Genomic DNA, 72,089 nt, shown 5'->3' on the forward strand with positions numbered 1-72,089 from the left:
CCATTGGTCCACCTGCCTGTTTTGGTACCAGTACCATGCTGTTTTTGTTACTATTGCTCTGTAGTACAGTTTGAAATCTGGTATCGCTATACCTCCTGATTCACACTTCCTGCTTAGCATTGTTTTTGCTATTCTGGGTCTTTTGTTTTTCCATATGAATTTCATGATAGCTTTATCTATGAGGGGAAAGGGAAAAAAAAAAGGAAAAGAATTGTCTTCTTGCCAGGCAGGGTGGCCTGTAATCCCAGTGGCTGGGGAGGCTCAGACAGGAGGATCATGAGTTGAAAGCCAGCCTAAGTAAAAGTGAGGTGCTAAGCAACTCAGTGAGACTCTGTCTCTAATAAAAATACAATCTAGGGTTGGGGATATGGCTCAGGGGTTGAGTGCCTGGTAACCCCACACCCCCAACCCCCTGTCACACACACACCCTCACAAAAAAAAAAAAGAAAAAAGAAAATGTCTTCTTTCATTTCAACACAATGCAACATGAGCTTCAAGTCAAAAGACCAAAAAGATCCAGGATAGAATTCCAATTTTAATATGTGAACCTTTGCAAATAGCTGCAGCTCTCTGACTCTCAGATTTCTGCTCAATAAATAAAAGAGGTAGAATAACTAATTTACAGAATAATTGGAAGAGGCACAGAGGTAACATTTATAAATGTTATAAATGGTAACACATAAGTATTGAATAAAAATCCTTGTGGAAATTAGGCACTCAATAAATGATAGCTATTGCAATTAGTAGTAATTGATTCTTTTCCAGTTTAAACTTTATTTAAAATCAGAGAGCAGATTTTCAGTAAGGCATATAAATGATGATATGTCCTAAATTCCTGCATGTTTGAGAATCTTTTTGTGTTTGTTTTGTCTTCAGGTATGAATGATAATTTAGCTAGGTATAGAATGTTTGGTTTGCACCTGTTACTTTGGAAGGTCTCCATTGTTTCTAATCATTAGAACAGCTTGAACTGGATTGGAGTTTGGAATTCACCTGCAAGACTACCTGAACCTAAGGTGTTATTTATTGATTTAAATTTTGGTTGAGAGGATGATGATGAACTCTATTTTTTTTTTTAATAACCAATTAAGTTTCAGAAAAAGCTATTATTCCATTTAGGTTTTTAGCTTATTCTTTAATATTATACTTCTGTAGCAAATTATTCACTTCATCCATGTTTTATTACTGTATCTCTGCTTTTTCTACAATAGGTCTTCTATCTCATTCCTATTATTGTTCATTTCTCTTTTCTCCTTTTTCCTATTGATCAAGCTTGCATATTATCTTGTTAATATTTTTAAATATTTCAACAGTGGGTTTTATTGATCCTTTCCACTGAATCCTCTGACTGCTTTGCTCTTCATTTTATTATTTTATTCCTCCCCATTCCTTTAGCTTTACTTTTTCTTTCCCCCTCACTTCTTTTTTTAAATTTTTATTTTGGTTCTCTTTAGTTATACAAGACAGTAGAATTCATTTTGATGTAATTGTACAAACATGGAATATATTGTATTCTAGTCAGGACCTCATTCTTGTGGATGTACATGATGGTGGGATTCACTATGGTGTATTCATATAAATACAGAGAAAAACTGTTTTGGATTCATTCCACTGTCTTTCCCCACTGCCCTTACTTCTTACCTGGGTTGCTTAATTAGTATATATGAATTCATATTTATACATATGAATCATATTTACTGTAATGAAAACACATAACCCTTAACAATTATTTTTTTTTACCCTTTATTTTATTTATTTAGTTTTATGTGGTGCTGGGGATAGAACCCAGGGCCTCACATGTGCTAGTCGAGCACTCTACCACTGAGCCACAGACCTAGCTTACTTAACAATTCTTAAGTGTACAGTAAAGTAGGTCAAATAGACACATTGTTGTGTAACAGTTCTTAAGAACTTCAACTTGCAAAATGGAAATGCTATACCCATTGCACAACTCCTCTTCCCCTCCCCCAGCCCCTAGAAACCACCATTCTATTTTCTGTTTCAGAGTTTGACTGCTGATACATGGAATCATGCAGTATGTATCTTTTTTGCTGATGGCTTATCTCTTTTAGCATGCTATTCTCAAGGTTCATCTACGTGACAGAATTTCCTTTTTAAAGGATGGATGGTATTCCATGTTATGTTTATACTGCATTTTAAAAAATCTATTCATCTGTCAAGGGACATTTAGGTTACTTTCACCTTTTGGCTATTGTGAATAATGCTAGGATGAATAAGGGTATGTGACTACATCTTGAGATCCTTATTTCAAGTATTTTTGATACATACACAGTTGGGCCATTTAATTCATTAACTTTTAACCTTTAATTTTCTTATGCAAAATTTAAACCTCTGAATGTCCAAGACTTTACTTATATCCTTATGTTTTGATATGTAGAATTTTTATTATTTTTCCATTAATATTTCTACTTTAACCTATTAGTTATTTTATGTGTGTTGTACAATTTTGAAATGTATTGTGTCATAAATGGCTTTTTGTAATTAATTTTTAATGTAATTGAATTTGGGCTGAATACATTTTTCTGTATTTTTTCAGATGTTAACATTGTTATATCAGTTTACATGTTAATATTATCATTTGTTTGTATCTTTTTTCTATTTTTTAATTTCAATGTTGTATCATGTTTTATGTGTGCCTCTTTTATTTATTTATTTATTTTTATTAGTTGTTCAAGACAATACAATGATCTTGACATATCATACATTTGATTCAAATAGGGTATGAATTCTCATTTTTCCACGTGTACAGATTGCAGGATCACATTGGTTATACATCCATGTGTATACATACAGCAATCCTAGTGTCAGTTGTATTCTGCTGCCCTCCTTATCCCCCCTTCCCCTCCCCTCCCATCCCTATTGTCTACCCATACTACTGTGATACTTATCTCTCTCTCTTTTTTTCCCTTCCCTTCCCCCTCACACCATTGTATATGTATTTTGTGAACCCATGAGGGTCTCCTTCCGTCTTCCGTGCATTTCTCCTTCTCCCTCCCTTTCCCTCCCTCCTCTTCTTATGTGTACCTCTTTTAGACTGCACTTGACTAGCTTTGGTTTTATAATCTAGTTTCATTATGTATGTTTAAATTATTGGCATAAGCCATTTACATATATAGTGATTTTTGACATTGTATTTTTAATACTATAATTGCCATTACCAGCATGGCCAGTCTAGCAGGTTCTGCGAGGGGCAAAGGGGGATTTGAAAATAAAGACTCACAGATGCAGATTTTGAAGATAAAATAGCTGGGATAATGTGGAGTGCTGCTATCTGATGGAGAAGCAGATCTAAAGAAGCAGATCTAAAGGTTAAAGACTATGCAAGCATTATTCTTTGTACTCAGAAAGTTACAGGGCTAGAAACATTTGTGTAGCTTTTCCACAGTTGCATTCCATAGTTAGGGTGTTCAATGCTAGGAGTTTTGTGTAGCTCTCAAGAAAGCCCATTGTTTAAAGTTACTGTAAAGTGGGCAGCTTTGGAAGTAGTGAAGCTGATGAAACATTGTGATTGTCTAGCAGGAGAGGTCCTCTCTTCCCAGGAACTAGGTAAAGGCCAATAAGACTCTTTCCCAGCGCCTACTCATGGAGGGCAGTAGCTAGGCATCCTGTATACTTTCACAGGAACAGTCCCAGGCACTAGGTTTCCTATAGCCATGAGGTCATCAGAGACCCCAGTCTCAGACACTGCTCTCCCATTCTGTCACCACTCTCCACATATAATTACTTATGTATGCAGAGTATAAATGTAATATTATACCATATTTATAAATATTATACTGCAATTTTATAGGTGTTTTTGGCCACAATTTTGGGGGGGCTTTTTTTCTCTCTCCATTCTTGACTTCTTTGGGATTAATGAAGTTTTAAAAATCTTTGACCCCCTTGTACCTCTACATAATTAAATAAGCTAACATGAGCCAGAGCCTGCAGAACCAACAAGTAATTTATGTGTTTTTGCAATTTGGATTTGTGGGTGCTTGTTTATCTATTATTAGTTGGTAGAGAGTCTGTCTCCAGTTGTGAGTAGGTAGGTCACTCAAGAAGTTTTGTATTGCTTCAGTCCAATGTTCCCAAACATTCCCTACCTGGGATTTCTTTGCATTTCTTTTTTGGCTTAGATTTTTCTTGAACCCTGTTTAAGCATAAATTCAAAATCCCAACCTCTTTCAGGGTAGGAGTGTGGTTTTGCATTCTGAAGGGGAAATGTTTTCCTTTCTCAGGACTCAGGTTGAGATAAACAAGTTTCCTTTCTACCTTCTCACTTTTGTTGCAAGCTTTTAGTTCCCAATTCATGAGATCTGAATGTATGCAGAGGTCTCACTTCTACCACCTTGCAGGCACCCAAGCCTCATCTTTGTTTCTGAACAATCATAAGATTCAAGTCTGTACATACTTGGGATTGGCAACTGCTTCCAGAACAGTCATGGTTTTTGTATTCATTGACCATTCAGGGTTTCTGCTTTGTCCTGTTGTCATTTTCCCCCGGGTATTTCTCTTATTCTCTCTCAAAGCAGAACTATGCATTTAAATGCATGCTTGTGGTATTTTATCTGCCATGTCTGTGTGTTCACAGTAAGAGCTTTCCAGAACATCCATTTCACCTTACTGCTAAAAGAAGAGGTTTGTTTTAGTGTATCTTAGAAATGCCCAATTTCATACAAATAGCATCTTATATAAGAATCATTCTTACCTACTAACACATAGGGCTCCCAAGAATTCCTGCTAGGTATACCATATTCTATAAATAAAATTGTTCTTATTTTAATAAGTTTTATAATTTTGATGGTTTCTTGTGCAATTTTGACTTCTATTACCATCAGTACACATTAGTGTGATTCTTGGAGTGTGTCATGCAATATTAAAATCAGTCTTAAATCCATACTGATCTAAGGGTGGGTATGAATTAAGATTACTTGAGAACTTAAGGACTAATGAGATCATGTATCTAGTATTATGGATCTGTTCTCCATTCAGTAGACAACTTCTGCCCGGACTAGAATGGTCAAAATGCTCAGTAAAACAAAATGAGGTCAGTTTCCTGTGGATGGATATAACAGTGGATTTGTGGACTGGTTAGTGCCTGGCCATTGTCTGTTGTCAGCCTCATGTTCTCATAAACGGCTGATTCATAGCAGGCTATGCACAGGGGTATGCAAAGTACCTCTCAGGTATATTTTCAGAGCTTAAATGGTCAGTCTTGTTCTTGTGTCACAGTTTTCTTTGACTCTTGCACCTGAAGCAAACACAATAAATGCTTGGAAAAGGAAGAATTCACTCATGGCAAGCTGAATGTGTCCTCAACAATGCTTGTGTCATAATGGTGTAAAGTGAAAACCATGAAGGTAGTCGTGGTCATCTAATTTGTAATGGAGAGTTATGTTAACATGTGTGTCTATCCTTCTCTTTTTGCCACCCTCTTTTCTTTTTTCTTTTCCTTCCTTTTTCATTTGTTCCTTGTTATTATCATGTCTGTGTTTTCATTCATGGATTCCTCAGGAGTGCTTCATCCACAGCAGGGTAAATTCTGGTTATCTTTATTTTAAAGTTATCAAAGAAGCAGTGAATATATGAGAATTTTTCCATTATGACTATCAGGAAAATGTAAAAAAAAGGATCTCTAGAAACACACCAAGCCATGAGAGGTGTATCTACACTTCATATTACACCAGCCATCAGGTTATTACACTTATTATTATGAAGTGTAACAACCTGATGGCTGGTGTAACCAAGCCTGTAGTATTCTCCGGGATATCTATGGACATTAGAAACATCTAAGCAGGCTTTTTACAACTAAGTTTATCTTCTAGTTTGGCAGTAGCTATAGTGATGTGTATTATATGACTTTTTAAAAGATAATAAGCCAATGTCTTCAATATCGAAAAGTGTGTTTCTCTTTCAATATAATAATTATTAGTAGCTAATTTCTTGTTTTATTTCATCTTCAAATCTGAAGCTTAATTTTGCTGGATGCAAGATTCTTGGTTGGCACTCATTATCTTTCAGAGCTTGAAATATGTTGTTCCAGGATCTTCTAGCTTTCACGGTCTATGTTGAAAAATCTGCTGTTATCCTAATTGGTTTACCCCTATATGTAATCTGATTCCTTTTCTTGTGGCTTTTAAAATTCTCTCCTTATTCTGTATGTTGGTCATTTTCATTGTAATGTGTCTTGGTGTGGATCTATTGTGATTTTGCACATTCGGCATCCTGTAGGCTTCTTGGATTTGGATTTCTGTTTCATTCTTCATGTCTGGAAAGTTTTCTGATATTATTTCATTGAATAGATTGTTCAGTCCTTTGGTTTGGACCTCTATGCCTTCCTCTATCCCAAAACTCTTAAATTTGTTTTTTTATGCTATTCCATACTTCTTGAATGTTCTGCTCATGGTTTCTTATCATTTTTTGCTGTGTTGTCTATGTTCTTTTCAAGATGATATATTTATCTTCATTGTCTGATGTCCTATCTTCTAAGTGGTCTACTCTGTGATGCTTTCATTTGAGTTTTTAATTTGTTTTATTATTTCTTTCATTTCAAGGATATATATATGTATGAGTCTCTGTCTTCAGGGTGCTGTAGGTAACCAGGGTGAGATGACTTGAGCCCCCAGTAACATCTCCCTCTCCTGCCCGGAGCTTCCCTGATCCTGGTCTATCTGTTTTGCTTCAGGTTTTTAGACCCCTCCCCTCTCTTGCTTATCAGGTCCCAACTGCAGGACCTCTAGCTCTCAGGCTTGCACCAGGTGGGCGGTGCCCTGGTCGCACTGCGCTCCTGTTCAACTGAGAGCTGGGTAGTCACTGGGCTGAGTTATGGAAGTTGAGGAGGGGGGATGGAGGGAAATTGGAAACCAGGTACCTGTTCGGACAGAGATCCACTCTGATAGCCACGCCCACCAAAAATGGCGAGAAAAGGTTTTCCAAGATGGAGTTGGTCTGCTTCCAGCGCTGGGGTGTCTGGTGAGATGGGGGAGCTGGGATGGCTTTGTGCTGTGGCTAGAGAGCAGCCGAATGACCTGTGTGGGAGCGGGGTGCAGTCTGAAGTTCTGCAGAGGTGCTGATTAGGTGTTTCTGTTACGCCACTTGTGAGCCTTGCGTGGTCTAGAACTGCAGGCTTTGGGTCTGGAGTCTGGAGTCTTACTGGAACACAGAGGCTCTGATTTTTTTGCAGGTGGTCACAGCAGCTGGTGGTTTCTGAGAAAATCTGCTGTATAGGGGTCCTGTTGCATGCTCTGAGATGTTGTATTCCATCTAGGTGAGACCTTGTGGAGAAGCTGCCTGACTGCTTTATTGGTTTCATGCAACAGAGCAGCCAGAAACAGTATCTCCTCTATTCTGCCATCTTGGATCTCTGAAAGATGGCTTTTAAAAACAAAGTCCACTGAAATAATTGATTTGATATATATGTATTATATTTTTATACATGTATTTTATTTTTAATTTATTTTTTGATATATGTATTTTAAAATTAGCTACATTTTTTGGTAGTACTATCTCATATTTTCCTTAACAAGAGCTGAAAATACCTATGCAGCATTGTATTTGATGTGATTGACTTAAATAATTATTTCTGCCTAATTCTGTAGTTCAGTGTACTCTCCTTGCTTTTGCAAAACCTACCTCTCTTCCCTCACTTGCTTAATGATAATAAAAATCTCTGCCCCAAATATTGAGGATAGGCACATGACCAAATCGAACCAATCACAAAAAGCCACAATGCGCTTACTGGATTGGTCTGTGTGGTCAAGCAATTCAGCTGGACCAATCATAGAACTAAGTAAAAGAAGAGTCTTTTCATCTCATCTCAGAATGATGCTAGAGAGAACAAATGGGTTTATATTTTGTGCTGCAGGGAAGAAGGGATTTCAGGTTGGAGAAGATGAAGCCAACACATTAGAAAGTGGAATGAACGATCTGGGGATTAGGGATCCTGGCCTCTTTCCAGGTGTTGACCCTAGCTTGAGGTTCAGCTTTGCCCAGGCTCTTCTGAAATTTGGTTAGGGAAGTTGCAGATACATTTCTTGAGATAGTTGTTTTAAGTGAGCTCCCTCTTTCAATCCAAAGCCCTGATTTCTTATCATCTTTATTGAGAAAAACATTTATAATAACTTCATTATTTATTGACATGGTTTTAATGCTAAACAAAGTGATTTACACAGATATAATCTCTACATTTCAGAGGTTTACAATTTAAGAGCTTTGCATCTGGCAGTTGTTCTCTAGAACTATAACAGCAATGCTCAATGAATCTTTAATACCCACTTTTTGGGTATATATTTAAAAATTAATGTTAATAGTTAAAGGTCTCCTATCTTTCCAAGAAGTTTGCATCTTCTCCAATTGAGTGTTAACTTACTTTCAGGATTTTCATGTACAGAACTCTTGGTGTCAAGGTTAAACTATTCCTTTCTCTAACACATAGGAACATTGTTGCATAAAAATTTTCTGTGTAATTGCTATCCTTCCAGGCCCCTGGGCATTGGAGATTTGGTTATCTTTTCACTCAACTGACAATTGATCCATTGTTTGCACTGGATAATCTGGCTTTGTTCAAGCACACCACTGTTTGTGTTTTTAATTCCAAATCTTACCTCATTATGAACAATTTTCTACCCTCTCCTCTGGGGAAATGCTAATGCTGTTTATTTATATAGAAAGTAAAGTGAAGCAGTCAGTGTTGACATTTGGGCTTGCTTTCATAGGCACAAAAGAGTAGTACTGTATTCATTTGTTGAATTTCTTTCACTTTCCCCCCCCTTGGACTATGCCTTCAGCAATTATCTAGTACTTTGTCCATGTTACTTCAGGCATTGACCACTAACCACTGACAATAATACCTTTAATATTGTTTCTGTTTTTTTGACTAATTTGTCTATATTTCCTTGTTCTAATTCTCGTAGTGAGCAACCATACTTAATTAAATATTTTAAATAGCAATGCAGGGTTCTCTTGCATCTTCATTGTCTTAAATCAAGACTTAGCTGATCTGCTCAGGAACCAGGACAGAGTTGTGGGACCTAGGAGGCCTATCAAGCATCCTTCAGTGACTTGAGGTATTAGACTCTTGAGAGGTGACAAAGTGGGTGCCCCCTACACTGTCAAAGACCCTGCTAGTGGGCCACCAGGAGCAGCCACAGACAATTAGCCATTGTGTTTTGGAATCAGTCATTTCATGTGTTTTTAATGAGCTGTAATCTTTTCTTTTCCTCAGAGAACATTTTTCATTGAGTTGTACTCTTCACTAACATTGTAGGATTTTATATAAGACTGTCCAGCAAAGCTCAACTTTGAGTCTCTAGTAAAGTTGTGGTTGAGGTTGCTATTTTTACATTTCACAGTGACTTCTTGGTGAAGAACTAATGAAAATTTACTTTCTGGACTATCTTAAAAAAAGAAAAAACAACTTTTTCTTTAATGAGGCAAAATTTTTTTATTAACAACAACTAGACGATATGAATTTTGTTATCCCCTTGTGTAGAATACAAAATATAAAAGCAAATTTGCTACTCATTTCTGGCAAATATAGAGAGTTGTTTGGCATATACTATGTGATGGGTCTTATAGCTGGCTTTGTCTTTTCTTTCTCCTTGTTTCATATACACTTTGAAGAACTTATCTCCCTCCCCTTATTTTGTTAAAAAAATTTCATCTTGTGATTTTACATGCATTTAAAAACATTACTTTTTATAAGAAAAGCAAATAATAATTGAAATAAGGTAGGTATTTCTTATGAAGTAGTGCTTAATCCAGCCAATCTCATATAGAGCAAACTCTCCTCTTTGCCATAACCCAGAGCAGTAAGCAATAAACACTGTATGCACCTAAAGTAGATGTCTCAAAGGCCCAAATTAAAATCTCATGCACACAGATTAAAAGTGATTCCCTTAGCCCTTATTTCAATACCTGATCTTAAAATTACATACTTTAAAAAGACTCTTCAGCATGATTTCTAAACCCACAGTAGATGTAAAATAAGAACATTAGAAATATGGAGAAAAGGTGCTCTATGGGGCACTATCAGCAATGAAAAGAGAGGAAAAACTTACAAAATAATTAAGAAAGGTAACCAATGTAAATACTCCCACATATTTTCATAGGTTTTATATCTCTTATGTGTATGTATATAAAATGCAAATTATATTTATTACATGTAATATAGTGGTCATAAAAACAGCTTAGAAAATATAAGCTTATTCTAAGATATTGTACAATTTGTTTTTCAGCTTTGGAAATTCTTTAAAAATATTTTTACCCCAAATATTTAAATTCATTTAAAATAAATCCATTCCTGATTAAAGGAAGAATCCTCCATTGTCTAGAACTTTTGGCTGTCCAGAATTCTCCAATTCTAAAGACTTTAGATAATTGAGTTTTATTTAATGTAAATTATTACCATTTCTCTCCATTTAAACTTCCAATTTATGTAAATTGTGGACAAAATTGGGAGCCATACTTGGAAATATTCAATCTCTAAACCTCACATGGCAACATTGTTTAAGTAGATTAGAAGATCCATGGATACAGGTTGAATATCTTCTAGATGGACTAGAAAACTCTTATTTAATAGTATGCAATTGATGCAGGGCTTTCATAGCAAATAGTCTACACTAGCAAGCTAAACATTTCATTGAATATTTAAGCTGTAACCACATGTATTATATTACCTAAAATAATATCTCAACTTGGTTTAATTTTAGATGTTTTCAATTACAAGAAATATATGCACATTATACACTCCATTCATGTGGGTTGTATATGTAGAAGTGTTGATTGAAAGGAATTATTAACCCTCTGCCTTCTGTAACTGATAAACTTGTGAGCTTATCTTTGGAAACATCCAGTTAGCTTTTCTGGGGGGCACAAAGCTCTTCTTCTAATAACCTGTCTCTTCCTTGTCCCCACTCCTCTTCAAAGAGCTGAGTCTTGATCAACAGCCATAATGTGCATTTCCCCCAAAGAAGAATTTGGTTGAGGTTCCACAATATGGATTGGTTCACATTTTCTATAGGTGAGGACTTGAAAGAGTAAAAATCAGAACCTTCTAATTCAAAGATGAAGGGCAGGATCACTGAGCACAGAGTTACCTGCCTTCCATGTTCCCAGGAAAGAGCAGGAGGGCTTCAGGGGCCGAGGCCTGCACCTCCTGGGTGTGTGGCAGCCTTCTGTTCAGCTACTGCTCTAGCTTGAGAAGGACTAGGTTGACCCTGGGCTTTGGATAAAACATTACTTCTCTTATCTTTCTTTTTCTGCTTGCTCTGGCTCTGGCTGTGCTTAAATTTGCTTTCATAAAGGAGTCCATTTAAGTGTCTACACAGGGCCATATGAGTTTGCTAGCGGCTTTTAGCTTGTGGGATTCAGTGGTCAAATCTCAGCTAGTAATGAAAGTTACTATGCATCTTGCACCATCCCCACACCTTTTTTTTCCCCAATTCTTTTGGGAATTAGTTCTCTGGAGGATTTTATGGGAAGGAGTGGTGAATGGATTATTTGGACTGTATCATCATAATTTTTAATTTTTAATCAAATTTTAATATTTGATTATTTTTAGGAAATAGTGCACATGGCTAATTGTAAAAAATAAATTAAATAAATATTGAAGAGTGCTCTTCTGAATCATACACTTGTCACTAACCCTGTTCTCATTGCTGAAATACTTCACTGTTAGTAGTTCTTCATGCATTCTTCTAGGGTTTCTATGTGCAGATGCAAGCAAAAGTTACCTCTATGTTCTATTTTCTATATATAAGGTAGTATATAAAACATACTCTAAATCTTGTTTTTTTTCTATGTCAGTCAATATGTAGAATTCATGTATGTTTTGAATGACAGAATAGCATTCCACTTGGCAGATAGACTAATTTGCTTAATTAGTCCAAGATTGAAGAATGTTAAAAAGCCATCCTTTGCTAGTAATGCTTCAATGAATACACTTAAGCATATATTATCCTGTAGTACATATATCTGTTTATAAATCCCCAAATGAAATTGCTATATTAAAGATTATAGCTACTAATTGCTCTTTTTTTATAAGGGTAGTAGAAGCTTAGATCCTTATACTGAGTTTTTGTCAATCTAAAAAATTGAAAACTAATATCTCTAGATAATTTAATTTGCCTTTCTCACATTACAACCGAGGTTGACATCTGTCAGAGTGTCACTTGAATTTTTCTGAAATCTGTTTACATCTTTGGAAAATCTACTGTAATCATTCTTGCAGTTTCTAAGAGCTTCTTATAACATAGAGAAATTTGCTCTTTACCTGTGATATAATTATAAATGCCCCTGCTTTTGTCATGTGTCTTTTGACTTATTATTATTTTTTTGATATGTAGAAAATTTTTTCTTTTAAGTAGGAAAGTATTCATGAATTCTGGGTTTTCAGAAGTAGTTCAGAAGGCTTTATTAACTTCCAGGAACTGTTCTATGTTATTAAGTGTTACTTTTATTGTTTCATTGTATTTATATTTTAATTTTTGTCTTAGAATTTTTCTAGTATGTTATAGGGAAAATGTTTCCAACTTTGAAAAAATATCCATCTGTACAGTAGTCTGAACACTTAAGCTATTGAAATATCCCAGCTATCCACCATGGTTTGGGATGTCATTTTATCTCCTTGGTTTAGAGGCTGAATAGGGAGTAGATGTGCTGGCGACTCAATTCTCCTAGGGTAAGGTCATGGCCTTTTGAGTGGGATCAAGGGTAAAGGAATGGATCTGTAACATGTAGCTGAGGGAGGGAATGGAAGCTGGTTCTGACTCAACTATCACAGACTCCTACTGTTTTCACAGACACTTAGGAGATTTTCTTGAGTAAACATTTATTGATTTGCTGTCTGCCCTTAGGTCAATTTCCAGAGATTTGAAATGTTGTGTTTCATAATTTTCAGCAGTTAAATGATTGTTCTGATGAGGAGAGAAGGGCATGTGGAGCTCATTTATTTTGGAAATATGGTCAAATTCTTTTTTTCTTTTGTCTTTCAGTTTCAAATATACACACACAAACACATACACTCATCATATATACAAGTTATATTTATATTTATTGAATAATATTTATGCTGTCAATATAAGTAAGATATTTTATCTTTTTTATGTTAGATTTCATGTTTTTATTATACATTTTTAGAAGTGTTTCACTATGCAGTTTGTTTCTTTGTGAACAGTTTTTCTGGTAGCTAGGTTTGGGACTTGCTGTATGGTTAATTTTTATTTGATTTAATTTTTGGTGGTGTTGGAGTCAAACCTAAGGCCTCAGAAAACTAAGCATGTGCTCTCCCCTGCCTAGTGGTTACTTTTTCAATAATAACTTTGTACCATATTCTTAATAATCCACTCATTTACTCAATATTTATTATTTCTCTATTTTGTATAGTATTAAAATTAGGTACTTTCTCTTTGTACTCTTTCTTTTCATCTCTCAACATTGCTGATGTTTTAGTATTTGAAATTTTACTGCTGTAGTTCTAAAATTCAATTTATTTCTTTAAATGACTTCTGGATATTATAGATAAACGGAATGAGGTAAGTCTCCTATGAACTACCTGTGTGTATGCACACTGCACAGTTACAGGCTGGTTAGTCACATCAGAATTGATGTGAATGATAACTCTCAAAACTGTAAATTGTATGAACTTCACGTTTCCATGTAGCAATTGTTGATCTAGTCTATGTTCTTTCTTCCTTCCTCTTCCAGTTTTTGTTTGTATAATATTTATTTATTTCCAGGGCATATGGCATTTATATTCATTCTATTATCCTGATTTTCCCATTTATTTTAGTTTTAGTCTATGCTGTTTCTTGTTCTTTTGCTATAGTTTCCCTTATCTGCTCTTGGTTAGGCAAAGTTTATTTTCCAGTACTTTCCCTAAGTAGGAAAATTTTTCTCTGAGTTTTGTGCATTTAATACTGACTGAGGTCTGTATTTGCAGGATAGTCTGGCTGAGTATAAAACTTTTGGTGTTCAGGCCCTGGTGCCCACCCAATGTCTGCTGGGTGTCTGGCATCTGTCTGGTCCCAGACCATCAGGCCTTCCTGGTCCTGGTGATCCTTGTCTGCCCAGGCTGCCCAGCCCTGAGTTCCCTGAACCCCCAGCCCACTGCTCAGCTCCACTAGTCCCACAGCTTCCCTGCCTGGCTCATAGCCCATCCTGTCAGGCCACAGCTTCACCAATCAGCCTGTTGACTGGCCCTGATTCACCTGACCCTGGCCATCTAGGCCTGTCTGCTCCAGCCAGTGGTTTTGCCACCTGGCCTACAGCCCATCCTGCCCAGCCATCCGCTTCGCTTGGCCCACCAGTCCATTGTAGGTTGGCATCTACCAGGCTCTAGAAGACCTGATACAACACTGCCAGCAACTCACCGTGCAATAAACAACTGGAACCTCACTAAATCTCAGTCCCTGCAACCAGAACTTCACCTACTAGAACTCCTCTCACAGAACCCAATGGGTTCTGTGAAACACACCCAGCAGGGAACAGACAGTTCTGCCAATTCCACTCCCCACCAATCTCCCAAGAAGGGAAGTTGGGAAGTCTTCAACCCCAACCAGCAACTTGATGAGCAACACAAGAAAGGACTCAACCGCCCACAGCCCATATTCCCCACTCATTGCATACCTCAAAAAGAAACAAAATCAGTTGGGCACAGACAGTAAACAAATATGCTCATTGACTATTTTGTCCACCACAGTGGAAATGATTCCTTAATTTCTTAAATTTTCACCAAGGTTTTTCCCTTTTTTTTTTTTTTTTGTTGTTATCTGTTTCTCTTTGCTTTATTTGAATATGCATGGATTGATTCAAAGACACCTACACATAGACGTATAGGTTTCTCTCTCCTCATTGCTAGCTTGTTCTTTTTGGAAGTAGTTATTTTTCCATGCTCTGTTTTTTGAGGGTTAGGGTTTTTGATTAGCATTTTTAAATTTTGTTTTGTATAGTCTTTGCTACTCCTTTATCTCCCTTCTCCACCGCTTTCTTTTTTCTATTGTTGACAGCAAAATTTCATTCTCTACCTCCTCCTGTATATTCTTCTATTTTTCTTCCTCTTTCTCATTAATAATATTTCTTAAGTTACCATTGCATCCTCCCTATTCACCCTTTGAAACCGCAAAGTCGTACCTACCCTCCTCTCTCATCTTCTTTCCTTACACTCTATCCTCAACACCTCTTAATACTAATTAATGTATATAATGTCTGCTCCTACACCAATTCCATAACAATAATTAATACAGTAGTCATAGACAACACCCATTGTTTGATTTTATGTCACACATAATTTATGATTATTTATTGTTTTTAACCGATGGAAATTGCTGATCCCACTCTTTCTGCATATTGTACCAATTAATACTGTAGATGTCAAAACAGGAATTAAGTACCCAGTCTACTGCCACTTATTATTTGCACAGATACTTGTTATCATTGGGATCCCTCCCCAAATCTGGGAGGTGTTAGTAATATAGGGGGACACTATAAACTCTCAAGGTAGAAACTCTATAGATCCAAATCTATCCAGATAGGTGGCTGAACACAAAAGCAATATGAAAAAGCAAGGGAACAACATAATGTCTGGGAAATAATTCTTTAGTAGAAACAGACTCAAGTTTATGATTTGTGGTTTTCCAACTGCACAGTTCCTCCTGGGAGGCCCTGTTAACAGATTTGCACAGGTCATTAAAGACATGTCCATCATTCATTTGTGAGCAATGACAGTATCTGTTCAGTGAGATCTGGTCCCTTTTGTTATCCTAACTGACCAAAGAGGGAGGTGCATTTTAGCCAATTGAACCCAAATGATATTCTATACATTTCATTTCCTAGTTCCTTCTTTTTGTAATTTTTTAAGCCAGAGGGAGAGATATTTTGGAGGTCATTAATGACACCTTCAATAAATCTTCTATTATGGTGAGAGGTACATGAAGCTTTGTAATGGACCAGCTGTGTCATGAAGCAGCATGCATATCATTTCACATTAAATTCTGGTCTGAGATTAATCTTATTTGAAAATTAATTGTTCTTAAAAAGTAATGGGGAGGGGCTGGGGTTGTGGCTCAGCAGTAGAGCACTTGCCTCACATGTGCGAGGTGCTGGGTTTGATCCTCAGCACCACATAAAAATAAAAAATAAAGAATAAAGGTATTGTGTTCAACTACAACTAAAAAAATTAATGAGGAATCAAGTTCTTTATTAATGATTTTCTGTAATGATTGTAATGATTTTAATGGTCTATAATAAACCATGTTCAAATTTTAAAAAAAGCAAGGAACAAACCATCCCCAACAACACAGAATACCTCAACAACAGACACCATTGACAAAACAGTGGAGGAAATTTCAGAGATGGGATTTTTAAAAGTTCATGGTTAACTTGATCTATGAGGTAAAAGATGATATAAGAAATGGAATCATAGAGATAATACAAGAAGTGAAATATCATTCAATCCTTATTGAATGATATTTCACTACTTGTATTATCTTTATCTAGAGATCCTGAAGAAGAATCAGTTGGAAATCCTTGAAATGAAGAAATAAGTAAACCAAATTAAAAATTCAGTGGTAAATCAATCCAATTTCAGCCATTTTTTAAACCCAGACCCTGAAAGCTATATATATACCAAAGCTATAACATATACCAAACTCTGAAAGAAAATGGATGCCATCCATGAATACTATATCCATCAAAATTAAGCTTCAGAATCAATGATGAAATAAAAACCTTCCATGATAAACAAAAGTTAAAAGAATATATAACTAGAAAGCCTGCACTACAAAACATACTCAATAAAATATTTCATAAAGAAGAAATGGTGAATAAAAACAAAAATCAACAGAGGGAGAAACAACACCAGAAGAATACTCAAAGGAGAATTTAATTCAACTTAAAAACTAGGAAAAAACCCCAAAATAACAGGACATAAAAAGCATCCTTCAATAATTACACTGAATGTAAATGGTCTAAACTCATCAATCAAAAGACATGGGCTTGCAGATTGTATCAAAAAACAAGACTCAACTATGTGTTGTGTCCAAGAGAACTACGACATAGACAAAGATATCAATAGACAGTGAAAAGATGTGAAAAAATATATAATTCACATCATCCTCATAAACAAGCAGGGTTTTTTATTCTCATATCAGATAAGGTGGATTTCAAACCAAAGTTAATCAGAAGAGAAAAAGAATACCATTTCATACTGCTTAAGAGAATCTTAGAACATGAAGAAATAACAGTTACAATATTTATGCCCCAAATAATGGAGCTGCTACAGACATCAAACAAACCATCCTCAAATCAAGAATCAAATAGACCACAACACAATAATGCTCAGTGACTTTAACACACTTCTCTCAACACTAGATAGATTATCCAAACAAAACTAAATAAAGAAGCTACAGAACAAAAAAAAAATTCAATCAATAATCTAGACTTAAGAGACATTATAGAATATTTCATCCATGAAGCCTGAATGAACCTTCTTCTCAGCAGCATATGGAATATCTTCTAATATTATAAGTCAAAAAGCAATGCTTAGCAAATACAAAAATAATTATTAATAATAGAGACCATACCCTGCATACTATCAGATCATAATGGAATGAAATTAGAAATCAATGATAAGACAAAATGCAGAAACTACTCTGACACATGGAGATTAAATAATTTACTATTGAATGATGAATGTATAGCAGAAGAAATCAGGGAAGAAATTGAAAAAATGCTTAGCAGTAAATGAGAATGGTGATACAACATATTAAAACTTCTGGGATACTATGAATGTGGTTCTAAGAGTAAAGTTCATAGTATTGAGCTCATTCATTAAAAGAATAAAAAGACACCAAATAAATAATCTAGTATTTCACTCAAGGCCTAGGAAAAGAAGGACAAATAAACAACAAAATCAATGGAAGACCAGAAATAATCAAAATCAGAGCTGAACTCAATAAAATTGAAATTAACAAAAATTTCAAAGAATTGACAAAACAAAAAAGTTGATTCTTTTAAAGAATAGACAAAATTGATAAACCCTTAGCCACGCTAACTAAAAGAAAGACAGAAAAAATTCAAATTGTTAAAATCTGTGATGAAAATTAAAATATCACCACAGACACTACTGAAATACAGAAGGTAATTGGGAACTACTTTGAAAACTTATACTCCAATACGCTAGAAAATCTTGAAGATGTTGACAAATATGATCTACCCAAATTGAACCAGGAGGGTATAAAAATTTGAACAAGTCAATTTCTAGTAATGAAATTGAAGAAACCATCAAAAGCCTACTAACACAGAAAACTACAGGATATCAGATGGATTCTCATCTGAATTCTACCAGTGCTTTAAAGAAGAACTAACACCAGTCCTTCTCAAATTATTCCATAAAACAGAAATGGAAGGAACCCTTCCAAATTCATTCTGTGAAACTAGTATCACCCTGATCCCAAACCAGACAAAGACAAATCAAGAAAAGAAAACTTCAGACCAATATGATGAACATAAAGGTAAAAATTCTTAAAAAAAATACTGGTAAATCGAATACAAGAATACATTAAAAATATAGTATACCATGATCAAAGCGGTTTCATCCCAGGGATGCAATGTTTGTTCAACACATGGAAATCAATAAATGTAATACATCACATAAATAGACTTAAAGACAAGAACCACATAATTATCACATTAAATGCAGAAAAAGCATTTGATATTCAGCATCCATTCATGTTTAGAACACTGGAAAAACTAGGGATAATAGGAATATATCTCAACATTGTAAAAGCTATATATGACAAATCCTAGCCCAACATTGTTCTAAATGGAGAAAAACTGAAGTCATTCCTTCTAAAAATGGGGACAAAATAAGAATGCACACTTTCACCACTTCTGTTCAACATAGTCCTTGAAACACTACCCAGAGCAATTAGGAAAAAAAAAGAAGGAAAGAAAGAAATTTAAAAAGATATGAATAGAAAAAGAAGAGTGCAAACTATCTCTGTGGATGCCATGATTCTATACTTAGAAGATTAAAAAAACTTCACTAATAAACTTATGGAACTCATACATGAATTCAGCAATGTAGCAAAATACAAAATCAAGACCCATAAATCAATGGCATTTTTCTACTCCAATGATGAATCAGCTGAAAGAGAAATTAGGGAAATTATTTCATTCACAGTAGTCTCAAAAATATTGCTTAGGAATAAATCTAACCAAAGAAGTGAAGGATCTCTACAATGAAAATTACAGAACACTAAAGAAATAAATTGAGGAAGAGCTTAGAATATGGAAAGACCTCCCATATTCTTGGATAGGCAGAATCAATATTGTCAAAATGGCCTACTACCAAAAGCTTTATACAGATTCAATGCAATTCTCATCAAAATCTCAATGATGTTCTTCAAAGAAATAGAAAAAGCAATCATGAAATACATTTGGAAAATAAGAGCTCCAGAATAGCTAAAGCAATCCTTAGCAAGAAATACAAAGCAGGAGGCATCACAGAAGCAGACCTTAAATTATACTACAGAGCTACAGTAACAAAAATGGCATGGTATCGGCACCAAAATAGGCAAGAAGACTAATGAAGAAGAATTGAAGACACAGAGACAAAGTTACATAAATTCAATTATCTCATACTAGGCAAAGGTGCCCAAAACACACACTGGAGAAAAGATAGCCTTTTCTACAGATGGTACTGGGCAATCTGGAAACTGATAAAGAACAGAATCATAATAGGATGAAAGTTAACCACTATCTCTCACCCTGCACAAAAATCAACTTTAAGTGAATCAAAGACCTAGGAATTAGACAGAAACTCTCACCTAGTTGAAGAAAAGTCAGACCAGCACTTCAACATTTCAGTACAGGAACTGACATCCTGAACAATACTCCTAAAGCACAAGAAATATTTCAAAAATCAATAAGCTGGATAGCCTCAAACTAAAAAAGCTTCTTCACAGCAAAAGCAGCATGAAAAGAGAACCTACAGAATGGGAGAAAATCTTTGCCACCTGCACCTCAGGATGTTAATTTCCAGGATACATAAATAACTCTAAAAGCTTAACACCACACCAAACCAAACCACAACAATAACAACAAACAAGAAAACACAACAACAACCTAATCAATAAATAGACAAAGGAATTAAACAGGCACTTCTGAAAGAAGAAATGTAAATAATCAGTAAATATATGAAAAAAAATGTTCAATATTTCCAGCAATTAGAGAAATACAAATTAAAACTATACTGAGAGTCCATCTTACTCCAGTCAAAATGGCAATTATCAAAAATACAAGTAAAGATAAATTGGTGAGGGTGTGGGGAAAATGGAATGCTAATATTTTTCTGGTGGGACCACAAATTGGAGCAACCCCTTGGGAAAGCTGTATGAAGATTCCTCAATAAACTAGGAATGGAACCACCATTTGACCCAGCTATCCCACTCCTCAGCATATGTCCAAAGGATTTTAAATCAGCATAGTGCAGTGGCACACCCACATCAATGTTTATAGCTGCACAGTTCACACTAATTAAGGTATGGAACCAATTTAGATGCACATCAACAGGTGAATGTATAAAGAAATTGTGGTATAAATACACAATGAAATCTTAAACTCAGCCCTAGACATTTCCCAGTAAATGAATGGATCTGGAGAATATGCTAGGTGAAATAAGTCAATCTCAAAAACATCCCGGGAGTCTAAAGGTCAAATGTTTTCACTGATATGTGGAAGCTACACTACAATAAGAAGAGAAGTTCAGTAGATTAGACAAAGGGAAACAAAAGGAAGGGAGGGGGGATAGGAATAGGAAAGGAAGGGAGGGGGGATAGGAATAGGAAAGAAAGTAGAATAAATCTAACATAATTTTTCTCTGCACAGAAATGGAAATACCTAAGTGAATCCCACCATCTTGCCCATTTACAAGAATGGGGTCCTAATTAGAATAATATTCCATGCTTATAAAATTTTATCAAAATGGATTCTACTATTATGCATAAATAAGAAGAACAATGTTTTTAAAAAAGAAATTACATACAAAAAAAAAAAAAAAAGGAAAAAGAAATTGGCCCCATGAAGCCCTGGCTAATAATGTTGGATGAGGTGGAGGAATTGGGCTTCAGGAGGTGGGCCAGCCTCCAAACCTTCGCAGAAAGTTGTGGAGGTGCCCTGAGATGGCACCAGAAGTGGGTCCCGGGAGTCTAAAGGGAAGAACCAAGCCAGAAGTTTCAATGCACCAAGAAGCCATTGTCTTCCAGGGAAATCTACTGGTACCAAGGTGTGTCACAGTCCATATATATGGGCTGGCCATGCAGCCAGAGGTTTCCAAATGTGTTCCTGGGAACGGGACATCACAGAGGTGCTCCAGGTGTAGTGGAAGGTGAGAGGGATTAGAAGAAAGCACCAGAGCTCCCCTGTTCACCAGAGCAGCAACACACTTTTGAGTTTTCCACGGAAGATTTGGATTTTTGGGTGTTTTTTGTTGTTGTTGTTCGTTTGTTTGTTCAACTTTTAACAAAAAAACATTAAAAACCCTTCTGGCTCTTTCTCAGTTTCTCGTTTTCAACATCTTTTTTTTTTTTTTTTAATTTTTTATTGTGGGTTGTTCAAAACTTTACAAGTTTCTTGACATATCATATTCCACACTATTGTTCCACTGTATATTGGCATTGAGTGTTGTGGTGGAAAAAATGAGCCCAATCAGTGACATTCTCTCCCTTTCTCTTTTGTCACACTGATAGTGCCCAGCCTGGTTTCCAACTGCCTGGCTCAAGCAACTGTCTAGCCCCCTGAGTGCTGGGACTATCTGGTGTGCTACCAAGCTCAAACTTATGTTCTCTTTTTTGTAAGTGACTTAATTCTTTCTCCTGGAAGTCTAAAGGATTATTTTCTTTAATGTTTCTAGTGTTTTCCTTTATGGGAATCTAATTTTTATTTTGGAGCAGTTTTCTTGAATCAGTTCTTGAAGGGATTGTACTGTTTCAATGCTTTAACTTTCTTCTTTTAATAATTCCCCCATCAACTTTTTGGGGTATATTTTACTTTGTCTTTTATGGCTATCATTTTCCTTCTAATTGTTTTTTTTTTTTTGACTCTTTCTTTCAATTTCACTTTATTTACTTTTTTATCATCTATGTTCCTTACAGTGTTTTCTATAGTCTCTTTTCATCTCTCTACTTCTTCCATGTTTTATCTACATTTCTGTGATGATTTTAGTTTTTCTTCTTCTTTTCTGGTATTTGTTGACATACATTTTCTTTTTTATTGTTTGCTGTGGTTTGTAGAAGTGTCTCCTAAAGCCCCATATGTTAAGGGCTTAGTTGCCAGCCTATGATGTTATTGGGAGGTGGTGAAACCTTTAAGAGCTGGGGCCTAGTGGAAAGAAATTAGGTCACTAGGGATGTAACCCTGGAGAGTGGGGTTCCTATCACTTCCCCTTTCTTTGCTTCCCCACTGTCTTTTTGTGGGCAGCTTCCTCTGTTATATGCTCCCTCCATGAGATACTATATCACCATAGACCTGAACGCAACACACCTGCACTAAAACCTCCAGAACTGTGAGTCAAAATAAAAATTTCCGCTTTTTTAAGTTGCTTATCTCAGGTGTTTTGTTTTAATAACAGAAAGCTGACTAACACATCATATTACCACTTTTCCCCCAAGTTCTTGCATTTCTGCTCCATGTTCTTTCAATTTGGATGTAATAGATTCATTAAGTTTTTAGTTCATGGAAAAATGTTTGAATAAAAACTTGACCTTGTCCTTGGCAATGATTTTTGTTATGCATTCTTTATCTGTTATATTTTGCTTTTATTTTCTGTAGTTTATTCGATAGCATTTTACATAAAAAATAAGCAACATGTGATAAGTTCCTACAGTGGACAGGGGAGGGGATGAAGTTGTCTTGTAGGCTTAACAACCCCCAAACTCTTTCGTATGGCACCACAGAAACTACCCATTCAAATGTGGCTTATTAGTGGGATTCTTTGTGTAGCATCACTCTTTCTAAATCAAATGGCCCAGGAGACTTCTGGTGACTTTTCTGCCCTCTGTGTTCTGGAAGTCATTCTTGCAGGTAAGTGACACAACTTTTGTACTTTAGACTGAGACCCTGGGCTTCAGGAAGTATAATTTCACCAGTATTTTCTGAAATCAAACACCACTCTGCCCTTTATTCATCCACCAGTATTTTTTTTCTTTCTTCTCACATGACTTACCTGATTTCTACCATTTTGAGTATCTGCAAGTATTCTCAAGTTACAGTTTTTAATCCATTTTCTCCTAGATTTGCTGAAAGAAAAATTTGTACTTAAAAAAATTCTTTCTGTTTTTAAGTGTCATTTTCAGGAAGAATACTGAGATGTGCTGTTTATGCAACTATGGTCATAACTTCCTATCAGTGTCACTTAACAGTGCTCTGGTCACACATCCCTAATCGAACACATTTCCTGAGGCTTATATTAAAATGGTTAAATATGTATTTGTCAATGTTTGTTACATTTTCTACTCTTATTATGTTTTATATGTGATGTTTAAGAAAGATGCCCCAATCAAAGGTACCCCAACTCCAGTTGTACAACAATTCTTTCATCCTGACTCCTCTATGTTAGTAGACACCAATTTAGGGTAATTAATTTTGTTTGGATCCTAACTAACGAGTCGTTGCTGGTTACTAGTTCACTAGGAGATAGAGTAAGCACTTAGATGAGATTTGGGGGAACAGCTGTTAGACATTATGTCCCCTGTAGAATGATAGCTGGGAAAAATCTGAAAGTAAAACTACCCAAATCACAGGTTTTATGAATGATCTGAAGGTTCCCTGTGCTCAATTGTCAGGAAAGTGTGAAGAGTACTGAGCCTTTCTCAAATTGAAAGTGAATGTAGTTTTGAATGAAATTGGCATCAGACCATTTATTCATTTTACTAGGCAAGAATTTACAAATATCTTTAATATCGTGTGCATGGACTGATATAAAAAAGAATGCAAATGCAGAAAAGCGAGCACAAAACGGAATATGGTAAGTGACATAAAAGGGAAAAAATTATTTCACTTAAGAGGATATAAGGAAAAGTCCCCCGGAGGAGGCATTATTTTGAGGCTACATATTGTATATTGATATCAAGAGAATAAATGAAATTTTCTTTTAAAAGAAAGATTAGGTAAAGAGAAACAAGTTTCTTTAACAATATGCAGAACAGACAAGTGTAGTCAACTGTCCTATGATAAATCATCTTCTACACAGTGTTCAAAAATATCAATAACATTGTATCATTTGCTTTGCTGTTAAATAGAGAATTGTTAAGGTATTAGTACTTTCTTTTCCTCCTCCTCCTCCTCCTCTTTTTTTAGGAGAGGAGGGTGTTGTAGATTGCCCCCAGGGTCTCACAGAGTATTTTCACCAGTTACCTGCATCTTAAGGTAAATATTCATGTGTACTCTACCTTTCAAAAACTGGGATCATAGAATGCTTTAAGTTATTACATTAAAATTGATTTCATGATCACGAAGGTCAATCTCAGGAAAAAGCCAAAAATGAACAACAGTGTATATTACTGGGAAAAGGCTATGAGATTGCACCTGCTTATAGTATTAATTGACAGACCATCCCACAGACACACACAAAAAGGGACATTCAACAGACAGGACTTGTTAATGCTCCTTTATTTAGAGTAAATGAAATGAGTCGGATTAATGATTTGCACAGTGAGCACTCCATTTGTGTTGGGCGCCACTTAGGAGGCGTCTATTGGCATTTTCCTTGTACCAACCAGCACGGCACAACGTAGGAAGCACAAGGACTGTAAAGGTCAGGTCTTTATTTTCTGAAAGCTTGAGTGGTTGCGGAGTGCAGAGGTCCCATGCAGAAACATCATTAGCGGCTATGCCTCTTGTTTTCAACATTCCTAATCAAGTTACAGGCAATAAGCATGCTGTTCCCTTTGGTTACCAAACAACGAGGCATCTGAGAACAGCACCAGCCAACATTAATAACAGTTCCACTGGGACAGGGAGGAATTGGCAGGACTGCTGCGCTGCTGATCGTGCTCAGTCTGTTTATTTATTTATTTTTAAATTCTTTCTCTTTTTCAGGTTCATTTCTGGACAGTCTCTTTTCATTGCTTATGTGCTCATCTGTGCTGATTTAAAATGCCTTAGTGGTAGCAGAGGGTAATTAGCATCGAGAGCCTGGAAACTCAACTTTTAAATTTTATTAATGAGCTGAGTTTAGTTCCCCTTTATCTTTTAACTGACCCCAAGAGCACTAATGAAAAGTATATAAATATGAATACAGGTGTAGTAATAAAGGAGAATTATCAGTCACCCTTAATTTAATTGGTGTCACCTTAGCTTTTAGGAGGGTAATAGGCTAGTATTGCCACCTGCAATCATTCAAGACTACTTTACTCACTAATTAGCTCACTTGAAAAAATTAGATGACCTTTCAAAAGTGAGTAAAACAGAATCCGGTAAGAACCATTAAAATATATATTTGTGAATATAGCATTGGTAGGATATCACAGAATTATAGAGAATCGAGTGACCTTAGTGGTCATTTTGTGTAACCTCTGTGAAGGATCTCTCGAAACACTCTCTTTGCATGGACTTACTAAGAATTTAGTAGCTGGAGGTTATTTCAGTTATCCAATATTCCAAGATCTCTTAACTAATGTTATTAATTCTTAGTGACTCAACATGCAAAATACACTATAAAGGTGGCATTATAAGTGGGAAGGATGTTTGACTCTTTTGGATAAAGGTGTAATTTTTTCAACCATCATTTGTTGTATGTGCAATGAATTCCGTGATGGCTACTTCAGGGAAGCAGAGAAACAAAATATAGCTGTGTTGCTTGTGCAGAGCTGGTATTTTGGGATCTAGGTTAAAACAACAATGACAAAAACAACTTCATAAAACCTTGAATGTTGCATCATGCAAGTTAAACACATTTAATAGGAATTATCAGTAATCCTATACAACTAACAAAAGTGGACGTAACTACATGCATATCAAGCCTGTGGGCTTCTCTTGTACTTTAAAACCTTTTCCACATTAATGACATTTTTACAGAAAAGATACACAGTCATTTTTATTTAGAAGACATTTTTAACAATTCACTGCCTTTGTTGTATACATTCATTAAAATGCTTTAATAATACTTGTGATACTGATAGTTATTTGCCAAGTAGGAAGTGAATCCATGCTAACATTGTTAACTTTTCACTTTTAATGAGCTTAAAACAAAAATCATTAGTATTCAGTGCCTTCCTTCAATCACTAATCCATAGCATGTTTTCCATTATGAAATGGTCCCACTTTTCCACAGATAGAATATTTTCAGATGAGGCAAAAGCTTGTTGAAGGGCCCATGATGACATGCTAAGGATAGGAGCTATTGATTTTTCTTGGAATGGCTTGACTTCAGATAATTTTTGAAATATGTACTTGAGGTTTCAGTAGACTTAATACCATACATTATAACTGATATTCCATGATTGGCTTGCTACTTGCTAGCCTAAATCATTAAATTCTCTACCTAACCTCTCTACTGCAGCAACTAATAATGATTATTATTATAAATGCTAACATTTGTTGATCTCTTATTATTCGCCAGGCACTGTGCTAAGAGATTTATATTCATTTACTTCATTTTGTCTTTGCACAATGTTTGAGTTTATTTTTATTCTCATTTCATAAAATAAAATTGAGGTAAATTCTCTAATAGAAAGCAGTTTTAGTCTGTTTCAGCTTCTATACCAAAATACTTTAGAATGGGTAATTTGTAAATAACAGAAATTTATTACTTACCATTCTGGAGGCTGGGAACTCCAAGATCAAGGCACGAGAAGATTTAGTGTCTAATGAGGAAGTATTTCTCATAGACGGTGACTTCATTGTATCCTCACATGGTAGAAGAAACACAATAAACTCTCTCAAGCCTTTTTTCTTTTAAAATAAGGGCAGAAATTCTGTTTACAAGGACTCTACCCTCATGACCTACTCACATCCCAAAGACCCTACTCATCTCTCTTCATACTATTGTCTTATGGTATTATGGTTCAATAAACACATTTTGAAGGGACACAAACATTCAGAATATATCAATGCCAGAGTAGTGATTCATACTCAGATCTGTTGGATGACACAGCCAAAACTGGCAGTGAAATTCACTTGTGATTCTCAGAACATATCCATTAAGTTTCCATTTCTATACATTTGCTTATGCTATTTCCTCCTTACTGAATGCTCCCTACAAGCCACTTCAATTTCTACCTTTCAGTGCTCATGTATGTACCTATCATACTCTGATGAGGTGAGAGGAGCTATTACATGGTTGGAAAAATGGAACTGTGCTGTAAAGTTTTAATAAATATCAAAGTCTAGTCTTGTTTTTGTCATGTTCAGAGTAGTCTTAAAATGTAAACTTTCACATTGAAAGAGAAAGGGATCATTTCAAGAAGACATTTTTGGAGCATCTCTAAAACAAGCTTCAACATTTGAGGCCAAGTGGAAAAGAAACTTCAGCCACAAATGCTCTTTCTCTTCTGTTTTTTTTTTTTTTTTTTTTTTTTTTTTTAACAAACTCCTTTTCTATCCATATATCACTTTGGGGGGAATCTTCAACTGGAAGGATTTGGAGTCTATATTTTGAAGATGCCATTGAAAATAATCCATGTATATTCATTAGGAAATTGGAACTATTTAATTTCTACATTGAAAAAAGTTTTCAGGTTTAGCTTGCTTTTATAAGATTGGTGGAAAAAGGAATACTGAAATGCATTTTCTTTCTTTATTTTTTTTTTAGTTTTGGATGGACATAATACCTTTATTATATTTATTTAGTTTTATATGATTCTGAGGATCGAACCCAGGCCTTCACACATGCTAGGTAAGTGCTCTACCACTGAGCTACAACCCCAGTCCATGTATTTTTCTTTAGAGTGTTTTGGTCTGAGACTTATTGACTCTGTGTATTAGATTATACTTACCTTGAGAGCAATCTTTCATATACCACTTAGCATCAGAGATACAGTTGCTTTTAAGAAACTGCTGCAGCTATTCTGTTTGTATTGATCTAGATTATGTTCAAAGGGGAGGCCACCTGTGTGACGTTATAAGGCACATCTGCCAGCAAATCTGATTGGTTTATCAACTTTATTGAAGTGTTGAGTTGGACTCTTCTCTGTTACCTGTTCACTAAAGACACGGGAGGAAACCACAACAGCCTCAGGTCACTTACCTGTAGAAGCAGTGAGTTGTACAGGATGGGCGTCAAGCCATCTTCCAGCAACAGAGACCTCATGTTCGACTGTCCACCAGATTCATTCTTTGTGGATAGAAGAGTTTCTGGATAGACGTTCCCATTGCCTATGGAGCTGAAAGGGATCAGAATATGTCTCTTCACTATATGCCACTTTGTCATATGGATTATTCTGAGCTGAAGGCAACTGAAAATTAACAGATGCACAAAGAAGACTTTTTCAGAGCTTTCCTTATCTAACTAAGAGTAGAAACTTCTGAAAAATCACTTATCCAGGGGAGGTTTATGGTCATGAAGAAGAGAAGTCAGCCATTGATGTCTGTGCAAGCAAACTTTACTAAAATAATTTTGTCTTTCTTTAGTTTCCCTATGTACTTCCCTTCTTCTAGAAACCCCCAACACTCTTCCTTTGTCTAGTCACTTCCCCTCCACTTATTGCCTTTTAATAAATTGACAAATTTCTCTTCTGACCTTTGCTTTGAGTTTTTAACCTCTTTTCTGGGTAATTACAGATTTAAAAAGAAATTAAATTTATATGCTTTTTCCTTCTGTTAATCCGTTTTAATCTAGCTTATTTCACAAAAATTAAGTTTAACTCACAAAATCTAAGATGTTAGAGGAAAAGTTTGAAAATATTTCTTTTTGATTTACATCGATGATAACTGGAACTCTTTTTCTTCCTCCCTTCTATATTCCTACAGTTTGAGGGCTCTGTAGCTTAATGAGTCCTTGAACTTATAAGCACTCTGATACAGCTACCCTGGAATGTAGCCAGCACTGTAGGATGCAAACCCTCACAGGCAACCTGTACTACCATAAAGTAGCTAAGGTGGAAATCATATTGTCTCCTGGTGTGGGTGTGAGTGGCAGGGCATGGTTTATTGTAAAATTCACATCACACATGTCTACTGGTTTTATACTTTATATTCATGGTTGCACAGTCAGTTCTAGAAATTCTAAAAACCAGCTTATTTCTCTATTACTAAATGATTCATAAGGAGCCCATTTCTTCTAAGATTCTCAGAACAATACCTTAGGCTTCCCGAGGACACAAATTGTCACTCTTATAGTTCAAAAGCATTTGGCGAGGACACAGCAAACCTACATTTTCATTCAAGCTCTGGTACTAATTGGTGTTGTGATCTTAAGCAGATCAATTAATGTCTCTGAGCCCCAACATCCTGAGCTCCAAGCTACAGCATTCAACTAGATAGTTTTGCAGTCCTCTCCTGAATACAAAGTTTGCCACATGCTCTAAGGCCATGTTTTAGTTCATTATTCTGGTAATAACATGCTTTCAAGTAATAACTTGGAATAAAATTTAATTTTAAAAAAATCTCCAGATAAATGGGAAAAAAGAGAATTTTACTCCAGCACTGTTGTCCTGACAACTAGAATATATCCTAGGTTGCATTATAATTCCTGAAACCTCGTAAAACACATGGCTGAACAAGTATGATTAGTGAGTCACAGACAGAGTCCTGTCTTAGAACACTAGTCATTAGAATAATAGGAATTTTTAGAACCAGGTAGAGATTCGCTAGTATTTCTGCACATGGGCCAAGCTACCAGTGAAGACAGCGACAGTTTATGTGAAAAGAATTCACTTACATCTGCCTACAAATATGGACATAGCTGAAGGCTCCGTTTTAGTCCACTCTTTGGTATGTAATATGCTCTGGGCTCACTTGTCCCTGCCTCTTGATGTGGAAGAATGGAAGCTTTATTTTTACTCAATATGAAGAAGCCTTAGGGAAGTCACTTCTCATCTATCAGATGCCTGAGAGCTTTGTAATGCAAATCATCCTGCTCTTTTTTCTTACCAACAACTTAATTTGGGGCAAGATTGATTGACTAGAATGTTTGCTAATCAGTTTGAAACAAGACCAGGCTGGTGGCCAGTGGCAGTTTGCCAGAACCTCCCTTCCAAAGACAGGGTTGACAGCTGGTCTCATTTTGGAAATGCTTTTGCCCATTATCTTATCATTTGGCCCATTTTATATGGTCCACTTCTCAAATTACAATTGTTATTTTGAAGACATTCCAAGAAAAGGGGTGGTAAAAATAAAGACTCCACACATAACTTAGAAATGCAGATTTAATAATACTTTGAAAATTAGGTTATCTTGCTGTAAATTTTAAATCCCCCCCTTAACTTAAAATTTTTTATTTTTATTTTTTAGAGTTGGTAGGCATATTGGCAGTACAAATGATTGCTGAGCTCTAACTTTTATGTGTAGCCATATGACAATATTTGTTGGTGAAGTAGGGAAAACAACTTTGATTTGACCATCAAAACAGATTCTTAATCTGTTAAAAATAACACTTCTTTGGGTAATTGTCCACACTTTTTTTAAAAATAGATAATTGTGTCCAAAGAAAGATGTACAAAGCTGTTGATGTATCAGAATCACAGGGTGCCTTTGGAGAGGCTGAAATTTCAAACCTAATCAGGAATAGGATGGTAATGTGATGTTTGAATCAAACTAGATATGGGACAATGGGGATGAGTGTGGTCTGTGTAAAACTATGAGATATATTCTTATAAAGGTTTTCAAATTTCAACTTGAAAAACAAGTATCATGCTCACCAAACAAAAATCCTGCTATAAATTATTAGCTCCGAATAGAGTTTAGAAAATATATCAATTACTATTTCAGAGTTATCCATGTGATTTACAGTCTTTTATAAGACAGGGAGTTAAGATCCTAGAGGGGAGATGAAAAGGAGAAAAGAAAAAAATATTTCTTGAATACCCAATAAATATTAGGCATTTGAATATACGTGGTTGCATAAATTGCCGCAATGAGCAACTGTGATAGGCAGTGTTATCCAGACTGAATAGATGACAAGTTTCAATCTCAGAGAGCTTAGGTAATATACAAAAGACAGAAGGCAAAGAGATAATTACAAAGCTCATGTCCGTTCTTCTATACTTACCACATCAACTTGATTAAGTTACATAACCTCTCCAAGCTTCATGTTAAACATTGACATGATAATACCAGCTTCAAAGGAATATTTTAAGATTACAAAAGTTAATCATTGTGAAAGTGTTTCATAGAGCCATGTGTTTTTACCTATTTGTTCAATAGGAAAGCATGACAATGACCTTGTACAACTATCAGCACAGCAGATGTTCCAGTTATTTCAGCAGTGAGGAGAGTATACATAGAAAGAAAGCTATTATAAGGAATTAGCTCACAACAACTATTGGGGCTGAGAAGTCTGAAGCTCTGCAGTCGGAAGTTGGAGACATAGGAGAGATGATGGTGTAATTCTCATCTGAGTCTGAAGTCCAAGAACCTGGAAAGGTGATGGTATAATCACAGTCTGAAAGTCAGTGGACTCAAGACCAAAGAAGAAGTGGTGTTTCAATTTGAGTCTGAAGCCAGAAAAGACCAAGGATGTTCTAGCTTGAGCACTCACTCAGGAGTTCACTCTTTGACAGGAAGGTCTACTCTTTTCCTCTATTTAGGCCTTTAAATGATTGAATGCGACCCACCCACAGTAGAGAGAGCAATCTGCTTTAGTTATTCACTTAATTCAAATGTTAATTTCGTTTTGAAATACTCACATAGACATGGCATGAATAGTTTTAGCCAAATATTTGGGCATCCTGGGCCTCAGTTGTGTTGACACATTATATTAACTATCCCATGCAGTAATTAGGATAATTATTGATGGATTAGAAAATGATTGGTTGTTAACAGAGTCACATAAAGAAGGAAAACATGTGGAAGGAGTATGGAAATTTATAAAGGGGTGAGCATGCACATGGTAAGGAATTTTGGTAGCTGAAGAAGAATTTTGACATATTTACTCATCCAAGGTGATTTTCTCATTACCTAAGGTGTTGGATCTTCTGAAAGCAATTAGTGACTGATAGGAAGTCTGTGTGTTACCAGCATCCATGAATAAAATTTCAGGATTCAGACACTCTTGGGTCCTGTGCAAAAGCCCTGGAGAATGGACATTCTCTGAGGTATTATATGACACTTATAACATACACTGATGTCTTTATTTTGTCCTAAGTTAGAGCAAGATGGAGTCTAGTCACTCTTGAGCCATCTGAAGTGTCATTATTTTCATTCATTTACAACAAACCTGTCCCTCTCTCACCTCCTGGTACTTACCTGGTGCAACTATAGCTTAAACCTTTTCCAGTTGGATGTGGTTGGGAAAAACCCCACAACCATGCTGATTATTTTCCTTTTCTGTTCAGCTGGCCAGGACTGGCTACAAAACTTTCAGGGACCAGTGAAAAACTGTAAGGCTGTTTGTTCAAAAGATGGGAAAAAGCTACCATTAAATGCATTAAAGTATAAAACTTTTTCATTTTAAAGGTACATTTTGACTTATAAACCACAGTACAAGTAACAGCAATACATAAGTGATAGCATAAATGCAAAAAAGAAATTAATATGGCTCAACATGTGACTCAACAGGCTCACACATCAATGAAGCTGGTCCTGTCATTAACCCCTAGTAGCCTCCATATGTACCCTGCCATTCCATTCCTCCCTGTAGCCCATTTGTGTCTCTGGAAAGTTACTTTATACTCTTCCTTTTCTTAAGCGTCCAACATTTCCTCTCCATGTCTTCATTCCCAGTTGCTGACCTTGGGGCAGATTTCACTGAACAAGTCCAAACTCCAACAGGAGTCACAAGATGATAGTTTCTGTAAACATCTACCTGCTGATCACCCCCACCTGTACCTATGTCGAAATGCTCTTTCCTCCCGTGTTACTTGAGCAATAAATCCCACTCCCTTTCCAGCAACTCTCCACTTTGACTTCTGTGACATCCATTTTTTCCTCCCCACTGCAATGATCCTACCAAAAACCACAATGACATTTCTCCTAGGCAGTGTTTCCTGATCCTATATTCCCCTCCAGCTGAAATACCCTCACAGACATGGCTCTTTCTCCTTTCCTCACAGTGAAATATTTTGCAACTCTATTCACACTTCTTGCATCCACTTTCCCTCTCAGACCTACTTCCTTCTGACTTTTGCCTCCAGCACTTCACAGGAACTGCTCGTTTCAAGGCTGCTTCTTCTGTGTTGCTAAATCCCATGGTCAATTCTTCATCCTTGTCTCCTTTTGATCACTGATAGTATTTGCACAAGGGGGCATTCATTGCTTCTTGCTTGAAGTACTTTCAAACTTGGTTTTTGACCCCACTTTCTCATCGGTCCCACTTTCTCTCTGTTGTCCTCTAAGCACTGCAGTGTCTTAGAGCTCAGTCCTCTAACTTCTCCTCCACCTTCAGGATCCCTCCCTTCGGGATCTCACCATGTCTTGGCTCTGAGTGTCCTCCATTCAGGGTTGACTCCCAAGTTTTGACATTTAAGCCCAGACACCATCCTATGTACCTTGGAGGAATCCTTGCTCTTCCCTTATTCTCCCATGTGCTGTTTTCAAACTTTTAACAAATCCTGTGGTGTCTCCTTCCAAACAGGTCCATTGTGTGATTGCTCTTCACTATTTACCTTGCTATGGCCTGGTCCAAGTTGTCTTGTGCTCAGATTATTGCAACAGTGTCTTCACAGGTCTCCCTCTTCCATTTATACCTCTGAGTAGTGTATTCTTTATATAGGGCTTCTCTTGAAAGGCAGATCTTGTAATATCAGTCTTTCGGTACAAAACAGCCAATGGTTTCCCACCTAACTCAATAAAAACCAAAGAACCTGCCATAGCATTTAAGGCTCTATCCTCTGGTGTGCTCCAGCTCCTTCCTCCTGCATCCCCTCCCAAGCCCTTCCTTGATCCTTGATCCCCTTCCAGACTGCTCTGACTTGTTGGGGAACACACCTTCCTTGGGTCTTGGCCTGGACCATCTCTTCTCCAGATACCCTGGCAGATTGCTCCCTCACTTCTCTAGATCTTGCTTAAAGGCCTTCTTCTAAGTGAGTCCTTCCCTGATCATTGGGTTTAAAACAGTGAATTGAACTCTTTGTCTCTCCGCACGGCTTTACTTTTCTTGGTGAAGTCAGGGCTTTTTTTTTAAATTTATTTATTACTTTGCACTCAGACCCTGTCAGTGTTTGGCACATACTAGGCCTTCAGTATAGATCTGATAATTGGATGAACAGCATGTGAATCGATATGGGATGGCATATATATCTCTAGAAATTTGCAATAAGTAGATCCCATTAAAAAAATCAAAATTTTGTAGTCCTTGGAAAATGTGTCATAGAATTTTTCTTAGGATATTTTATACTGTGAAAGGTATTAGTTCCATTTGAAAATGCACTATTTGTCTTGTGTTAATCAGTGAATCATGATAAAACCAAATGTTATAAAAGAACTCTGATAGTCAATGTCCATTTGGGATTTGATTCTATGAGCCAGCAGGCTCTGGAGCATAAGAAATGCACAGTGGACATAAACAGCATTTCTGCAGGAAGCCAAAGCAACTCTTTCATATCACTAAGATGTTATTTGCTGTAAAGAAATAGCAAATGTGCTCCATGCAGTGCTTGAAAGAGCACCGAGGGCTTTAGGGTAGAAAGCTATCCCACTTCTTTTCAACAGAGCATGAAATCACCCCATTACCTTTTATCAGGTTACTTACATAAAGGAATTGTGCCTATTAATAAAACATCATGTATCCTTGTTTCTCCAAGAGAAATGATAACCAAACCGCCTCATTTTCCCGTTTCTTCTTACTTTCCTGGAGTCATTTTGGCTGTGCTGCATTGTGTTCAACACAAGTTGGCCACAAGGCTCAGACTGTCAGTCTGGATCACTTTGATGTGGTATTTCTTATTCTAAATCTTTTTTTTTTTCAACTCTGTATCTTAGAATCTCTTTTCTCTGGTGACGCATTTCTATCCTGGATAGAAGATAATGCAAATGTGGTTATGTGTATGTCACATTAATCATATGTCCATTTTGTTGAGCAATATTATATATGGTTGTCTTTGCTTTCCTGGGATATGAATGGTTTCAATTGCTGTTTTTTTTTTTTTCCCTACCAGGTTGTGCTTGGCTTTTTCCTGTTTCTTACATACTCAGTGATTTTATTCTACTTCTTGCTCTTCTGCTCCACCATGGGTGAAAGCTAAACAACTAATGTGAATATTCATTTAGTGTCTGCTACTCATTTTTAAGTGAGAATTTTGTCTGGATCGTCTACAAAGTTACTCAAGTAGCTATCAATTAATTGCATAAAAAATAGCATGGGGCTGGGATTGTGGCTCAGTGGTAGAGCGCTCGCCTAGCACAGGCGGGCCCAGGTTCCATCCTCAGCTCCACATAAAAATGAAGGCATTGTGTTGTGTCCATCTATACCAAAAAATAAATATTTTGAAAAAACAGCATGTTAGGAAGGTTGCCTTGATATAATCATCTAAAATGCCCTAATGAATTTGCAAAAAATCTTGAAAATGTCCTAAGAATTTCAAAATAAGAACACCATTTCACAAAGAATGGTTTTACCCAAATGTTTGGACCAAAATCCATGTTTTTGATATGTCTGTGTAGTGTAATATAGACAGTTCGATATATTTAAAATGTTTTACTTGAAATATATTCAAGGGATTTAAAGTTCAGTTAAATAATCATTTTTAGCTTCCAGCATAGAATAAAAATTTTGAAAAACTAGGCTCTTATTTGAAAATTTTATGAAGAGATTTTATAAAAGATAACATCTATTTCTTTCCAGGGAAAGATGGAATATATACAATTATTTATATACTTTCAGGATTTATGCTAAAAGTAAATAGTTTATAAAGTTATTGATCCCCATGATTTATAACAGGGAAAAATGAATCTAAATATTTTAAAATAGAAATAATGAAATCAAGTACAGTTCACTGAAATAATGGCATTTTATATAAGATTTAACACTGTGTTTAAAAAGGTGACATGCCAAATACTTATTCTAGAATGCAAAGTAACAAAGTGACTCAATGGGTATATGAAAAGTCTTTATTTTTCTATACTTATGTATCATATACAATCATAACTGTTTAATACTAAGTCTAAGAGAAAATGCTGGCAAATAAATAAATAAATATCATACCAATATGTGAAAGGATGCTCCTGTTTGGTAATATTGGGTGATATTTTTACTTTTTAACTAACATAACTTTTTTGGCACATAGAACATTCTTGTAATGTACCTGAAGAGATTTAAAGGTCAACTTGAGAAAGATATACGCCAGGTGAGTTAAGTAACAGTGAAGGAGCAGGTGAGGTGTCCTTAGCTTGGATGGAGCACAGGGGCTTGAGAACTTGAGTGGGTGTCTGCTGGGAGGGATTGAGGACCCCTGGGTTCAGCAGGTGGTTGCATTACAGGTTCTTGATAACTTGTCTTACCAGTTGTTTTCAAATTCCAAGAGAAACTAGAAATTCAGATTTGTACTAAAAACTTTCTAAATTTAATTGTTGACAAGTCATTCTCTCTCTCTCTCTCTCTCTCACTCTCTCTCTCTCTTTTGTAGGCAAAGGTGAGGCCAAATTAAACATGTCTTAAGGGCAAATCTATTTACAACTCTTTGGGTAAACAAACACAAGTCAGTTTTATGAGGCCAGGTTTCAGTGTCTGTTTGATATTTTAAAAATAAGTTTTTTTTATTGAAATTAAAAAATTTCTCCATTTTAAATTCTAATAAAATAAACATCTATTAAGTATTTATAAATACATAAACTAACTGATATAACATTATTTTTTCATTTTATTTATTTATTTATTTATTTATATCCTTAAAAGTCAAAGCAATTTTTACAGTGTGTACAGGTCAGTATGCATTAAATAAACAAATCTGTGGTTCTTATGGGGCATACCCTATGGATATTTTGTTAGATTTCCTTTCCCCTACTCTTCTCCATACTTCTTTCCCTGACTTTCTCCTCTCTCCCACCTATCTGTCTCATTTTTCCCCTTTTTCTTTCTTTTTCTCTCTTTATTCCTGGCTCATTAAATATGAATGCAGTTTTTCTAAATGTTATGTAAATTAAAGATTCCCAAGTAGTATTAAACAGATAAACCACAGAAGACTGTCAGGGTTAGAGCAAGAATGCTGTTTGGTGGTTCTCAGGTTTTTGGTTTCAGAACTTTTTTTACATATTGTAAAAACTGGTTTTGTTTTTAAAGATCTAAATAAATAAATAAAATTGTCTAAATGAAAAAACAAATTTCATATCAGTTTATAGATTTATAAATAATAGATGTTTATTTTATTGAAATTTAAAATGGAGAAATTTAAAAAATATTTGTGGATTAATTTAAGCTATAACAAACATTTTGGTGAAAATATTTCAAACTTTTGATTTTTAAATGTAATTTTAAAGTTGAATTAATTTAAACTGAAGTTAAAAAGTTATTTTAATTTTTTTATTAACACCAAGGGAACGTTGAAAAGAGAGGAATTGTTTCACATTTATGTAAATTGCCTGGGCTGGGGTTGTGGCTCAGTGGTAGAGCTCTTGCCTAGCACCGGCAAGGTCCTGGGTTTGATCCTCAACACCACATAAAAATAAATTAATTAATTAAAGATATTGTGTCCAATTACAACTAAAAAGTAAATAAATAAATAAATAAATAAATAAATAAATTTCCTTAGCATATGGCTTAATAGACACTGTCTGTATTTTCCTATTTCTGATTTCAATACATTGTGTTAGTACCCATGATGAATTTTTGGAAAACTGCACTCTACAGTTGTTGAGAGAATAGGAGTAAGAATGGCAAAAGACATTGTAGTATTATTATGAAAACAGTTTTGGCCTCAAGTCACCACTGGCATAATCTCAGGGTCCAGTAGGGGTTGCACTTTGAGGACTGATGGTTATTATCAGTCTTAAATGACCCCCAAAGGCCCATATGCTTTAAACTTGGTCTCCAGCCTGGGTGCTATTGGGAGATGTCCTCACAGGGGTGGAGGGCCGGGGGAGTGTGTGTGCCCTGGAAGGGGATATTGAGGCCTTTGCCCCTTCCTCTCTGTCTTTGCTTTCCAGCTGTCATGAGGTGAGCAGCTTTGCTTTACTGAATGCTCCTGCCATGATGCCCTGCTTTACCCCAGCCTCAAACACAATGCATCCAAGTGACCATGGACTGAACCTTGAAAACTGGAAGCCACAATAAATCTTTTAAAGTGGATTATATTACATATTTTGTCACAGTGAGGGAAAGCTGACAAGCCCATTGGTCTAGGTTCTTTCTGAGCTAATTATCTAAGTTAGCAGATTGAACAACATGTGACTGAGAACCTCATCTCTTCTGTTAGGTCACACAAGCAGTTCATTCTTTGAGTTAAGGCATTATTTTCTATCAGAGTGCAAATACCAGTGGGAGAGAGAACGCATTCAACTGCTAAGAGCTTAATACCTTAGTGTGAACAAATTTAATTCATTCAACTTGAGAGTTCAGGATAACAGAAAGGACAGGAAAGAGAAAGGAGAAGGGGCACAAATAGGATTGGAAAGACCTCTCCAAAGTGCATGTATGAAGACAAGAATTGGTGTGAACATACTTTATATACAAACAGAGATATGAAAAAATGTGCTGTATATGTGTAATAAGAATTGTAATGCACTCTGCTGTCATGTATTTAAAAAGTAAGATCAATTAAAAAAAAAAGACCTCTCTCTTTAACTGAAGGTTCATCTTTTGTATTTCACAGCATAGCCTGGGAGCCAGGTACATTCTGGATTCTTAGCTCACAGGCATGAACAGAGACCATTGCCTAATTTATTTTAATTACTTATCTCCAAAAGTTACCTGAACTGCAGACTCAATGGCTGCTAACTTCCAATTTAGGACTCATTGATTTAGGAAATGAAAAGTACAACTATTAATAAAAAGCCACTCGAAATGCCACTAATTTCTATGAAAAATATTTTTATTGATAACCGTACAGGAAGCTCTTTATTAATGTCTTCATCCTGTTTTGTTTTTCAGCTTCCTTTAAATATAAAAATGCCTTTTTCTGTCTTAGTTCCTTCTGTACATTTTCATTAATCATTTCCCCCCTTATTATGACTTATCTTTAGGAACATGTATGCCATTTCTTTATTCCTAAGAAAGTACATATTCAATTTGAGCATCTGTGCTGAGATATTCTTGGATGTTAAATTCTAGTCTTTGTTAACAGAGGAAAATGGAACAATAGTATTAGGTACTGCATGTTAATTCAGCTTACTTGTAGTTTCTGCAGATGGAATTATAAACATGCTTAATGGGGGAGGGGATAAACTAGCCACTGAATATTCACATCTTTGCATAGGAAGTTTTGATTTGTTCCTGAACTGTCTGTAGAAAGCACCTTCTGAGGAGAAAACTGCCTTCTCTCTGGTGGGATTAATCTGATGAGATCCCAGCTGTGGAGGGATGGGTTCCTGAACTGGGAGGAATCTACCGAGATTGGGCCATACAATCAGGCTGTGATTGGGCTCAATTTATAGTTTGAGTGAAGTACCTAAGTTTAGTCAGGAGAAGTAATTCGCATCAGAGACAGGAGAGTGGTTAGAATAAGATTAGCAGGGGGCTGGGTGTGGTGGTGTGGGAGGCTGAGACAGGGGGATCAGGAGTTCAAAGCCAGCTTCAGCAAAAGCGAGGTGCTAAGCAACCCAGCGAGACCCTGTCTCTAAATAAAATACAAAATAGGGCAGGGGATGTGGCTCAGTGGTTGAGTGTCCCCTGAGTTCAATTCTTGGTACCACCACGGCCACCAAAAAAAAAAAAAAAAAAATAGATGCAGGGAACTTGGAGGCAGAATTATTTTGGATGCAGGATATGAATAAAGGAGAGAATGATGATCAAGTGCAAGCTAGGGTGGTCTGCTAGTGATAACAACAAACGGGAGAACCAACTATTTTTTTTTTTTAATTTTTTATTGTTGGTGGAGGATGGGAAAGGCAGTGGAGAACCAACTATTGTGATGTTAGATTGTGTTGCTGAGTCAGCTGTGCCATATGGTTCCATGTTACCATATTCAAACCCATGTTATTTCCTGATGACTAACATTATTAAGGATATCAACTGGAATACTCATAATTTAAATTTTTCTAATACAACATAATTTTGGAAAAATGCCTTTTAACAAGGAGTATAAGCTAAGGATACGTGACATATCAGGAAAAAAACATACCCATTAAAGTATTTAACTGGTTTCTCTAGGATTTTTAAGAAAAATCTGTTTCGTACCAATGATAACCAACATCTGTTTATTGGTTAATCACTTGTGTGTATAGCTTCATATCCTATTATAGGAAAGGCATTTCCTCTCAGCCTCATCTGTAGGATGAGGCTGATTTGCTTTCTCAGCCTCTTTTTGCTATAGCTGTAGCTTCAGAGGGCCCCTGATTCCTTGTCTTGAACACTTGTGAATGTTCAAGAAATGCTAATGCTTAAAGGACTGAATGAACTGAAGACCTTTATCGATTGTCTACTTGTGGCGGACACCACTAAATGGGGAGAATGCACCAAGGATGTTTCTTGCTGTCAAGGAGCTCAACCTCAAAAGGGAGATAGTCACAGAAGGGGATAAATTGCCACACAGATGGGAAGAACAGATGTAAAGAGGAAAAAACCAAAAAGTGAAGAAACCAACCAACAAAAACACTGAACAAACCAACCAACCAACAAAACCCCAAGTCATCATGAGGATCAAGAGCAGAGAGCAACAACTCTTCCCACGAGTGCTAGGGAATGCAGGTGGAGGGAAGGAGGAAAGAGCCAGATCCTGGGTCAGGCAGATCTGAGCTTGAATTCTACTCCTGACACTTACATCCTCCTTGGTTGTGTTTCCTCTTCTGTAAAATTGGGAAAATAATATTTACTTATATTTATTGTGCAGGGCATTGTGAAACTTAAGACACATGTAATTGTGTTTTCAATTGGGGTGGCACGGCCCCTTAAGATCTGGCTAAGATTTGTGTATATCACTCTTCTTTGCCAGTATAAAGTCCAAAGTCCTTCCTCAAATGTCTACAGATCTGTGGAGGTTTAGCATTCCGTGGCCATTTCCAACACTTCTTCCTCCCCTGAATTCTTGTTCTCGTTTTTTTTCTCTGATTCATTCCAATTTTAAGATTGACATTGTTTTCAGCTTCCATCAAGATGTGGAACTCATACTGTTCCACCTAAAAAACACTCTCCTATGTCTTTCAGTTGACAGAAGATTTTTATCAGAGGCTGAAGGAGATAAGATACTGCAGCAAGTCAAATCAATTAAGATGGCTTATTAGATATCCTTAATCTAAAGTCTACTGTGTATTCTGTGATATTGGATCTGTCTCTTCTTTCTTCTTTTCTTCTGCTTTTTAGGAGCCAAATGCATGACACCAATATCAAGTAGCATCAACAATACGAGCCTTTCATCCTTTCTCCTTTTTGGTGACAAACAACCAATATAATGTAGAGGAGGTGAAGCTGAGTGACTTCAAAGAAAAACAGAAATGTTGATGGGGGTTGGAAGATGCTTCTTCAAATATACCTCATTGGCATATGGATTATTTTGAGCTGAGAGTAAATAAGAAAAGGTAATTCCTAAAAACAGGACATAAATTTCCCTTGTGAAAGTGGCCCCCCCTTCTTTTGTACTTAAGAACCCTTATCAATTGAGATAACAACAGCATTGAGATGAGTCTACACCAACAAGTCTTACTAAATAATTCTTATTTACAATAAGTTTCCTCCACGTGTTTTCTTTCCTATAATTTACTGCTCTTAGAAGCCTCAGCCACCCTTCCTTTATCTAGTCACTTCTCTACATTTTTTTGCCCTTTGTTAAAATGGGATATATGCTCCAGAATCCAGCTATTTCCCCCACCCCACATTTTCTATTAAGCCTTCAAGTACATAAAAATATTAGCATTAAACAAAATTTGTACATTTTTCTTCTGTTAATCTGTTTTTTTTCTTTTGACAGTTTGCCTCCCAGGCCCTGCCACACAACATAATAGGGTAGAGGAAAAAAATTTCTGCTTTATCTCCTGAAGGATTCAGGTTTGGAGTCTTGAGTCACCATGTAAAACATCTTACTATCTCAGGACCTTCATGCTGAAAGGGAGCCCAGGTTACATGGAAAGGCTGCCTGAGAGTTCTCAACTAAGAAGTCCCAAAGGAGGACTCAGTCAACACCAGCTTCTACTACATGTGAATAATGAGGTTTCCAATGGATTCCAGCAGTCAGTCTTGGGCTTATCCCAGCTTTTGAGTCTTTGGGTCTGAGATGCTAGAGAGCAGAGGCAAGCGATTCCTCCTGGGCCCTGTGCAAATCCCTGACCAACAGAAACCGTGATTGCTTTAGGTTTCTGAGTTTCAGGGCGGTTACAGAGCCATTAGTAACTAGAATGTTGGTTATGCAACATGTGAGCTCCCAGAAAAGACAGATGAGGATTTTTTAGGCAAAACTGTTTGCAAAAGGCTTGACTTTTCATGAGAAATGTGAGGTCCTCAGTGTGATAAATACATGAAGTTGTAAGAGAGAATCAGAAGATAAGATGGGAAATAAGAAGGTGAGGAAGTATGCTGGATGGTATAGTGAAACCATAATGTACTTATTCATTAGCACAGGTAATTTTTTTCCCAGTCTACTGGAATTGGTTGTTTGGAAGAATAGTTTAAAAACTACATATCTTTTAAATTGAAAAAGTTTATGCCATTGAAGTTTGGGTAGCCTTCTAAAATTTTGATACCTGATTTCAGGATGTTTGAAAGTTCTTACAATTACCCATTAGTTAGTCACCACTCTCCAAACACAACTGACATTGAACTTTTACAAATGATGGTTTAATTGATGAGTAATTTTAATTAATTGTTAGTTGAAAAAAAAGCACTACAAATTCCTCCTGAATACCCATATTCAGTTTTAGCATGATTTTGGTGTGTTGTGTGTTGGGGGTGATGACAGAGAGTGAGAGGCATTCTTATCAAAATATCCCAGATACTAATACATTTTGTATGTAATTTCCCACAGAGGTATTGATTTTAGTCAACTTTCAAGATGTAGCATCACATTTGTCAAGGCAGAAGACCCAAATGTGCAATTTTTTTCTTGGTGAAAAACTGGCTATAATGAATGTGCTAAAATATATTAGTTATCTATTAACCTCGACAGGCAAGAAAGCACTAGATCATTAGCTTGCCTCCTGAAAAAGCAGTGGCTGCAGCCTGACCAACTCCTATAAGGGAGAGGAGAATCTGCAGAATGTGTGGCCTGTGAAAACTCCAATTGGTGAGAAATGCCCAGTTGATTGTGAAGCAGGTATTATTATATGCATGCATATGATGCATAGTATAATTATGCCATTAGTGGCAGGAAAACATCACCATTTCATCCAGTGGTGTGCTGTGTACATCAGAATGCATGGTATCATCTCTGTCTGGGATATTATAGAGCTTTGCCATTCTGGAAAGGTTTCAAGTTTTGATTAATTTTTTTGTGGTTTTATTTGGTTATTGAAGTATAGCTTGGTTGTGTGTGTTTTTCCTCCTTTTCTTTTAAGCATTGACAATCTTGATTAAATTTCCCCTTGAGGAGTAGAAAGAAAACAGCAAAGAAACTGTCACAACTTCTTTGAGATGAATGGCTTTAACTACTTTGTACACATCATCCCAAAGTAACCTCTCTGGAAGATTAGTGGAAGGCAACACTGTGAAGATTGTGGTACATGGTAACTATCGAAAAAAAAAATTTTTTTATTCATTGTTAACAGTTTCCTCATAAAGTACACATGCAAGATTTATTTCTATTTCTTCCACAGGGCTTTTTATCTCAAATCAAGCAGCTGCCATACTATTGACATAGTTGCTTTTCTGTATTTGATTTGCATGAATCAGGGACTCAGTTTTGTGATTCTTCCCTAGATTTTTACTGTTAGAAATGCAAACTGAGGTCCAGAGTGGACAAGGCTTTGTGCAAAGCAAGTATGAAAAAGACTTCATGTGACTTATACTCAGTGTAGACTATGATTAATAAAATTTCACTTGCAATTGTCAGAGATGTCTACCTGGTTTTTGATTGTGCTCTTTGCCTACCAATATTTTGCAAATTACCTACAATACTATGTATTTGCAGGTGTGCTCTTCTCAGCTGTATAGTATAGTCTGATTTTTAGCTCTTGGGGGAATGTTATTTTAATGGACAAGCAATTAATTTATTTGAGGGTTTTCTGGATTTATTTAATAAGTACTGGTTGAGGACCAATTATGTCCCAAGGTACATGGCACACTGGAGACTCATGGAAGCATGAGACTGGAATTTATAATCTAATGATATGGAAATATATTATAAATATATTTCCAACCTCTGCCTCCATCTTCCCATTGCCTCTTTGTGGATCTGTGTATCATGAAGCTTCCTCTACTTTTCTCTTATAAGGATACTTGGAGGTAGTGCCAGCCTTGATAATCCAGGATATTTTTCTCTCAAGATCCTTAATTTAATCACATTATACAGGTTTTATTCCCAAATAGGATCACAGAGGCATGTTTTGAGTGGGCATATCATTTGGAGGGGGAAAACACAATTCATCTCACTATATATAAATGCATGTGTGTATATTTACGTTTATTTGTGTTGTATTTGTTTATCTATATAATTGATCATTGTAAAATCATTAATAACACCAATTCGTGCATACCTCCTCTGACCTTCCTTTACCTAATCACTCCTCTTTCCTTATCAACTGATTTCTCCCTGTCTATTCTTTAAGTTGTTAAAACAAACAAACAAACAAAAAACAACAAAAAAACGAACCACTTGATTTTTCTTTAGAAAAATCCATCAAGTAGAAGGCTAGACAGGTCACTAGAAAATAAATACTAAATGGTTAACAAAAAATGAAAACTAGGTTCAGAAGCAAAAATGATGAATCCTAATTATAGTACTGGTTTCACAGGTGTTTGCACATATGAACTCATCAAATTATGTACACTTAAATATGCATTTTTGTATTATAGTTATGCCTTCATACAGCTGTTGAATAAAAATTGAAAGTTACAAATAAAAATCATAAAATACCAATATGTGTGCCTGTGAAAATGATTGTAATTAGGAAAAAAAAAAAAAGTTGTTGAGGATGCACTGAGACAGGCACTTCCAAACACCAGTGGCGAGATTGCCATCTGAGCAGCCTTCCTAGAAGCAGGTGGCATAATGCAGCAGAAATTAATATCTATTAATATATTAACATACAGCTTAATAAAGATTAATAAACTAAATAGAAATGTAAAATTAATATATTAATGTACTAATTATATCACTAATTATAATAGTGAAACACAGGACACATTAGACAACCAAATATTATACAGTCACTAAAATCATGTTTTGGAAGAACATGAAGAATATTCATCACATGTTTTTTGTGGAAACAGATTTATTCTGTACTTTATGCATATAACTTTAATTTTACATTAAAATGTCTGACATACTATTAATTAAACTAAAAATACAAAATTGAATGAGCAGAATAATCTGAATTTTGTAAAATATATATATCTTTCTCTATCTGCATACTTTCTCTATCTATATACTTACCAAGATGAGAAATAAGTCATAAAAGTGTTACCAGTAATAATCTTACAGTGATGGAATTAGTCAGAGTGATTTCAATTTTATCATTTACTGAACTTTCTAAATTATTTTTGTAGTTCAAAAGAAGCTGTGCTTAAAGTAAATATTGGTTCTATACTGTGGTGCAGACAGCCTAAAGCTATTTCCTATTTGGGTGCTAATTTACCTCTCTTAAGAATATTCTACCTTTGATGTGATTATGAATGAGGTCTGCCTTCAACTCAAAAGAGTTTAAGAAATAGAATCATGTGAGATTTTAGTTGAATGCGAGCCCTTGAAGTTCCCTGTCTAGCATTTTCATTTACAGAAGAAGAGAGCCATCCACATGTGAGTGCCTTTGTTTACACAGTTCACCAGAGGCACCTCTGTTGGGGTTCCTGGAAAGCTGACCATGATGGGGTTGCCAGCACCCAGACAGAGCAGATTCCTGCCCAAGAAGAGTGAGACGCCTGAGAAAATAAAAAAAAGTCTGAAACAAGGCAAAAAAAAAAAAAAAAAAAAAAGAAGAAAAAGAAAAAAAGAAAGAGAGAAAGAAATAAGGCAAAGCCAAAGTTTAGATTTAAAAAACGGAGCTGCTGATAGCAGTCCTATCAGGACAGGAAAAGGGGAAGTACATCAAAGGGAGGGATAAGGTTTCAGTGGGAGGAGTCTTGAATGTCACTCAGTTCACACATGGTTCATAAATGATCCCAGAAGCTGATTGCATTTCTCTGTAACTACCTACCCACAACTTATTGCTTAAAATAATACACGTCTGTTATCTCCTGATTTCGTGGACAGGATTCTGGGCATGGCTTACCTGAGCCCTCTGCCACAGTCTTTCATAAGCCTTCAGTCAAGATGTTGACCAGGGCTGGAGTCTCAGCTGAAGTTTTGGTTGGGGAAAGATCTGCTTCCTTCTAGTTGCTGACAGGATTCAGTAGCTCCTGGCCTATTCCATGTGGAAGCCTCACTTCTAACTGACTGTGGGCTGGATTCTGGTTTCAGTTCCTTGTCAGGTAGGTCTCTCCAGCATAGCATCTTTCTTCTTCAATATCAGCAGGAGAAGAAGTCTACTGGCAAGATGGAAACCACATTCTTGTGTGATTTAGTAACTGAAGTAACATTTGATTATTTAGGTAGCAAAGACTTATGCCAGTGTATACTCAAGGTGAGGAGATTCCCCAAGGGCATGGATGTCAGGTGTTGGGAATCACTAAAGGGCATCTTAGAATCAGTCTACCACACTGGCTTCCCAACAGACTTACAGAATTATGACCAGATGCCATGTTTGCGAGTAACACGTCTAGTATGTAATGGAATAGTGGATCAAGAATTTTGTACTTTATATCTGTGTATGGTCAGTACTTCTTATATAGTCAATGCTTAATACATGCTGGTTCGCTCAATTTTTTATTCATTTACTCATTTAACGGATATATATCCTGTGCTAACTAGGTGTCAAGATACTTTTTTAGGCATGCAGATAGTAATAATTAACAAAGTTGTTGCCTTCATGGAACTTACAGTCTAGTGAAGGAAGATAATGTACCACATTAACAATTAAATATATATTATTTCTGACATGGTAACTAAAGCAGAGAGAGATGAAAAAGAAACGGTAAGAGGGAAGTGAACGTGAGGGATTGCTCTTTATATGGGATGGTTTGGGCAGACCACACTGAGAGAACCTGAGGATGTATGGAATCTCTTGTGAGAATATCTAGAGAAAGAGAGTTTGTAATGGCCAAGAAAAGTGCTTCTTCGATCTATGATGGCCTGCTTGAAACTGATAATTGTTGGAAAATGACCAAAAGCCAGTGGCTGCTCTGAAACCGATCACTGTCTGCTAGTGACTGATCATGGCAGGATACAAAGGCAGATCCATTGTTGGGCAACCTGGGCTGGAGGATTTCATTATTAGCCTTGTCAAGGTTTCCCAGTACTGCACTACATTTTAAGACTTTTCCTGTTCAACCTTTCTTTCTTCTTAACTTTCCTTCAGCCCCTCCCCATTTCCTCTCACAGACATTTCTGTCAATGTATTTTTTAGATATTAAGTACCATTTGGTACCATTTTGGTATCTGATGCTCTGAAGACCCTGATGCACACAATGTTCCAGATAGAATTTATATGAGTATACAGGTCCTGAGGAGGAGCTGGGGTATATTTCAATGGCACAACTCTTACCTAGCCCTGGGTTTGGTCCTCAGCACTGAAAAAAAGGAGGGGGGGGGGGAGAAAGAAAGGTAGGTGTGGCTTTAATGGAGTGAGCAGGAGAGAGAGTAGATGGGAGATGAAGTCTTTGCAAAAGAAAAATAGGTGACTTGATATAAAGCTCTTTTTTTTTTCTCCTGAGGAAGGGATCAAAAATGTTAAACATGACATGTGTATCAATTACAGAATTTAAAGGAAGGGCATTATAAAGCCAGTACCTGACAACCCTCTCATTAGCAGCACTCAACATCTGTCTAAGCAGTAAATGTAAGTGGCCCAGTTCTGGGCCATTAAAATTTTGATGTAACCCATTAAGGCAACTACGGGCCTTAGTTCAAAGGGTTGTAGCCATTGTATCTGAGAGAGTGGCACTCAGAGTGTATTTTATGCAAATCTAATAGATTTGTAATGAATGATCCTGCTTAATAAGCTGCTTAGAACATTTGGACATTTACTTGAGAGTGACCACAAATGTCTTTTCTAAAACTATTTTATGTTGCTAATCATTTAACTGGAATCACTCTGAACATAATGCCAAACTCACAGTGAGCACTAAGTATATTTTGTTACTGAAAATGGGGATGAAGATGATGGTTCTTACAAGGTGTCACTCAATCACTCAAAGGAACCACCAGATGCTACTTAATGATCCAGGTGAAAGAGATGAGCAGCTTTATTTTTGGAGGTTTATGGCTTAGAAGGTAGCGTCCTTCTTTTCAGGGAGGGCGATTGGCTCCGATCCTTGTTTCAACACACACCATAAGCCTAAGGTAGTCTAGACTTGACAGCACTTTTCACAGCACACTTAAAAAACTTTTACTGTTCCTCTGTCTCTTCCATAAATTGTGACAGGTCCTCTGCTTAGCATCTGATAAGCAAAATATTGGAAAACCCTTTTAAACTTCAGAATCAGAGCAATGTTCAGTCAAGCGATAAAAGCTTCAGAAATTAGTCTTGAATATTATCACTGTGTATCAATTGAAGTTAGATGAAGAGCTCTACATTTGTCCAAAGTTCTTTTTCATACTAATTAGATACTCTTCAAAGGTGTAATTACCATTTAAAAATTATTGTGGAGTGCAGGATAGACAATAGATTTTTAATGTCCTTTAATTTCTTTCTGTTTCTCATATTTCATTGGCATTTTCTCATTTTACAAATGAATCGTAGGACTTTCAAGGACTTTTTTCTCCCCACAAGTTAAAATTCTAAACAGAAACTCAACTTACATGAAAGGCTTGATTCAATTACCAGAGAAAGACTATAATAATTAAAAATTTGATTGCATGGATTAGCAATTTGTTCGAAACTCCTGCCGACACCTTGAGCAGAGAACAGTTTCCAGCCCCAGAAGTGAGCTGCCTTGTTGCACACAGGCCTGGGAGGCGGGGTAAGAACTTGGTCAATGTGCTCAATTTTGCAATTTGTGGCAGAGCTGAGATTCAGATTTCATGTATCCATGAAGCACAACCTCTTCACTCTACTCCACATGGTGTTTCTTGGCATCTTGAACCATTTCAGGGGGGTAAGAATGACATAGAGAAGATTCCAAGTGGGTGGACATGAAGTGTGGATATTTTAGTGAAGTGCAGGAGTTTTGTGGCAAATGTAAAAAAGCCCTTCTGCTCGTCTCCAGGAACAGACTGCACAGAGGTAGCATGCTTCTTTTCGGGGAGGGTGATTGGCTCAGGTGTAATGACAGGAGAACAGACCATGGCTTACAGATCTTAAATGTCTTTCCATTTCTCTTTGGATAAAATAATTCCTTAAAATGGCCTATCAGCCTCGCATGAGCTGCTCCTATTTACTGCAGTGCCATCTTGTTGGATTTTCCCTTTGTCCCTCATAGTCTTTTCCTTTTTCCTAGGTATAAAGACTTTGCACATTCTTGACTCTCTGCCTAAAGCATTGGTTTTTCTTATCACTTTCACTCCAACTCCTCTGGACATCTTATCTCAAGCACTGCTTCCGTTATGGTTTATATCTGGAATTCCCCAAAAGGCTTGTGTGTTGAAGTGTTGGTCTCCAATGAAGGAATGTTCAGAGGTGGGGCTTTGGGGATGTGCTTAAATCATGAATGTCCTGACTTCATGGGTGGGCTGATTTATGAGGGGATTCACAGTTGAATGGAATATTGGGAGGTAGTGGAAACTGTAGGAGTTGGGGTCACTGGGAGCATATCCTGGAAGGATATAACTTATCTCCAGTGCCGTCCTTGTTCTCTTTTTGCTTTCTAGCTATTGCAATGTGAGTAGCTTTTTTCTGCCATGACCTTCCATCAAGATGTAAGCTCTCTCACCCTAGGTTCAGAAACAATGGGGCCAGCTGATCATGGACTGATACCTTTGAAATTGGGAGCCAAAATAAAAATTTCCTCCTGTACATTGATTTGCCCAAGTATTTTGTTCCAGAAACAAAAAGCTTCCTAGGAAAGCCCTCCTGATCTCTGCTTGGCCCAGGCCCCCTGAAATGGGCACTCATAGCACCAAGGGCCTATCCTTCATGGTGTGCAGTTGTTACACATCTCTACTTGTTTATGTAACTATTTAGTTTAGATCTGCTACCACTCCTTCCCACTGTAGCACATACTTCCCAGGGTAGGTGCTGGAGTAGGTTTAGCTCTCCAGTGTATTTCCAGAACAGCACAGTGCTCAGCACAGACAGGAGGAAATGCTCAATGGACATTTGTTGACCCAAAACCTAAGAAAATGCTTTAGAAGGATTGCTCTGTCCCTCCCTGCACAGACCAGCCTCAGGACACTCTGGTGTTCTCCAGGGTTTGGGTTGTCCATCTTTAAATGATTCTGTAAGAAGCCAAGTGAAAGCATCCTGCTCAAGTATTGAGCATGTGACATTAATGGTTTTAAATGCAAGGCTTCTGGGCATGATGGTATATGCCTGCAATCCTCTTAGTTCTGTTATTAAGGCTCTTTCAGGATTTGGGGCAAATAATTTAATCTTTCTGTTTCCCCATCTATAAAATGAGATTGCTAATAGTTGCTTATTTACTCTACCAAAAATTTCTCCTACACCAAGAACATTGTAAGTCTGACTTGAATGTATTAGTGTGACCCAGACATTGTTAAATGTTATAGTTAGTTCTTTGTTTCCATACACAGCAGATTTCCATTCTTTACAAAGTTGAATAACACCTAAAATTGGGGGTTACATTTCCAGAGAAATAAAAACATGTTATAAAATTCTTAACCATGGTTCCATTCAAGCTATCTCCCTCAGCTGCAGACATCTCATGGAGGCCAAGCCTTTACTTGTGTCCATAGGGAACCACTGTTATTCCTCGGGATAAAAATGATGATCCCAGCATCACTTCTTTCCCCGGGCTGGCTGTCTGCCTGCCCTTTGCCACAGCCAAGGTATTTACTAATCTTTAGGAATCTTTGGATAGCTGGACGTAAAGGGAAAAGAGGTTTTATGTTTTCAACATCCATGGTAGACTGCAAATATGGTTCTAGTTTTTTTACTCTTTCCTGTGTATACAGCCTTTCTATGTAATTTTATAAAGCCCTCCAAGTTTGAACTTAGCCCTTTGAATTGGCCAAGATTCTCCAGAAAAACATTGACAATATTATAGTATATTATGTTATAAACATATATTGTAAGGAGTTGGCTTATGTGATTATGGAGTCTGAGAAATCTCAAGATTATAGTCAACAAGCTGGAGATTCAAGAGAACTGATATAGTTCCAGTTCAAATGCTGGCAGTCTTTCTAGGAAGTGCTGTTTTTTTGTTTTGTTTTGTTTTAACTCTAACCAAATATCTGGGCACCCTGTGGCCCAGTCAAGTTGGCATATAAAATTAACCATCATACCATATAATTTGTTTTGAACAATGGAATGTTATCAAATGTGATGCTAGACTTAATAGACTTTTGGTCCATTGGACTAGTTTGCCTCTTGAGCCTCTGCTGACTATAAGAACATCCATCTCCAGAATAACTGCTAGCTGGTGAGATGGAAGAGAACTAAGCAGTTCGCTACAGTTGCTCTAGCAGGGGCTATTCTAAGATAACCTGCAGGCCATCCAAGATAGGTTGAATGTCCTGGCCAATCACCCAGATATACTAACAATGAAAGTTAATTGTCACATGTCATTGAGATTTTTAATAATCCCAGAATTGTTTTGACAATCAATAATGGATACATTTGGGGCTGGGGATATAGCTCAGTTGGTAGAGTGATTGCCTTGCATGTACAAGGCCCTGGGTTCAATCCCCAGCACCACAAACAAATAAACAAACAAACCTTTCCTCCTTAAAAAATGGATACATTGGAAAATTCCATGTTTATATGCATGCATGGTCTTTGTGAAACTCCTTAACTGACTGCCACTCAAGCATGCCCTGTCACTGGTAGGTGAGGAGTAGGAGGCAGGAAGAGAGTTGTGCATTGTGGAGGCAGAAACATAAAGCATGTGACATTAATGGTTTTAAATGCAAGGCTGCTGGACATGGTGATACATGCCTATCATTCTAGCAGCTTTGGAGGCTGAGGCAGGAGGAGTATATATTCAAAGCCAGCCCCAGCAACTTAGTGAGGCCCTAAACAACAGTGTCTCAAATGTAAAAACAAATAAATAAATAAATATAAATTAAAAGGCTAGGGCTGTGACTCAGTGGCCAAGTGCCCCTGGGTTCAATCCCTGGTACAAAAACATACATAATACATTAAATAAAATGCAAGGCCATGTAAACAAACTTCTTTAATAAACAGAACCTCTTGCCATCTTGACCGAGGCCAGGATTTTTCTCTTGTTGGTTAGGTGTGGTGGGTGATTTTATGGTGGTAGTGACAATGTTTGAGACACTGACGTAGACATCAAATGGTGGCTTACAGTTGTCATAGTGCAATGATTACAAAGGTGATGGTGTAGCCAGAATGACAGACTACTGTATTTTTTCTTTCCTGTAGATGCAAGTTGAGGAGAATAAGTGCTGTTAGCCAAGGATTGAACTGTCTGGATATCCAAAGGAGCTATGTTTGTCTAACTCTGTGTGAGGTGTGTTTCTCCTTCTCCTTTATTATTTCCTAAAAGCAGGAGGAAGCCAGACATCTTCTGCATGATAACAGGACTCACTGACTCCATGGGAGCAAGTGCTGTGCAAACTAGGAGACAGGGAAAAGATTTTCTTCCTCATTAAGAATTTATTTCATATAGTCCCTTAGAACAATGCTGTTTTAGAGTGGGGGGAGATGTGCATAGGCACTTGTCCTAGGAAGTGTGGCAGGTATATAACTAGGTGGGCACACAGTTGATGTGGACTGACTGTAGCCCTTACTTGCAGGTACTATGTCTTTCCTGAGCAGTCTGACAAAACTAGGAGAAACAATGGCTCTTTCCCTGAACAGTTCTTTAGGGCTTGAAATAATTGCAGAAATCACTTATCCTCTGAGGCTCCACCAGTTCCCTCCTCTGCCCATGTATCACTCTATTCTGAATTTATCCAACTTGGAGAAATGTGCACCAGCAGAGGAGAATAAAACTTGAAGTAAGAGGGTAAGGAGTAAAAATTTTAAAGATGAGTAAATGAATGTCTGAATACGTATTTCTGAAGTAGTTTATCTGAAACCCAGGGGAGCAAGGTTAGCAACTTCATTGTTATCTTCATGAACTCTGGACTAGTTCTAGCTGCCAGAGCGAGTTAGTCAGCCTCACCCCAAGCTGTCAATCTCTCTAATTGCATCAACTTACATAGACCCTCTTGTGTTACAACCAGTAGCTGCCATAAAGGGGAAGAGTGACAAGCTCACCTTCATATCTTTGTTGATGCAGAGGGTGCTGTTTTTTGGGGGGAACTTCAGCCATGTTCCATAGTAAAGTGAGACATGGCCCACGGAAGGGCAGGGAGTATGGAAGGGGGAGGAAAGGCCAAGGGCTCACTTTCAAAGCACTTGAACTTTCAAAACCTGGCCAAAGTCATTCTAGCCAGAATAGTTGGATTTTGCTGAGGAATCAACATCAATAACTTGATGGCTTAACCCCAAAGCTACATATCCAACATTGGTCAGTAGATCCCCTGCTCTGTGTAGTCCATCAGGGATACAGGGTTATGGAGGCACTGACCACTGTGACAGGGGAAAGATGGTCCTTTGCCAGGAGGTGAATATGTGTCACTTCCACTCATGAATCAGGCTCCCCTTGTTACATGAACAGCCTGTCTTCACAAGGTGGGGTGTTCTGACCACTTCTGTAGATTTCTGTAATTGAGGCTTTGGCATTCATTAATCACAGGGCCAAACTAACAGCCAAAGTGGTTTATGCCATTCTCAGTGTGGCTTTTGAGGTATCGTACAAAAGTCATACTACAAATTTTCCCCAAATACTATCCCTAACATTTGTGTTTGTTTTCTGCCCAATAAAGATGTCCCCACCTAGCAATTCCCTGCCTCTGTAGTAATAAAGGATCTTAGCGGTGCTCCCTTCCACTCCCCCATCTTCTTTCCCCTGAGAACCCCGGTTCTGGTTCTTCTCCGTGCAGCTCTGAGTGGCCTGCCACGCTTCTTTTCTTGTGAACTGTGAGCCATAAACTCTGGTTTCTAACAAGGTTGTTTTCTATTTCTGTCACATTCCAATACAAAATTGAAACGAATCCCAGGTACAGATCTTGAAACACGAGAAATGCAATCTTAGTGTATGACTGCGAGGAGAAATGGAAGGCTTGAGGACCATCTTCACAGCTAACACACTTGGTTACTGCTGCATTCTGGGTGCACTACTGATCTTGCTGGACCTTGACCTTAATGTATGACCTTTGCTTGCCACACCTGGAATGGCAGAAGCTTATGATACTGTTAGGAGCAGGGGCTTCTTTAACCACTTTGCTCTCTTGTCATGTTCTTAAAAATGTAGACACTATGATGTATATTAATTTTCATGAGAAGGCAAAATGGTATGATATTAGGTCTTCTTCTTTGAAAAGACAAGAACTGAAACGCAGAGACCTTGCTCCATTATCCCATGACTATCTACTGCTAGGCCAGTCCGAAGGCCCAGATCTTATAGTGGTATCTTCATAAAACTATGGTCCCAGGAGGTTAACACCATTTGGATCAAAATAGAAGTATTCAGACTCCTAATGGCTAATGGCCTAAATGCCAACATTTATTTTACATTGACTGAGATAGCTTAGTAAGACAAATATATTAATAGTGCAAAAATATGACATTTCTCTAAGCTTTGAGTCAAACTGAGAAGTCTACATAACTGATTTTGAGTCTGGGGGAGCTAGAAAAAGTATTTCACAGGCTGTTCCAGGACCCACATCTTTGTAGAAAGTTCAGAAGCCTTCAGGACACCACAGTCTACTGATGGAACACTGCCAATAGCAAAAAAGTCTGAATAATGAACAAACTAGCTGTTTGTCTATCCACAGAAGAGATACTCTCAAAAGTCTGGCAATGCTCCCTGTCTGCACAACCCCCTCTTTCAGCATGGACGTTTTTCCACATTCTCCATGTGCAGCCTTCTTGACATTAGAGGCATCTTTAGGTGTGGGTTGGACTGTACAAAGCCTTCTCTTCCCAACTCCTGCAGCTTGGCTTACATTGCTCAAGAGTCCCCCACAGTCTTGGCATCTGGTTTCCTTCTGGGAGGCATCTGCCCTGCTGAAAGAACAGGAGGCTGTGGAGAGAATAGAGAGAATAGGATCCACAGGGCTCTAATTCTTAGGGGAAAAGCAACATGACCTTGGCCTAGTGGATCTGTTCGAAAGGGGCTTAAATAGAGGCCCTGTTGCTTTTTACAAGAAGTTTGGACAAACTGTGATGATGTGGTTGGAAGAAAACCTTCTGAACACAGTGCAAATCCATGGCGTAAACAAAAGAAGCCTTTTGTATGCTTTGTATGCCCCCCACAAAGTGTGCTCAATAATAAACTACATGCTGTTCTGCTCTCTGAAAAATGAAACGACTGGAATTTTTAATACCGTTTCTGAGATTTCCTGTGAGACTTGATGTATACTTTCTACTAAGTTCAGAGCACCATTTTCCTCTAATTGTTTTCAATATTTCTTCATATTGTTAGCATCTTTCAGAAAAGCATTGGCAGATTGCTTTCCCTAGAGGGAATAGAAGAGAATAAAATTCTGTGATTTAATTTTTAAAAAGATGAGGATTAAAAAAAAAACAACTTAAAAACATCCCAATTCAGTGCTAGCTTTTTCTAGTTCATACATGTTAATATCTACATAATTTCCAAAAGTATGCAGTCTTTCGTTTATAGAACTAGATCACAAATCAAAGAAAATATTATTTTTTTCCTTTTTGGTTATGAATGTTCTCAAAAACACTGGAGATAAGATTTCTGTTCTTTCTGCAGCAGAGTTTATAAATTATCAGAGAAACCCAAAATAGGGCTACCAAGTTCTGGTAAAGTAAAAAATATATAGTGGAAGCACAGAGCATGACTGATGAATAGTACACAAGGATTTTGTGTGTCTGGAGCATTTAACATTTATTGAATGCTGTAGATTGGATCCCAACCTGGAGAGAGTCTCCACTGGCTCATTACAGGGCTTGTTCTGCAAATGAAGGGTGTCACTAGTTTTGTCCTTGCAGAAATGATGTAGTAGGATCTGAAAACTTGCAACAACTCTCTTGAAGTCCCAAATGTCTGCAAAGCAGTCATTTATTCCCTAGATCCTCATTGGACCTTCCTTCTAATACAAATTTTACAAATGATTCTTTAAAATCACTCCTGATTTCAAGACTTAAGGAAAACTTCTTTGAAATAGACACTTATCTCTGCTGATGCCATAAAAATTTCAAGAGAAAAAAATATTTCAAGAGCATTGAGTCAATTATCTCTTCATCTGCCTTATTACACATACTCTCAGGTTGGAAAGTAACTTGATTTCTAGAAAGAACTAATTTGACTCTAAGGTTAAAAACTCTGAGGTTTACTTGGCATCAGAAGAGTCTAAGGAGAAGCCCTATGTACAGCAGTCAGGTCAAAAATAGCTTAGGGTCAGGTACTCAGTATTCAGTTACTCTGTTAGTCACACTTTCCTCTGGCTTTATATGGAACTATGCACCTTCGCCAGCCATACTAGTTTTCTTGGGTTGGGTTCAACAACACAGACACTGGCCAAATCTTATGTTTTGTTTCTATCACTGAGTGGCCAGGTTCCTCACTCTTTTTTGTCTTTCCTACAGAGTTCTTCTGCATATTTCTCCCCTGCTTACCTCCAGGGTGGCTTCTCTTCAGTTACTTCTTAAGAGGAAGCTGCTGCCAAATCTTTCCTATTTCATCAAGGGATGACAGCAATTGTTCTGAAGCAAGACCTCAGTCCTGGTTTCTGCAAAACTCAACTAACTCAACACAAGACAATCTTGTTTCCTTACTCTTTAAATCATGCTTTGTTTTTCCAGGTTATTTATTTATTTATTTATTAACATTTATTTCAAGCCAGGCATGCTGTGGTGGTAGAATGTGCATATTGTGGGGTGCAGAACAACTGTCTCAGCTTAGAAAATACCTGGCTGTATGGCTTTGGGGAAATGATTTAACCTGTTCGGGTCAGGGGCTATTTTTATGGATTGTGATGAAGAGCTTTCAGATCAGCCAATGAAAACTATTGGTTGGATCATAATTGCTGAGTGGGAGCTGAAGTCATGGGCCTCCCAGCTTGTCTCCACAAAGGAAGCTTTGACGCCTCTTAGGAAGTACCATTGAGTGAGTGAGTTCTCTGGTCTGGCTGCTGGTGGCAGCAGCTGAGATGGTGGCTTGGCTGCCAAGTGAATTCCTTTATGGAAATCAGGTATCTGCTTCAATTTCCATGTTCCTGTGACCTAGATAAGAGGGGACTAACAAGCATGCTTCTTCCTATAGATCTTTAGTTTCTAGTTGTGTTATTTTCTTAAGTGTACTAATTCTGTTCCAAATGGCACTTACCCAGATAAAAACTTCCACCTCCTCCTTGACTTTTATATAAAACCTCACTTACTCAAAGACAAAGATGCGTGGGGCTAGGAACACAGGAAGTTACTACATTGAAGAAATGCATACAACTTCTAGCAACAACAGTTGAGTTTGTCATAATTCCCTAAAACTCTACTACGATTTGCTTTGAGCTTGATCCCTCCTGTTGAAGTACAGCTGGCATTTTGAAAAACATTTCTCTTTGTTGTTTCACTGTGATAATTTTATAGGGAGTCTTGCATGTGGGCATAGAGAAGGCCCTGTTTGCCATGGATATGGAATGTGAGGAATACTCTTCTGCAAGAATTGGTCCCTTTTAAGGTCATTGAGAATGGGAAATTTCTCTTCCAACCCACATTCAGGGGAAATCTGGAATTGGTGAGTGGATACAAAGGGATAAGTGTGGGAGGTTGTGGCACTACGACATTACCTAGCCCACCACCATCTTTGGAATCAAATTCCTGTTCTCTGCTTATAGCATCATCTTGTGTAGTCTTTCCTCCATTCACTGGCCTTACAGGTCCATGAAGACACTAAGTCCCTTCACATTTCCAGGCTGTTCCTTCATGCTATTTCCTCAGCTTCCAATTTGTCCCTTCTTTGGAATTTCAAGAACATGCTCCTCATGAGTTTCTGAGAGACCTTTCCTGCTGTCCCCTACCATTCTCCATTAGTCCCCATTTTGTTTTTACATAGAACATTCATCAAATTTATTTATTTTTGATCTATTTAGTCTCTTGTAAACATTTTATTGAAAGAGCAGTGTCTTAGATTAAATGAGTTTTGAGGGATCCTGGTAGGTCAAGTGACATGGGAATGGGAAAGACTGGCCATGGAACTGCAGCCCAATATTCTCTTTGTGTCTGCCCTGATCCTACACCTTTGTGCCCTCTGAAAAATGAAGAAGGCAAGGAAAGCCCAGTGATGTTCTCAGTCTTTGTAGCTCAGGACACTTGTCACTTGATTCCGACTTGCCTGGTGATGTTCCAGTTTCTGCCTGGTGCTCAGTCTTGGACTCACCTGCAGTCTATAGCAACAACATTGCTGTCTTTGAACTTGGTGTTGGTCTATGATTTATTTCTTTGGCTGTAACTCAGCCTTACCTAATCTGACGTGACTTGGACTCAGCCACTCTGGTTTTGTCTACTCCAGACCACCATAAATAGTGCCCCTTTGCCCTTGTTCTGGCTCCTGGCTGGATCTGCTCAGTATATGCCACGATTCAGCCCAGCTAAGTCATGTTTCAGCCCAAACCCCTCTTTGGGCACATGCCAGGACATGTGCATCTCCCAAATGCCTCTTGCAAAGGATGCTAAATGTAAGGCTGAGTGAAACTCTCATTGGAATATATGTGCTTTCAGGGCAAGCTGTTCTTTTCGGGATCTTGTTTATAAGATAGAGAAGAGAAGTGCCTATATTGTAGCAGGCGCTGTGTTAAATGCTCTGTACAGATTGGCTCAGTTACTCTCACTCTTCTAAGATTATTAGTTGCTTTTCTTACTCACAAAGCCATTTCACAGTGTGACGCTAAGCACCCAGATAGACAATTATTAGAGTCAGTGAAAAGAGTTTTTGCAAATGTCTTAGGAGATGAATTAGCTACAGTGTGAGAGATCAATTTGCATTGTATATTGCTTTTCCATTGTAGGCTTTTACTAACTTGATCCCATTACAGTATTGAATTAGGAAATAAGCCTGAGGCACAAATAGCTGTGAAAAAGTTTTGTTGAGTGTCCTGAAATTTGGATGCTTAACAGAGTTTGCAAAATCCTGTGAAATTTCATCACCCCCGCCCCCTCCATGTGTTTTTTTTTTTTGGCATTTTCCTGGACCTGGCCTTATTTTTCTTTTGATCTTATTTTCAAACTTGTACTTCAGACAGACCACTGAGCTCTGCCACTGACTGGAATTTCCAGATATGGATGATTCCATGAAAGAGGTGTTTCTGTCCTGCCCTGCAGAGCCTTTCTGTCCTAGAGATCCCATTGTGCATTAGGAAAGTCTCTCCACCTCCAACCAACCCTGGAGCATGTTAAGAATAAAGCAGAAAACAGCAGGGCCCATTCAAACAGGAAATCGTCCAAGGAAAGTGGGTGGCATTGGGAGGTGAAGACAACAGAGGAAATTGAGTTCTAGAATGTTCCAAGGGGAGACTGAACCCTGCATATTTGAGCTAGTTATGTAAGGAGAAATGTTTTGCTAGAGGAAAAAAATGAGAACTAGTTTTGGTTTTCTGCTTCTCAGGTAGACTTGGACCATTTCTTTCCGTTCAGTTTTTTCTTCAACTGCTGATATTGATTTAGAGTTTTGATTTTTACATGTATGAAGAAGAGAAGAGGATAAATAAGCTAAGATGCCAAAAACATTATTTGTAATTAATTTAAATCTATATTAGAATAATTCAAAACTCTGAAAGTGTTCATAGTGTTTACTCCTCTTATGGCTTTAACTCTTCCTGTGTAAATTGATCCTAAATTGATCTTCAGTCTCAGTCACTTCTTGAACTTGATTGGCTCTTCTACTTCACAGAGCGCTGGTTTCTTGGCTTCAGCTGAAATTCATTTGTTCAAAACTGAACTCCTTATCCTCCCCATCAAGTGGGCCACACCCAGCTACCTCATTTCTTTTAGTGACACCATCCTTCTTCCAATTACCTTCTTCCAAATTCCATTGCTTCGTCCCTTTTTTTCTTTCCCTCCCTGTTTTCCTCATTCCACTTTTCATCTTTTTTTTCCAAATTGGAGATATTTTGATTTCTTTTCCTACTCTAAAATGCATTTGTGTTTCCAAATCTTGTTACTGCATGTATTGTGTCCTGCCTACTGTTTTCATCCTCATAATACCACCTTAGTTTTGACTGACGGCTGCCCTACCATAATTGCCCATGTTTGGGCGTATATTTATTGTATCTTTTTTCATTTTTATTTTGAAAAAGTGACCCACACAGCTCTCTTATGCATTGAGCATTATTTTCCTCATTTTATAGGTAATTCAACTGATGCACAAGGGCTTGCTAGACTTGCCAAAATTCACACATGTAGTTAAGTATTGGAACCAAACCAGGTGCCCAACTCTTCCAAAAGTAACCTGTTGCCAGTAGTTTCTACTCTACAATGGACAATGAGTACCCTTCATGTACTTTATTCTTCATAACCAAGAGCTATGGACAAAGGTGTTTTATAACCTAAAGGGAGAGTTATGGTTTTAACTCTTCCTGTGTAAATTGATCCCAAGAGCTCTTTGGTTGACATTAAATATACGCCCTAATTTATGAAATTTATGTATCTGATTATCTCTCACTCTTTTCAGTTACTGGAAAACTGCTTCAGCCAGATCAAGCTAAGCCTTTTTCCTTAAGCACCCTCTGGATACATTTTTAAATTTCTGATCATTGGTTCCCTGTGCCTGAAATGCCTTTCTTCCTCATGATGAAATTCCATATTTCTAATGTAGCCTTCTGTGTTAGTTAGTCAGTTTTTCATTGTTGTGGCCCAAATACCTGACAATAACAACTTAGAGAAAAAAAGTTATTTTAGGCTCACAGTTTTAGAAGTCTGGTTGAACAACTCTATTGCTCTGGACCTCAAGTGAGGCAGAACATCATGGCAGAAGGGTATGGCAAGGAAAGCTGCTTAGCTCCCGGAAGCCAGAAATCAGAAAGAGAAAGAGGAACTAGGGACCAGGTAGATTCCCCAAGGCTATGCCCCCTATGACTTAGTTCCTCCAGTCACACCCCACTGTAGGCAGTGACCTATAGTGACCACACAGGAGTCAGTTCAAATGATTAATCCTGCAAATTAATTAATCCAAGGATGAATTCAGAGCTCTCATAATCCAATTATATCACCTTTGAATATTGCTGCATTGCCTAACACATAAGCTTTTTGGTGGCCATTCCAGATCTAAACCTTAAGACCTTTCACATCTGCTCATATAGATTATATGCTGCTTTGGGACTAGTGTGACTCCTCAATCTGTATCTTTTTGGAAACATGGCAACACTACATTGCTCATACTCCCTTAGTGTTGTACTGGTATTTGTGACTGTATTCTGGCCAACGGTACGTGGTGGCACTGATATATGCTCCTTCCAATGTTGACCATATGATAGTACTATCTCTTTTTCTTTGGTAGCGACTTAGAAACTTCTATGTTACAGATGGTGTAGTCATACTAAGGAATCAGTTCAGATCTCTGGTTACCATTCAAAGGAGATCTACCCCATGGAGGGTCATGGAAAAGAATAACATTGCATAAACAAGACATGAGCTTTTATTTTGTTTAGTCACTGAGAATTTGGGGTTGCTTGTTATAGCAACTGGTGAGGACTGCCCTAATTCAGCATGATTCAGTGTGATTTTATGACATGGATATATCTGAATATCCCCATCCAGATTTTAGAGTTAAGAATTAGCATGCCACTTAGTTTTTGCCTTTTTTCTCCTTCCTGTTTCTTCGTCCCTTTTTTTCTTTCCCTCCCTGTTTTCCTCATTCCACTTTTCATCTTTTTTCTTAATTGTTTTTTTTTTTTTGGCTTTATCGAAGTTTCCATTTAATCTCAATTGGCAAACCACTAGAAGATGGACTATGGTGATTGTAGAGAGTTAATAAAACTCGATCTAGACTCTCAAGAAAGTAATTGTTTGATGAGAATCTTACAGTCTAGTAGTTGCTAATAATTTAGATTTATGTTTCTGCATAAAACGTAACTCCATTTTCTTGGAAAAACAGATATTCAGTGACTAGTCACTGACTACACATCAGGACATCCCAGGTTTTCAAAACTTCACTGTTCTTGAGTGATGTAGGAAAGGTGGGTTGGGGCCAAAATTTGTTTTGTACTCACATATCCCAGATAATCTTGGTCAGATAATATGGTTAAGCTTCTACAACCCTACAGGCTGCAGCACAGAATTGCAGATAATTTTGATTTAGAGAATGAATTTAAATGAGTATTGTTTATTATTTTCCTAGAGAAGGGCCATTCTGGGGTATCTGACTTTGTGCTCTGTGAAGTCTCAGTTCTCTGGTTATCAGATGTTATGGATTACCTTTTTTTTTTTTTAACCAGTTACCAATTGTGCTCTTCCAAAGCACCATGAGATTACCTGTCAGACCATTATTTTAGTTTGCATACTTTTGCCCTGGACTGATTTTTTATCATTATGATGTCAGCCTCCATTTTTATGCTGATGATACAGTTATATCTGTCTTTGATTTTTGACATCCTTTCTCTTTCTCTGTCTGGCAGGCATTAAATCATTAACGTTTCAAAATCACATACAGCTGAAACTTTCTAAAACAGAATTTCTAGTGATGACTCCTTAAAATTGCCGAGATAATCCAGTTTTTTTTTTTCTCTTTCTCTGTTTCTCTTTTTTTCTATCTAGGCCGACCTCCAATTTCAAACAGGTATCAAGGGGGTTATCTTTGATTGATAATTGTTTTTCTTGATCTTGTATGTATGAAAACCTGCCTTTTATCATGAAAACCTTACTAGAATGTAGGTATTTCTATTAGTGATGCAGGGAACTTTTCCGTCATGATTTATATCTTTAAGATTAAATTAGTAGGAAATATGGCCTTCCTGAAGGCTGGCAATCTCAACAGCAAAAATTATACTGACTTTGCGCTTCGCTTTTGACACAATTCATCATTGCACTGCTTGCTAATTAGCAGCTTCTCTGACCTATTTTTCCACTATGGGGACTTTGGTACAATTTTCTTTCAAATCAAGCTTCCATCTTACCTAACCAAGCATCTTAACCACTGAGATTATCTTTCCCTGGAGAGACAATGCTGGAGATCTTACAAAAGTAATGCAGTGACTCTTACTGAATGATCGGGGTGGGGGTGGGGGGGAGGAATGCATCTAAAAGGAGAAGGAAGGGAATAAGAAGCAAACTATTATGAGACTCATACATACTGGGTGACAGGCAAAATGTTGCCCTTTGATTATCTCATTTAATTCTTATTACTACTGTGCAGGCTAAAATCAGTTGAGAAAACTGATTAAGAATTAAGAGATCGAACAACTTGCTCAAGGCTACATAGTTAAAAAGCAGCAGAGCGAGATTCAAACACAGATATGTCAGACTTCAAAACACAGGCTTTGATTACTATAAAGAAAGAGGAATACTCTCATGCTAATGCTAATGCTAACACAAATATTCATAAAAATGATCGAAGGAGCATTAAAAATAACTAATAACAAGGTAAAATGCCAAATTAACTTATGACGTGATATTACAGACTGGGAAGCTGTTCCTGTTAATATTCTCGTACCTTGAATATAAAGTCCATCAATCTGAGAGCCTATGCCATGCCTTAGTGGTGAGAGTCAGGAATCTGAACACTGTTCAGAAGCAAGTGTGGGGAGGAAGGAGAGAAGTTGCTACTTGTTTTGCAAATGTACAGGTATAGTCCTAGCACTCCCACCCTGGTGGTGCCCTTTAGGAGTGGGCAGAATTGGGAAGTGGGCATGTTTTCAAGAGACCACCAGATAGAGAATGAAAAAGAGAAGGCCCTATAGCCTCATAAGGGAAACAGCACTTCATACTGGATTGGCTTTTCTTTTATGGATCTTTTGATATTTGGCATTTTTTCCAATTTAGTATTAAATATATTTCAGTAATGATTTTCCCTTAATATTACCTGTTGTATCATTCATCTTTTCATAATGGTGACCAAAATACCCAATAGAAACAATTTAGAGGAGAAGTTTATTCTGGTTCTCACTTTCAGAGATTCAGTCCATAGTGGGCTAAATCCATTGCTCTGTGCCCAAGATAAGGCAGAACATCATGGTGGAAGGGTGTGGTGGAGGAGTGCTGCTTGGTTCATGGTGGCCAAGAGGCAGAGAGAGAGAAAGAGAGAAGAGGGGAAAAGGCCACAGGGAAGATGTACCTTTCCAGGGTATGACCCCAGTGACCCACTTCCTCTAGCCATACCCCACCTGTCTACAGTTATCACCCAGTTAATGCATTCAGTAAGGTTAAAGCTACCATAATCTAATCATTTTACCTATGAACATTCCTGCATTCACACAGGAATGTTTGGGGGACACCTCATATTGAAACCATAATACCTGCTATCTTTTAATCTCTTGTGTCAAATTGTCTGTTACTTCCTTTCTTGAACTCCATCCTCCCAATCCCCTCACCAACTACCATCTGGGAGACCTTGGTTAAGTCTTTAAGAGCCTAAAGGGCTAATGCCTTTCTCCTACTTTATAGATACAGAACATAAGGTATGATATATAGTACATATGTACATAAAATATATGAATGTGTGTGTATATATGTATATACCTTATTTTACTCACACATACATATAGTATTAAATATAGAAAGCATTTTGTCTTCTATACTTTATTAGATTACAAATGTTTCCCTATTTTTGAGTTCAGTGTGCCTATTAGATGGGTGATCTACTTTTCTGATTGCATTTTAATACTAAGGATCAATACTTTTCCCACTATTTTTGATGGACATTTTAAAAACTATTATTACACAGTATCTGCCTTAGTAAAAAGAGGTTAATCCAAACTTTTCTGGGTGTTTTGGGTTCCCCATCACCATTTATCCTTCTGTACTTTAGATGTAGATTTTTGGCTGAGTCTGCCATAATGTGTTCCCTTAAATAACTTCCAGATCAGTTTCATTTCATTTGCCTCTTTCTTATAAGAGTAGAATTCAAAATGAGCAGCTGCATGGCTTCCTGGGCATTTGAATGAGACAGTTTAGTTACCAAAATAACTATGGACTCAAAGGTAGAATAGTCATTATTCTGAAACATCTCTCTGCGCTCACCTCTATGATGATACGTCTATCTTTGGTTAGCACCGTCTTTATTATGACCCATTGTGTTTGGACAGCTTACACAAACCCTTCTCATTTCAGCATTATTATCACAGTTATGTGATACTGCTTGTATTTCCCTCTTTCACTTCTCCTTAGCTGATTTTTCTTCTCTCCAAATCATTTAAGTATATTTTTGCTCTATTTATTTTATCCTATTCTATTTATTTCAATACATCCACCCTATTTGATAGAGAATTCTTCCTTATATTGGTCCTTAGGACTCCTTTCTTGAGCGCATATATTCTCTTTTGCTTTTATTATGTACATTTTTGGTATAGATTTTCCCTAGAGTTCTAATCAATAGCATTGTCGTTTATGAATGAAAGGAAGACCTACTGCAATTTCTTTCAGATTTCAGTTCACACATAGTATCTGATCATCTAGAAGCTGCCTGAAGCATGAGAGCCAGTGGTATTCTACTGATCTTGTTATCTTTACCCAATGGAAAGGAATTTTTCTTGGTCTGTAAGTCTGGGGAGAGAACTCTAGTATATTACTTCCAATCCCTTTACTCATTATCCACTTTAAGTTGGGCTAGAAACCCCTCTCCAATTAATATACACTGGTATAAGCTGTGTTCATGGCCAAATGAATGTGGCCTTAGGCAATTCTGTTATGGGAGTTTGTGGAAGTAGCCATTTCTCCAGGCAAAGACAGTGTTTTATTATAAATGCAAAAAACTTGCTAGGAAGAAGGCTTTTACAGTTTGGTTCTTGGAATGCTGTGCTCTGTTGGAAGTCATTAACCATTGGTGGAGACAGAGCCCTTTCCCACTACAGCTTATGTATTACATGGTTTCGAATCCAGACTCGATTCCAAAGCTTTCAACAACTGTATTGTCATGTCACTTGTTCTGATGCGCGAAAACATTTTTGAGGCTGTGATATCTTTTGTGCTCTATAATCCACTCATATTCCCCCTGTGATTTCCCCTGAGAAAAACTTTCTGGGACTGTGTTCCTCGAGATGCTGTGCCACAGTATGTACCTTTTCCATAGAATAATTTACCACAACAGTCATTACTGACTCTTCTGGGATCCTGGAGAGAATTCTGTCTCTTTTCTTCATTTTTTTATAGTGTTATTTTGATAAAAAGAAAAAAAAAAAGGTGATTTTTCCGTCTTGTTTTTGAACTGATTGCAAAATAACCAAATGATATAACAGACAGTCAAACCCTGGTATGTTTCTTTTCATTGTTGTTCTTTACTAAGGGTTTCTACACACAAAGAAAAGGGCTCTGAGACAGATTAATGTAGCAAGAAGCTCTCCGTGCTCATTGAGGTTCTGATTGTTTCCTTTTGTTGGCTGTGGGAAGCATCTTCTCTGAGACTTACCTGTGATGACAGAGTCTCAAGTTTGATAGGTTGCAGCGCCCTTTCTGTCTCTACTACCTCCCTTTATCTGGAGTAACACATATTAGTGTTGAGATGACATATTTCAAAACTTCCCCTTAAATTTCTGCCTTCTTTGTATTGCCAAACCACCGACATGTCTGTGTGTGTGTGTGTGTGTGTGTGTGTGTGTGTATGCACCATGCATCCATATGTTTATGGCCAGGAGATGTGGGGGTAACCTGGGGAGAAAAAGGGAGCCAAGGCACCAAAGACATATACTTGACTTTGAATTTAGGACAAAAAAGAGTATTTTGGGGTAAAAAGTTCTTTCTTTACCAGAGCAGACATTCAATTGTTTCTAGTTCTTTTGAAATACCCTCTTTTCTTCTGGTTTAAGTACTTAGTAATATTTGGGCAGCCCTGTTCCCCTAAATAAATAATCAGCATGTCTTATAGCTATGGCTGTAGCTTGGGGGTAGAAAATATAATGTATGAAAGAAGTTAAATGGAGTGAGCTTTTAATTCATATGTAAGGTTTAAGTAACTAAAATATCTGAATAATCAATTAACCATTTTGAAAATATTTTAACATGTTATAAAAATGATGGCAGCCAAAGGGATAGGTAATACTTGCATGTACCAACCAGCTCCTCTCTTCTTGGTAAGCCAGAGAATTGATTTTCTTTAGTTTTATAGATTTATGGAATTAAAGCAATTTATCTGAGGTGTGAAACACAATATAGAGAACATTCTAATTCAAGTCTGTTCAATGGACCATTTTTAGGTTCATAGGGCCAGTTAGTAAGGCTGATTATTTCCTTTAAGCCATTTTTTTCTTTACTTTGGGTAAATTGTCTGGAGGTGAGCATCAATGAGTACTTTGGTTGTCATTTGTTTTATATTCTGAGGACTAGCCTTAGTTTAAGTCCTAAGTTTTAATCTCTTTACCAATAGTACCACAAATATTCTTCTCAACTTTTAAATGAAAATGAAAAATGTAATTCATTATTAAATTATCTAAACATGATAGCCTTCATCGATAATTAAAATCCCTCAAATTTGAAAAATTTAGAACCAACAAGTAGCTCTTGCCTAAAGTTTTTTTTATTTTAAGGGTGAAAATAATATAATTAACAGCGATACAGCCCATCTGGCCGTCAGTGTTGTATTAACTCATTTATTTCTTAGTTTGATGGAGTAGTTAGGATTGTTATTCTTATTTTACAGATAAGAAACTTAAGCCTAGAGAAGGTCCTTTTTCCCCCTTCAGCAGAGATAGAAGGTTGCAGAACTATAATACAAACTCAGACAGTTGACCTCCTGAGGTAATGCAGTCTACAGCCTTGGAGGAAACCTAAGTGCAGAGAATAGAGGTGGCTTGGTGAGGTCACCTAGCTAGCTGATGGCAGCAGCACCATATATTTAAAAATGTGCATAAGCAAAACAAACAAATATAAAGGTCCATTACTTGTTATTTTTCTTTTAGATAAATTCTAAAATATTTTATTGTAATCAGAAATTCATTGAGATATTTCCTAACAACCAAACCAGATTCTTTTAACTTACATTAAAATTCTTTCATATGTCTTCTCTTTTAGGATAAAACTCCCTCGGTAGGTCTGCCAGCCTCTCTATTATTTGCCAGCAGCTCTCTTCTTTCTTTTTTTGCTAGGGGCAGAATAGGAAAGTATGAACAGGCCAAAATTCTGTGGTCTTTATCAGTGTCCTTGGTTCCAATCAGAAGGGGCTTCTTTTCACCAAATTTCCTAAATCAGAGTCAAGTATCTTGTTCCCAGCAAGCACGAGCTGCCCTTTAGAGTGCTCATAAGAGATTTGCACTTAATGGTCTCTTTAGTAATTGGCTATTTTGCAACTTCTATTGCAAGCTTTTTTTTGTTTTGTTTTGTTTTTTCCTCCCAGAGATCCATTATTTCTTTAGAACTGTTGATTTTAATGACTTCCATCTTTATTTTGGATTATTAAATTAACATATGTTCAATTATAAACAAGTTGGAAAATATAAAAACACAGTAGAAAACATCTATTACTATCCTTATTATTACATTTTATTTTCTCTAGAATGTCTTATTGTGCACACTTGAAAACAAATGGAATCATAATATAAATACCAACTTGTGTCTTTTCTTAACATGATATCGTGAAAAATGTCTGTTATTAAATATTTGTCAAAGCCAATACTTTAGATTGCTGCATAGTTTATATTTCATCACTGATGGATCTGTACTTGGCATTACCATTCTCCTATTTTTAAAGGTTTGGTATTTTTAAAATTTTGCTGTGAGAAACAAAATTTAAAAATTACTTTCTTATCTGTCTTGGCCTGAATTTGTTTAGGTTAAATTTCTAAAAGGAAGAATGTAAGGTCAAAGTTACAAACATTTTCAAAATCTTGAAATTTATGACGATAGTTTTTCATAAAATTATTTTACCAAGGTTCACTGTTACTAGCAGTATGTGAGTGAACATTTCACTAAATCATAATCTATATTGATTAGTATTAAGAATGATAAAAACACTCAATAATTTGATAGATATTTAAAAATGTGCCCTAATCTAAGTTTCCCTGATGAGTTATGAGACTAATTTTTTTTCTGAGTTTTTAGTTCAATCCCTTTGTTTATTTTTATCTTTTAGATAAATTTTATGTATTAAAATATTAATTCTGTGACAGTTGCATTCTACCTTAATTTTTACTCTGTTAAAGTGTCCTCCTGTTTGCCCATCCCTTGACAGGGCTAGAGAGGTCGCTTGCACACTGTACCAGCTTCTGTACTCTCTTTCCTGAGCTCTTGGAAGGATGCAAACATCACAGGAGCATCTGACAGACTCATAGGGATCCTGGATCATTAGAATGGCAGGGAAAGCGAGTTGGAGGTAGAAAGTCATTTAGTACTCTTACATAGCTACCAGTAGCCCCAGTTTGGTTCCCTGGTCTCTCCTTTTGTTTGTTATGCTTCTGTTACAGTATTATCTTCTTTAAAAAAAAAACAAATTTGTACATGGTACATAAGGAAAGGATTAAGAAATAAATTTCATGGTCTGGTAGGGAGAAAAAATTATCTGTTACGTGTATTCTTAAATATGTGTGTGTATATATAGACAGTTATGCATGTAAATGTTTATAATTATATGTAAAATATGTATAAATAATGATATATGGCACATATAAACACATATTTAGCTATCTATCAATATATTAGTCTAAAATTGTATGATACAAATATTGTATGATATCTAATATTATAAATTATAATTATATGTTAGTATATTAAGTATAGATAATTATTTAGTAAATTACATAGAATATAAGATAAATGTAATAATTGGTTGATACATGAAATTATCATGTACATATAAACATGGTATATATAATATGAACATATCATATAGGCAATATGATGTACATGTGCCTGTACATATTGATATGTATACTCACACACAATGCTGGGTCATAATATATGCTAAATTCCAGCAGATTTGTACAGACAAGGTATATAGACAGCACCCTGAGGATGGTAGAAGCTTATCAAGTACATGGGGTTTCACTCAGCACTGAGGAACCAACTTCTCTACGGTGAAGAGGCAGAGAGGTCATTCTTTTTTTTTTAATTTTTTTTTTTTTAGTTGTGGATGAACACAATACTTTATTTATTTATTTATTTATATTTGTGTGTTGCTTAGGATTGAACCCAGGGCCTCACACATGCCAGACAAGTGCTTTGCCACTGATCCACAACCCCAGCCTAAGAGAGGTCATTCTTAAGCTCAACCAACTTGTTTCTGAGCACTTGCTTCCTCCAGCAAAAATTTCTTTCCAAAGAATCAAGTGGAAATAATGAACATATTATATTCTGAAGAGAATAAGCTAGTTTGGGAGAGGGCCTTCATTTAGGTGAATAGTGGTAACATTTCAGCAATAGTGAGCTGTGTTTTAAAGTGTTATGGGTTTTGACCTGTTAACTCTGTTTTAACCTGTGGTTAAGGAGTCAATGCAAGTTTTTCTGTAACCCATTGACATATGCAAATTATTTTTGTGAAGGGATTACATTAACAGCAGCAGTGGTTAGGGAGACTGAGTGAGGCAAAAAGTTGAGATAAGGAAGGCAAATGAGAGATGGTAGCATTGACCTGGTGAATTGTGGTGAGGTATAAGGGGGTTGGGTGAGACATTCCTGGAGAATGGCTGGGTAGCTGATTTGGGGTGGCAAGAGGCAGAGATCACAATACTTTGAATAATGATATTATTGGCAGAAATAGGGCAGTTAAAAAAACCCAAAAGTTGGTTAGAAGGAAAATAAATGATCTGTTTTGTGTGGGCAAAGAAAAAAAATAAAGTGAAAAGCATATCGCCTTACTTTAACTTGCTAATAAGTCTTATAAAATCTATCAGTGACAGGGACATAAATAATGGTGGCACATCATTATTACTTGGTTTTAGGTATCCATGTTTTTCCTTTCCCTATTAATTCTGAAATATAGAGAGACCATGTTCAGAATTTCAGAGAAGCATGAATTCTCTTGGGCCATTATTTAGACTCTATGGCAGTATTTTTTCCACTTGGAACAAACTATTTCCTTTTTGTTCTTTCTCTCCCTCTTTTTCTCCCTTCTTTCCTCCCTTTTCTCCTCTCTTTCTGTCTCTCTCATGCATTATGCATTCTACTCTGGTTTTTCAACTTAATAGCAGGTCCTTAGGGATAATAGTCTTTAAAAGTTGATGCTTAGTCACTCAAAAATAAAAGTTATGACCATTTTAGTTTTCCAGCATGGTTCCCCTCTTGTCTGTGTTGGCAATATTTGTTGTGGAATTCTGGTAGTTTTTAAAATAACAAAACAGCTATTTGGAATTTTGGTAGAGATTCCCTATCTCCTACAGAACTAACTGAATGCTACTTCTAATGGCTGATTATACTTTCTGAAGGTTCTATGTATTTACCAT

This window comes from Marmota flaviventris, chromosome 3 (genome assembly GCF_047511675.1).
Source record: "Marmota flaviventris isolate mMarFla1 chromosome 3, mMarFla1.hap1, whole genome shotgun sequence".
Lineage (NCBI taxonomy): Eukaryota > Metazoa > Chordata > Mammalia > Rodentia > Sciuridae > Marmota > Marmota flaviventris.